Here is a 54,835-nt window from a genome sequence, read left to right on the forward strand (position 1 = left end):
AGATAGTTTTTACCTTCGGTTTCGGTGTGCGCCGTCGGTCAGAGAGCGTCGGAGAGGTAATGGAGTCTCTTTTAAGGGTCTCGGGTGGCTGAATGTCCAAAGGTGAGGACTTTCCAGCCGGTAGGAGCCTTTTTGTCTTTTCTAGAAAAATGTTTAGTTTAGGGGTGTGAAAAAGTGTTAGCTTTGGGTTATTTAGCGTTGTGAAGGTTTGATCATCCACCGGTGGTGGTGGCCGAGAGGCGAACAACCACCAACATATGACGGTGCTTGGGTTTCGGTCATAAAAAAATAAAAGGGTTTCAATTTCTTTTGAGGTATTTTAGGTTCGATCTTTGGTTAGGAAGAAAAATAGGATTTTTTGGGCCTAGGGAGATTCGAACAACGAGGTTTGAAAGAGGACGTTGAGATAAAATAGGGGAAGTGAGAAGATGATATCAAAGGGGCTAGGGTTTTTTTTACCCAAAGTGGTTAAAATGTGGTATTTATAAACCTAAAAATGGAAATCACACTTAAGCCCTCCCATATTTTGTGCGTTTTTACACTTCAGTCACTAAACCTTTTTATTAAATTACGTTAAAACCCATAATATTGTCGTGTTTTCATATTCCAGTCATCGATTCTCCATGTTTTATTTATTTCATTTTTGGTGCTTTAGTTTCATTAATTTCAAATTAGTCACTAATCAATTATATATCATATTTTATTGATTCTGATTTATGCTCCTTCTTTTCATTTATTTTATTTTAGTCACTAATCTTCTAACCTTTACTTTATTGTTTTGAATTAACATCCTATTATTTATTTTATTGTTCGAGCTAACATACTAACTGCTATTTATTTGTTAAATTACTAACATTTTATTTTTATTGCAGAAACTAACCCCTTAACTTTTAAATATATGCAATTTATTTCTTTTTTGCTTTATTTATTTTCCAGTACTTTACTTTTCTGCCCTTTAATTTTTTAGCATTTTATTTCAGTCCTTTTTAATTTCTACCATTTAATTTTTGGTATTTATCTTTTCGCATCTTAATTTACACTTAATTTTTTGAGTCACTGATTTTGCTTGTGGTGTATTTATATTTAGTGCCTATACATTTTAATATTTATGTTTCAGCTTTATTTATTTTCCCACTTATTTGGCTGGTATTTTTAATCTTGATGGTTGGTTTAGAAAGATTGCATGTTGGTCCCTTATTTATGTGCATATTGGTATTATTATTTCCACCTTGTTTTTTATAATTCATCATTGTTTTCTAATATATGTAAATGAGAAAATTTCATTATGAGGGAAATCTATGAAGATATCTGATAGGGAAGTGATGGAGGATTAATGAACGTTGCTCTTGTTGAAGAATCAAACCTGGAAAGCTCTAGACTTAATGAAGAACAATGGGGAATGAATAGGGGAAGGTGGCGTCAACAAGTAGGGTTCTTAGGGTTCTTTTTAGGTGCTGGAAACAAAGTAAAGTATAATATTAGAATAATATAAACAAAAGATACAGAACTTAAAAATAAAGTATGATAATCAAGAAATCAAAAGATCTCCCTTATGAAGGTGGATGGCAAAGGTCATGATGGTGAGGATGGATTTGTGGAAAATAGATGTATAATGTTCTATCGAGCCCTCCTAGTTGCAATGAAAAGGAAAACACGATAATATGGCTCTAACCAAACCTCCTAGTCACGATGAAAAGGAAAATTGGAGTGTGAAGATTAATCTCCCTCACAAAAACTTGAAAGAACTCCAGGAGATGAAGCTTTGAAGGCACAAGGCAATCAACACTTGCAAAAACGAACTCTCATTGTATTATTAATCAAATTTGATTTAAAAATTTAAATGAAGCCTCCTTTATATAGGGGATGATTTCTAAAGGTTCTAAATAACTAAGGAATAAAATAATAACAAACTAAACAGTTCTTAACTCTAATTCCTAATAAAATAATAATAAACTAAAAATATAATATTTTAACTCAACCTTAATTCCTAATAAAATAATAAATCTAATCCTAAAATATAATACATTATCATATATTAAATTATATTACAAATAATCAATAAAATATTGAAAATTCGTAATATTTACAAAATCCCGTATTAATCATGTATAGGATTTTCTACATGTACTGTCTTCACTAAAATGACCATATCTTGAGTTTCCGATATCATATTGATGAAATTTAAAAACCTTTGGAAAGATAAGAGAAATAAGGTCGTATATTAAGAAGACATGTTGATCAAATAAGATCATTATCTTATTCAAAAAGTCGTCTTAAGTCTGTTGTTGTTCTGGTCTTCTTTTCCAAGGCTTGGACGAGTGGATCATTTGGAAGAGTTTTTACTTCTTCCTTCGATGTGAGCCTTGTGATGCATGTATCATCCTCCCTTTCTTGAAAATGATTCAACCTCGAATCAGAAATAATAAAGGGAGCAATATTAGAATTGTTTAATGATTCATTCGCATTATGCTTACCAAATAGATATGCTTTGAATCTTCGAGACTTTGTTCTTCTAATAGGTTCAAGTAGAAACATTAGTCCAAAGAAGCATGTATTACCATTATGGACTCTGGTGCATGTATCATTCCCCCACTCCTCAAAAGGATTCGTCCTCAAATATGAAAATCCAAGAGAAAGATAATTGGATGTGTTGAAAGGAAAACTTATGAAACATTTACCATGATCAATGTGATGTGTCTTTCTACGTTTTAGTCGAGGTTTCTTCTTTGTAGGAATTGATTTCTTGTAGTCTTGAAATTCTCTTTTGCATACAAATCTTGTAATATGATGTTTAGGTTGAAATTGAACATGAAGTTGGCTACTGTTGGCTTTATTTATGATTCCTTCAAATATTCTCTCCATGGTTTGACTCGTGTGTGGCGATAATGAGTGTTGAAAAACCATGTCAACTGGTTTGTGAAAGTAACCCCTTAAGTCTCATAAGTGTGGTTCATGAATTAATAATTATCGGGAGGAGATTTGTGGACTGCAGAACCTTCGTGGTAGTGCATTGTCTACTGTGTTTTGCTTACCTCGGTCTTTTATGCACTTAAAGGAGTTATGTTTAGTATGGATGACAACTTCAAGAGGCTTACCTTATAAAAAGGAGAAGAAGTATGTTACAATATCATTCAAATGAGTAATAAAATACTTACATTTGGACTCTCGTAAATTGTGACTCTTCATTGATATAGCATAGTGATTAGGGCTTTCAGGTGGTAACCCGTCAGGAGGGTCACCTAGCACCATTCGACAACTCTTGGTGATGGAAGATGGTATGGGCCAGTCTCGTGTTGCTTTAACTTTTTCATCAATTACATGGATTCCCTGTGCACGAACTATAAAGCCTGTGGAGTTGTTCAAATCATGTTTCGTCATTAAGATGGCGTCACGACTAAGGCTTTCTTGGATGTAGCCTTTTTGTAACAAATCTAACTCTTTGGTTTCTTCGAGATTATATGTTTGACAAGGTATGATGGAACCTTGAATTAGATTGGTTTGGTGTTGTTTTCCTCTTTTCGGTGGTAATTTGTTAGGTGGATCACCTAACACTTCTCGAAAATCCTGTAAAATAGATGAAAACACATTAGGCAAATCCTTGTTAATGTTAGAAATTGAAACAATTGATTCCTTAAAGAGAACAAGGATGCAAGGTTGTTTGTAAAGAAGGTTCTCTCTCAATTCTTTTGTGCTCACATATAGATTTTGAGTCACTCTTTTTTCTCACAATTAGGTTCACTCACCTCCCATAGATCATTATTCTTTTGGTTTTTGTAACTAGTGACCTCTTTGGCTTTTTCCTCTTTCTCAGTTTTTTTTTTTTTTGCTTTCCCTACCTCCTCACAAATTCTCATTTGATCTTTCAAGATTTCTTTTGGTGGCATTGGTCTGAGAGTGTAAGGCTTACCGTCTAGGTTCAGAGTGTATTTGTTTGCCTTACCATAGTAGGTAACATCATTTTCGTATTACCATGGTCTTCCCAGAAGGATGTGAGAAGCTTGTATTGGAATCACGTCACACCAAATTTCATCACAATACTTGCCCATATGTAGTTTGACTAGGCATTGTTTGGTGACTTTTATCTCGGACTCTTTATTAATCCATTATGTACAATATGATTTTGGATGTTATTGACAAGTTAGGTTGAGTGCCTCTACCAAGTAGCTACTCACCATGTTTGCACAACTTCCATTATCAATGATTATGGAGTAAGGTTTACCTTGTATCAAACATCGGGAATGGAATAAGTTTGTTATTTGAATGTCAACTTCTTCCATATCTTCAGTGCTTAAATATCAACGTATAACCATAAATTAAATCTAAAAAATTGTCCTGGTTCAAAACTCCTGAAAATCATAACACTCAACAAAACATTTAAAGTAAAATAAAAATAAAAGAAAGAAAATTCAACAAAGCAAGAAACCCCACAAGTCACTCCAAGAAAGTAACACAACAAGAGGCAAGTAAGTTGATCTTGTACTCTTTAAAACTCACTTAACCAAGTAGTCTTCCACAGTTCGTATCAGAGTTTGATTACTAGCAAAGGCGATAAGAAAACCTAAAAGCTCTAAGAGGCCAAACAAGGGTTAGACTCCAAGAGAACGAGAATGCCAAGAAGGAATAAGTATGCAAACTCTTTAGTACTACTAACACAAGAAATAGAATGTGTTAGATAATGCAAAAATAAAACAACAAAAAGGAAAAACAAAAGAACCTAAAGCACTAAGAGTCGAAGAAAAAAAAGAAAAACCAAACCAGAAACCTAGAAAACGTTGGGTCAACTTCAGAGACATTTTTGAGTGGGTTAACAGTGTCCAAAAATTTTGGAAAAATTCTTGAATGTCTTTTGATGCATCTAGAAACTACCTGTAGAATTTCAGAACCAAATACCTTCAGTAGTATCCAGTAGACTCTGTTGAACGGTGACTCCTCAAACAATCTATTTTTCATGATTGCTTTGTTCGAAGGTGTTCTTGATCTCCAAAAATTCTGATTTTGTTTTTGAATGATCTTAAATATATGCAGTTTCAATATAGAAATTTTCATCACTAAATTCCTCCTATAAAATTTTCAAGAAATTCGACAAGATTTTAGACCGAATCTGCCAATGAAACTCGAATGATGTATTTAAAGGCTCTAATGAACTCCGATTGGGATGAATTTTGATCTGGATATTAATCTTAGGATGAATATAAGATCTCGAGAAAATAAACCCTAAATTCCTTCATTTGAATGTTTTTCTGAATTTTTGTCTTTTTTCTGGCCTTTTTTTTTGGAAAAAAAAAAACAGAAAACTAACAAGAAAATTTTGAATCTAAATTAAAATTAAATAAAAAGAACCTGAAATGATGAATCTTTTGTGAACTAGATCCATTGGGGTACCTTGACTGTTTTGTATGCAAGAACAAGCAAGATTGCTTTCTTCTTTCCAAGAATCGGCCCAAATCTGATACCAATTGATAGGGAAGCGGTGCCAGGTTAATGAACGTTGCTCTTGTTGAAGAATCAAACCTAGAAAGCTCTAGACTCAATGAAGAACAATGGGAAATGAATAGGGGAAGATGACGGCAACAAGTAGGGTTCTTAGGGTTCCTTTTAGGTGCTGGAAACAAGGTAAAAAATAATATTAGAACAATATAAACAAAAGATAAAGAAATTAAAAATAAAGTATGATAATCAAGAAATCAAAAGATAAATAACTTAAAAATAAAGTATGATAATCAAGAAATCAAAAGATCTTCCTTGTGAAGGTGGATGGCAAAGGTGATGATGGATTTGTGAAAAATAGATGGATAATGTCCTATCGAGCCCTCCTAGTCGCAATGAAAAGACAAACACGATAATATGGCTCTAACCAACCCTCATAATCGTGATGAAAAGACAAATTGGAGTGTGAAGATTAATCTCTTTCACAAGAACTTGAAAGAACTTTAGGAGAAAAAGCTTCGAAGGCACAAGGCAATTAACACTTGCAAAAACGAACTCTCGTTGTATTATTAATAAAAGAAATCTGATTTAAAAAGTTGAACGAAGCCTCCTTTATACAGGGGATGAGTTTTAAAGGTCTTAAATAACTAATGAATAAAATAATAACAAACTAAACAGTTCTTAACTATAATTCCTAATAAAAGAATAATAAACTAAAAAATAATATTTTAAATCAACCTTAATTCCTAATAAAATAATAAATCTAATCCTAAAAGATAATACATTATCCTATATTAAATTATATTACAAATAATCAATAAAAATATTAAAAATTCGTAATATTTACAAAATCTCGTATTAATCCCGTATAAGATTTTCTGCATGTACAATCTTCACTATAATGACCATATCTTGAGTTTTCGATATCGGATTGATGAAATTCAAGAACCGTTGGAAAGATAAGAGAAATACAGTTGTATCTTCAGAAGACATGTTGACCAAATAAGATCAGGATCTCATTAAAAAAGTCGTCGCAATTTTTTTGTTGTTATGATCTTCTTTTCCAAGGCTTGGATGAGTGGATCATTGATGTGAGCTTGTGATGCATGTATCAATATCTCCTAACTACAAGGGAATGTGTCTTTTTGAGGATTTTTCGTACAAATGTTTTTTTTTGTATTCCATAGTTTTCTTTGCTTTACGTTTATTTATTTTGATTATTTTTCACATCTTTTCATTTTATTTTATTTTGTTTTATTTTAGTTTATTTTATTTTTGTGGAAAATATGAAATAATATCTTTTTTTAGGGGAATCTATGGGAAAGTCTCCTAACTACAAAGGAAGTGCATTCCCGAGGATTATTTACACAAAAGTGCATTCTTTATCTGAGTATTTCTATAATTTAATATAACATTATATTTTTTTAAACTATAAAATTAAAGAAACACTATTTTGTGAGGGGAATCCATGAAAAAGTCTGCTAACTATAAAGGAAATGCATTTTCAAGGATTGTTCGTACAAAATGATGTATTTTTCTTATAAAAATAATTATAATTTTTTTAAATAATAAATAACCTTATTCCATAAAATATATTTTGGGTTTTTTTAATCTTTTTGTTATCCACTGCATTTATTATTTATCATCAAAATTTTCCCTTATTTACAAAATCAATATTGTTTTAGTTTTTTTTTTGAAAATTGACATATTCTTAAATAAAGTCGAACGGATAGAATGATCGTATTTTAAATATATTTTTGAGTTTGTAATTCTCAATATTTAAACATCGTATAATCGTTTAAGAACCAAAATTTGGGCATTTGGAGGTGCTCACCCTTCCCCACATGTAATCGACTTCCGAACTCTTAAAAATAATTTTTTGGTAAAAGACAAACCATTTTTTGTCATTTAAGGTTTTCAACCTACCTAACTTAAAGGTTGGTGGCGACTACAAAATCAAATTATTTTCAAATTTCTATTTCATTGCCTTCCCCGAATTAATTATTTTTTTAAATCTAACTGATCTCGGAGGGAGACATTATGACAATGGCTATAAGAATATATCTTAATTATATGTTTAGTTTACGATTATGATTATAAACATTGATTATAATTATGAGCATTTTTCTTTTAATAAAATTAACGGATTCTATTCAAATAATAATAATAATAATTTTAATAATTTATTTATGTTAATTTCACCGATAAATGATATTAAGGTTAGGTTTAGGGAAGAATTAAGGATTCGAATAATATTTTGATTTAGATATTTGAATTATTATTTATAATAAATTTGAAGTAATTGTAAAAAGATTACATCAAATACTTGTAAACTTAACCCTCAGTTAGATCCATTTATGTAGTGTATATCTGTTAAGTTTTATACATTTTTATCGTTAGATTAAAAAGATTAATGATTAGGATTAAAGTTTTTTAATTTGATAATATATTTTATTATTTCTTTACTTTTTATTATTAATTTCAATTATTCAACAAATCATATATTTGTTGTTAGAAAATACCATTTAATTTAGTTAGGATTAGCAATATTCAGAGGATAATAAGTGAAGTTATTTAGTTTAGATTAAAATTTATTTAGTGATAATGAGTTTTAATGAGATAATATACTACATCATGTAATCTGTCATATAATGGGGTGGAGTACAGGGCATCCATGTCCTTGCAGAATACTCGTGAAAAATGGTGAATTATCTCTTAAATCCTCATCTTATGCAACGGGGTAAATGAACACAATATTCCGGTAAACTATTCTTCAACTATTCGTATAATATTCGTTTATGTTCATTTATTAAATTAAATAAACAAGTGTAAACAAAAAATTTTATGTTCATTTAATAAATGGTCGAATATGAAAAGAGGTATGTTTGATTCGTTTAAATTCATGAACAAACTCGTTTATGAAATCATTTATAAGCTCATTTATGAGTTCGTTTATTGACTCGTTCATTTATGTTCATGAACAAACTCATTTATATGGTTCTCCTTTTCCTTTTATTTTTTTAGCATTTTAAATGGGGTAAACTATGCCAATAGTTGGATTTTATCAGGTCGGATAAAATCAGATACAGATCAAGTTAGGTCAGGTGGGGTTACTTTCAGTTCGGATCGATGTCAGTTCAGGTCCGGAGCAGTTAAAGACCAAGTTAATTCAGGTTCGGATGGACTTCGGGCTGATCTCGTTCAGATCGGTTCACATCATTGGCAGATAAAATTCAGGTCGGATCTTTATCAGATGTGGATTTAGTTCAAATCGGGTCAATTTTTATTTTTGGATTAATTATTTTCGTCTTTCGCCAACGTTGAATTGCAATTGGTAATTGTATATGATTTAGAGTAAATTACTAAGAATAAATAATCATGGATCAATTTTATGAAAAATATAAAATTAAGGACTAAATTGAACAAATACGAAATTACAATAAAATTTAAATAAATTAAACAAAACACATTGATGAGGGACCAAGTCAAAATAATTTTAAAATGTGAGGTTGAAATTAATATAGAAAATGACTAAATATACCCATTTAAAAAGTTATGGGCTAATTAAAAAACATAAATAAAAATAAGAATGGGCCAAATTCATATGCAACTATAAATTTAATGACTAAATTGAATAAATATGAAAATGAGCGAATTAAAATTTAAATAAAGGAAAGAACACAAAATAATGAAATCAAAATAATTGTAAAATGTGAAGCAAATTTAAAAAATAAAGTAAATTGCATTCATTTCAAAAATTAAGAAAAAATTAAAACAATTATAATATGTATATATATAGTTCGTATATACATTACATAGTTTGTATACAATATAAAACTATAAATATAAACTATATAATTATATATAAACTATAGTTTATATAATTTATTAATAAATATAGTTCATTAGTATATATAAACTATATATACTATATGTTTACATATATATATATAATATATAGTTATTATGAAACTATATAAAGTATTTATATTGTAGTACTATATATATATAAACTATATAATTATAGTTTATATTTATATATTATATATATAAACTATATATACTATATAACTTACATATGAACTATATAAAACTATATATTATAGTTGATATATTTATACTATATAATATAGTTTATACTTATATAATTATACTATAAATTCAAAGTATATATTATATGTATGAAAACTAAATAGTTGAATACATTAATTAATAACTATTTATATATACTGCATATATAAACTATATAATATATTTTACATATGAACTATATTAAAAAACTATATATATATATATATATAAACTATATGAACTATAGTTTTATATATACTATCTATAGTTGATATATTTATACTATATTATGTATATAAACTATATATTATTTAGTTTACATATGAATTATATAAAAACTATATATATATATATATACTATAGTTTATATAAACTATATACTATAGTTGATATTATATACTATATAATAATTTATACTATATAAATTCAAAGTATATACTATATGTATGGATTTATAGTTGAATACATTAATTAATAAACTATTTATATAGTATACTAAATATAAACTATATACTATATAATTTACATATGAACTATATAAAAAGTATTTTATATATAAACTATCTACTATATTTGATATTTATATACTATATATATAGTCTAAATATGAACTATATATATAAAATATAGTTGAGCTTTATTTATTATTAATATTATTATTTTACATACTTGAAACATGACCGGCGACAAAAGCGGAACGACAGTGGTGCAGCGACGACTTGACGACGAAGATGACTGAACCGACGTGTGTGACCCACGCGCTGACGAGGTCTCCAACCAATTGGGACACGCCGGTAGGGAGTGCACCTCCTTTGGATGATGAAATTTTAGCCATTGGATTCAATCTTGATCCAATGGTTAAAATTAGTTCTTGTTTTTTTCACTTGGATGCATGATGTGGCTTAATGGGAGCCATTGGATCTAGCTTCTCATCCAAGGGTTTACATGAATTTGTGTTTCTTTCACATGGATTGAAGTAATAATGACCCTTGGATGAAGGCTAATCAAGGGTGGAGATTAGTTTGTATTTTTTACAAAGATTGTGATGTCATAACCTAAAAAGTCACACCACTATAAATGCTTCATCTTTGACTTTTCAAAGCAAACAACCCCCCCTCCCCCCCCCAAAAGAAAAAAAACAAAAACCGGCGGCTAGAGATCAAGCAATTTAGGATTTTTGTTTTTTTATATTTTTTTATATTATTTATTTATATTTGTAAGTCAAAGCAACAACCCCCCCCCCCCCCCCCCCCCCAAAAGAAAAAAACAAAAACCGGCAGCTAGAGATCAAGCAATTTAGGATTTTTGTTTTTTTTTTATATTTTTATATATTTATTTATTCATATTTGTAACAATGTTGCTATTTATTTGAGCCTATGGAAAAACTATGTAAATTGACTATTATCTAATGAAATGGCCTATTATTTTGGGTTTATTATTTAAAATGGGCTAGATTAATATGGACTATTATTCTAACATGCAAACTATAGTAAATACTAATTATATAATATACTATGTAATATACTAATTATTAATATCAAATACAATATATAATATTTGATATGAAACTATATGATATGCAATGCAACTATTATTTAAATGTACTATATAACATGCTAATTATTATTTAATATGCAATCACCTAGCAAAAATTATACACTATATGATATTATATATCTAATATGCCAACTATACTATATGCATACTATATATTATACACATGCCCACACATTATTATATTACTATATTATAATGAAAACCACCACATGTAACAACCCAAATAAAATGGGTGATGAAAAATATAAAAGCTCGATAAAAATTTTGGTAGCAAAATTAAGGTTTTAGCCTTATAAAACTTTGTTATAAAATACGAGAGCTTAAAAAACACTTTTTTGTTCATTTATTGTGATTTTATTGTATTCAATTGTAATAAATCAAATGTTATTCAAATTTTATATAAAATGTTATTTACATTATCTATATCAATTAAATTCATCTTTATATTATGTTTTATATATGTTATAATTGTTAGATAAATTTTCTTTGCATAAATTAAACTATATATTTACATTTAAATAATTTTATTAACCATGTTCAATGCCAATAAATTATTCTAACTTGTAATCATTATAATTAATTTAATTAATAATGTTCAATACATAAATCCCTTGATAAAATAAAATTATGATTATATTGAAGATTTATAACATAAGAATCATATATAAGAATCATAATTAATATAATAAATTTATTTATTAATTTAGTTATCATAATTAATATTTATTATAACATTTAAAAATAATTGATTACTATGATTTTTATAAAATCAATTTTATTAAAATCTTATAATTTCATCAATAGTAATATATAAGTCATGTAAATGTCAAGTCAGGTAAATATTAGACCGAGTCAGTAACAAGTCGAATCATTTACAGATCAGGTTGAAAACATGTTATGTTCATAACATGTCAGGTTGAAAACAAGTCGGGTAATACTAGTTATTTACTAGGTCAATCGCGGGTTCGAGTTATAGTCAGTCGGGTTCGAGTATCATATTTTTTATTCAATTCGAGTTCATGTCGTTCTCAGGTCAGGTTTATATCCACAATTTCCAGATCTAACTCCGGTTCAGGTTAACACCAATTTTAACTCGAATCAATTTTGAATTGTCAAAGCACATGTCAAAGATAATTTTAACTCGAATCAATTTCAGTCAATTTTATAAGTCGGATAAGTTTTTTACACACTAGCATCAATGTCCTTGCAGAATACTCGCGAAAAATGGTTAATTAGAAATCAACGGGGCAATCTATAATGAATTGACGTTTGGCAAAAAGTGAGCTGCTCACTTAGCAGACCTAGGCGTGTAACTAAGAAGTTGGCTTCCTCTTTCGAGCATGGTGGAGATGACAGCCAGAAACAGATGGGTTTGTTGACCACTGCATATGAATCACTCTAAAAAAAAAAAACTCGAGTCCATCCATTCTCGCGGGCCATTTCAATCCCAGCAATCAGCGCCACCACGAGCTCTGCATTGTACGACCCTGAGAGGCGTCTCGCAAGGCCTCCAACCAGCATCCCATTATGATGATCTCTTGCTAAAACACCAAATGCAGCAGCATTCGAGTCCGTAAGGAAGGCTCCATCAACATTGACTTGATGGAATTAAAGGGGGGTTTCCTCCATTTCATAATTGTTAGAACAGTGGGAGGAGGCCGGTCAGGGGAATTTGCAGCAGCGAGGAACTCTCCACCAGTGAGCCAGGCGGAATCGATCATTGTTTTTGCTGGTTGAAGAACACCATCATGGGTCCACTTATTTCTCCGTTCCATAGGTTCCATAACAACAGCAAGAATTTGACAAACCTGTCAATGGGGAGGATCGAAGCAGCAAAACTCAGCCAGTCCTTCCCAGATGAAAACTCACCATTGAAGCAGTGGTTTACAAAGAGGGCAAGTTCCATTTCCAATCCTGATAGATCGTAATTTTGCACTAACCGGCAAAGTTTCATGGCACACCTTCCAGCCGAAGACTTTGACCTTTGGGAGCGTTTTGACAATTGCTAATATTCCAAAACTTTGAGTTATCCCTGCTTTCCCTGGCTCTCTTTAAGAAGCCAAGAGTAGCCCGATGTGGTGTTATAAACTTTCGAGCTATGGTGACTACAAACCAAACATTCACCGGCCACCGGGGTAATAGGACAGCCAAGAATAATGGAGGAATCAATCTCCCCAAATACCCTGCTTATCTTTGCTTCATCCCACCTTGGTTCATTTGGGATCATAAAGTCCTTGCATCGAATTGGTTCCTCCTGTCCATCAACATATTTGGCAGAGAAGGTGATAGGAGTGTCTCCACCCCATCGAGCCTCATGCTTGGTGTAGGGCACATTGGTTTTCCGCTACGCAAAGAGGCATCAAGGGCTTAAGGCGATTAACAATAACCTTCGACACAACCTTATAAATAACTGTACATAAATGATTGGTCTAAATTTTTTCATAAAAGTAGGAGTATCAACTTTATGGTAAGTACAATGACAATACGATTGACCTCCTCAAAATTTGTCGACCCATTCGATAAACTAAGGCTAAGGAAACAACTTCATCACCTAAAATATGCCATAAAAGCCGAAGAAACTGCCAGAAAGACCATCGACGCCAGCCGATGCCAGGGTCTTTTTGAGGATTGATTTGTTGGAAGGTAGCATAGATCTCTTCGAAGGTAACTCACTACACAGCTTTGAATTTACTTCCGGGTAATACACTTCTCGATGGAGTTCAAAATTCGATTCGAATTTTCGTTTCTTGCCGATGTGAACAGTCCGGTAAAGAAGTCAGTGGCTACCTCAAAAATTTCATCCAAGCTATCTTTCCAAACCCCTTCCGAATTCATAATTCCCCAGATCCAGTTCTTTTTCCTGCGACAAGAAGCTCTCGTATGGAAGTATCTGGTGTTCTATCTCCATTCTTCAACTACGCTATTCGACTTTTGCATCCATAACACTTCCTTGTTCAGCAGGTTTAAGGTCGCGTCCAGCACCAGTCAGGCGATCCACATTGTCAACGCTAACCGGTTCTTCCACCAACCTAGCAATAATCTTCTGGAGCTGCTTTTTCCTTTTAGTGGCCTCCAGTTTGCAGTTCTTCTGCCAGGAATCAAGCTTTAAGCCAATGCAAGCAAGTTTTCAAGAGTGCCCCCTGCTCAAAGTTCCACGTGGATTCCACAATGTTCGTGTTGAAAGTCAAAATGACAAAGTTCATGTTGAAAGTTCCACGCACTGCTTTGAAAATCGGACCGGATCGACCGATTTAACCGATTTAATCGAGAATCGTTATCTAGTCCGGTTCAATTTAGACCGGTTGAACCGTTACTAGTGAATCGGCTGAAACCGCTAAACCATTCAAACTGGACCGGCTGAAAACCGGAAAAAACCGTAAAAAAAAACCCGCCAATTTTGTTTTTTTTTTAAATTAAACTAAACGAAGTCGTTTGTTAAACGAGCCAAGTCGAACTTGAGTATTGCTGAGCTCGACTCAAAGTTGAAAACTTTAAAAGTAAGCTCAACTCGACTCAAACTCACGAGCTAAAAATTATCAAGTTCAACTCGAACTCGAAATATAATATTGAAATTTGAACTTGAAAAGGCTTGAACTCAAAAAAAATTTAGAAGCTCGATTGAAGCCTAAATTCGAGCTTGATTGAAGTGAAATAATAATTCACTCAATGCTCACCAAAGGCTATGATTTTAAATGCCAAATTCTCTATTATTTATAGAAGTTAGTTAGGATGATCTTCTATGTTTCTTATCCATGTGGGATTGATTTAAAAAAATTAAACCAAACAATATCTTGTTATGATTTTTTAGCCCCAATTTATTTTTTAATTATAGTTATATAATTATATTTATTTATATGTTTTACCTTAAATATTATGTGTAGTTAATTTGAATTTTGTTCACTTGATTTTATGGTTTTTAACTTATATATCTTATGACTTGCTTTGAATATGAATTGTGATATAAAAATTATTTTTATTACATATTTTTGGTATTTTATTTAATTTTTTAAATAATTATGACGTCGTCCGGTTCTTCCGACCGGTCGGACCGGTTCGACCGATTGAACCAGTGAACCGGTAGCATGGGGTTCGCTAACCTGTCTGGTTCTGAAAACCATGGTTCCACGTGTTGAAAGTTTTTCAAGAGTACAATTTGAAGAAAATTGAATGAAATTTATCAAATTTAGTAGGCACTGAAATTGCAAGCTAGATTTGTTGAATTTTGGACAATGGTAAAATCACAATTTAATCATTTTACTTTTGGGTATTTATAAGATTAGTTCTTAAGCTTAACTATAAATACCCTAGCTCATTTAACTTCAAAACCATCCCAAATCATTATAGCTTTCTCTCAATACTAGAGAATTTAGAGTTTTTATTGAGAATTGTTTTTTCTTTTTTATCAAGAGATAATTATCATGTTTTCTTCTTGGTAGATCGAGAGAAGTTGTAATTCCTATTTTCTTATAGTGAAATTCTTATACCGTGCACGTGGCTTTTACCCTAGATTATTTGAGGGTTTTCCACGTAAATTTTGTGTCATCTTTATCTTTATTTTTATTTTTCAAATTATCAGTTGCGGTTTTATTCTATCTGATAGTCGTCTTCCACAACAATTGGTATCAGAGCCAGATTTGAGTGTGTAATCTGCTTAGTGTCTTTGTGGTTGCCACCAAAAGGTGGATCCTCAACATAAGAAAGTATGAAGGTAATACTCATTCTTTGAAGGTTCCAGAGAACTATTCACGATAGTGAAATAGTGGGAGCTATCCGTAATAAAGCTATGACAACGAAATTTGATATTGAAAAGTTCAATGGAAGAAATTTCTCATTGTGGAAATTGAAGATGAATGCTATCATGAGGAAAGACGGGTGTCTAGCGCTATCAGTGAAAGGCCGGTAGATTTCACAGACGACAACAAAAGATCGAAATGGACGGGAATGTTATGGCAAAACTTTCATCTAGCATTAGCAGATGAAGTATTGCAAGCATCGAGGAAAGAAGACAGCTAAGGAGATATGAGATCAGCTCACCAAATTGTACGAGGCCACATCGTTGCACAAAAAAATTTTCCTTAAGAGGACATTATACACTCTTATGTCGGAATCTCTTCAGTGACGGAGCACTTAAACACACCAGAACACGTTATTTTCTCAGCTTACATCCTTAAGATACAATAGGAGAACAAGAAAATGTTGAGCGAGGCCACATCGTTGCACAAAAAAATTTTCCTTAAGAGGAAATTATACACTCTCCGTATGTCGGAATCTACTTCAGTGACGGAGCACTTAAACACAGAACACGTTATTTTCTCAGCTTACATCCTTAAGATGTACAATAGGAGAACAAGAACATGTTGAGCTTCTACTTCAAAGTCTACTTGATTCGTATGATCAACTCATATCAACTTGACAAACAGTAATGTCAATAGTCTAGTCTTCGATGACGTTGCAGCTGATGTTCTCCAAGAAGAAAATCGGCGCAAGAACAAGGAAGATAGATAAGTAAATCTGCATCAAGCAGAAGCGTTGACAACGATGAGAGGGAGATCAACAGAACGTGACCAAAGCAGCTGTCACAAACATGGTAGATCGAAGTTGAGAAGCAAGAAGAATTTAAAGTGTTACAACTGTGAAAAGAAGGGCCACTTAAAGAAGGATTATTGGAGTCTAAATAAAAACTCCAATCCACAAGGAAATACTGCAAACACTTCAGATGATGGAGATGCTCTATGTTATGAAGCGTTAACCACCGTGGAAGGAAGAAAAAGATTTGCAGATATATGGCTCATTGATTCGAGAGTAACATATCACATGACCTGAAGAAGAGAATGGTTCCATCATTATGAACCTATCTCAGGAGGATCTGTGTATAGTTGCAATGATCATACCTTAGAGATCGTTAGCGTGGGGACCATCAAATTGAAGATGTATGATGGAACAATTAAAGTTGTTCGAGATGTGCGGCACATGAAAGGCCTGAAGAAAAATTTATTATCCTACGGATTGTTGGATAATAATGCAAGCAAGATTGAAATACGGAAAGAAATCATAAATGTGTTCCGTGGAATGTTATGGCATCAGAAACTTGGACACATCAGAACAGGAATGAAAGTCCTTGTGGAGCAAAAACTACTTCCAGACTTAACAAATGTATCACTTACTTTGTGTGAGCATTGCATAACAAGTAAGCAAACGCCGGTTTAAATTTAACACATCAATTCTAGAGTCAAAAGTGTTCTAGAATGGTTCACTCTGACGTATGGCAACCAGTACATCCCTAGTGGAACAAATACTTTGTTCATTTATTGATGATATTCCAAAAGATGTTAGGTGTACCCTATTAAGAAGAAGTCAGATGTTTTCAACTTTCAAAACTTCAAAGTACGGGTGGAACTTGATTAGGAAATAAGATCAAGTGTTTCAAGAAAGATGAGGAGATACTCAATCAGAGAATTGATGACTTTTGTAGGAAAGAAGGCATCAAAAGACAGTTCACAGTGGCGAAACCTCCTCACAAAAGGAGTGGCAGAGCGGATGAACAAAACCTTGTTAGAAAGAACAAGAGAAATGTTGAGGGATGCAGGCTAGAAAAATCATTATGGGCAGAAGCAGTCAATACCGTCTGTTATTTGGTGAATCGAGCTCCATCAACTACAATAGAGCTGAAGACAACAATAGAGATGTGGAATGGTAAACCAGTTGATTATTCAAACCTCCATGTATTTGAAAGTATTGTGTACGTGATGTACAACTCCCAAGAAATTTCAAAGCTGGATCCAAAATCCAGGAAATGAAAATTCTTGGGGTATGCTGATGGTGTAAAGGGGTATCGCTTGTGGGATCCCACTGCCCGCAAAGTGATAATCAGCAGGGATGTTATCTTTGTATAAGATAAACTACAAATAAAAGAAGACGATGATAACACTAAAAAGTCAGAGACTACACAAATACATGTGGAAAAGGAGGTTGAACAAGGATATTTTTCTGAAGGAGAACCAGCACATGATGAACAAGGACCAGAGAGTTATGAAGCTCCAACAACTCGTCAATCAGATCGTGTGAGAAGACGTCCCAATTGGCACTCATTATGTTATAGAAGGTAATATTTCATATTGCCTTTTAACAGAGGACGATGACCATCAACATACCATGAGGCAATAAACAGCTCAGATGCTTCACTGTGGATGATGGTGATGCAAGAAGAAATTGAAGCCCTTCATAAAAATAATACATGAGACCTTGTGCCACTTCCACAAGGAAGGAAGCCAATTGATAACAAATGGGTCTTCAAAATCAAGCGAAATAGTGACGATCAAGTGGAGAAGTATCGTGCAAGACTGGTGGTCAAAGGATATGCTCAAAAAGAAGGTATTGATTTCAATGAAATATTTTCTCCAGTGGTTCGACTAACAACAGTTCGAATAGTTTTTGGCAATGTGTGCTACATTGGACTTAATCTAGAGCAGCTAGATGTTAAACAACTTTTATAGAAATCTTGAAGAAGAGATTACATGCTCCAGCCTAAAGGTTTTGAAGAAGACGAAAAGAAGAAATTGGTTTACAGGTTGAACAAATCTCTGTACGGTCTAAAGCAGGCGCCGAGGTATTGGTATAAGAGATTTGATTCGTTCATTATGTGCCTTGGATACGACAGATTTAATTCAGACCCTTGTGCTTATTTCAAGAGGTCTGGTGATAACGATTTTGTTATATTGTTGTTGTATGTGGATGACATGTTGGTTGCAGGACCCAACAAAGATCAATTGAAGAATTGAAAGCACACTGGCTAGGGAATTTGAAACGAAGGACTTGGGATCAGCAAACAAGATTCTAGGGATGCAAATTCACCGAGACAGAAGTAATAGAAATATTTGGCTTTCACAAAAGAATTACTTGAAGAAAATCTTGTCACGATTCAACATGCAAGATTGTAAGACAATTTCTACCCCTCTTCCTATTAACTTCAAATTATCCTCCAGTATGAGTCCTAGCATTGAAAAAGAGAGGATGGAGATGTCTCGAGTGTCGTATGCATCGGCAGTGGGAAGTTTAATGTTCGCTATGATATGCACAAGACCATACATTGCACAAGCAGTGGGAGTGGTTAGTCGGTACATGGCAAATCCAGGCAAAGAGTATTGGAATACAGTAAAGAGGGTTTTGAGATACATCAAAAGGACCTCAAATGTTGCATTATGTTACGGAGGATCAATTTTACTTATCAATGGGTATGTTGATTCTGACTATGAAGGGGATTTGGATAAAAGCAAATCTACTATAAGATATGTGTTCAAAATTATTGGTGGAGCTGTAAGCTGTGTGTCAAAATTATAGTCAGTTGTGGCTACATCCACAACAGAGGCAGAATATGTAGCAACTACACAAGCCAGTAAAGAAGAGATTTGGTTGAAGATGCTATTGGAGGAGCTTGGGCACAATCAAGAGTATGTCTCTTTATTTTGTGACAGTCAAAGCGCCTTGCATCTAGCAATGAATCCAACATTTCATTCAAGGAAAAAACACATATGAGTTCATTACCACTTCATTCATGAAAAGGTGGAAGAAGGGACGATAGATATGCAGAAGATCCATACTAAAGACATTATAGTAGATTTCATGACGAAGACAATCAATGCTGATAAATTTACTTGGTGTCGATCCTTTTGTGACCTGTGAGTGACGTAAGCAACATGATGGTACAAGGTAGAAAGAATGGTGTGAAGATATGATTGTTCCAATCAAATCTTGAAGTGGTAGATTGTTGAAAGTCAAAATGACTTTCGGTGCAATTTGCAGAAAATTGAATAAAATTTGTCAAATTTAGTAGGCACTAAAATTGCAAGCTAGATTTTGTTGAATTTTGGACAATGGTAAAATCACAATTTAGTCATTATACTTTAGCGTATTTATAAGATTAGTCCTTAAGCTTCAACTATAAATACCCTAGCTCATTTAGCTTCAAAACCATCCCAAATCATTCTAGATTTCTCTTAATACTAGAGAATTTAGAGAGTTTTCTTGAGAGTTGTTTTCTCTTTTTTATCAAGAGAGAATTATCATTGTTTTCTCCTTGGTAGATCGAGAGAAGTTGTAATTCCTATTTTCTCATAGTAAAATTCTTTTATCGTTGCCCGTGGTTTTTACCCTATATTATTTGGGGGGTTTTCACGTAAATTTTGTTATCTTTATTTTTATTTTCTCAAATTATGAGTTGCGATTTTACTTTATCTGATAGATGTCTTCCGCAACAGTTCGCACATTCATTCTCTATTGCCCAACAATTCTCAAAATGAAATTGTTTATAACGGTTGCGAGAGCATTGGATGAAATCATCGCCGTTCGAGTTTAAAAGAATAGCGACATAGTCAGATTCAGTCGTCATCACGGTTGAAACAAAAGCTTGAGGCGAATTCAGAAGCCAATCCAAAGATGCAGTAAACCTATCCAGACGCTCCCTAAGATGATTGTGAGCATGGTTCCCGAAGAACCAGGTAAACCATCCCTCATTTGGTCGAACATCATGCAAACCGGTGCCGATTAGAGCATCCCGAAACTGAGCCATATCGCCTTCCGCACGACGTATGCCTCCAACTTTCTCGTTGAGGGTGAGAATCTCAATTAAATCTCCCTCGACAAGCCAAGGGAGTTGGGATTTATTCTTGATGCGTTCCAGAAGAGCCCACTATCCCTTCTTCTTCTTCGATCCCACTCCCCATAGAAGCCGGTGAACCTAAACTTCTCCCGTAGCTTTTTGACTTCTACATCAATATGTCTATTAGAGAACTCAATGAGCTCCACATTAACTTCAGCACTCCACAAAAGCATGAGCCCTGAACAATTTTCGCCCCATTCAAAGACCAAGTTTCCTTCCAAACTTGTCTTCATGCGGATATCATCAGCTTTATTATTACGTAACCTTGTTTCGCTAAGAAACACTACGTCAGGAATATGCGACACCGCCAGCCGCTTCAGTTCATGAACTGTTGAGGGGTTCCCCAGTCCCTGATAGTTCCACGCTAGGATGATCAGGCTCTCGGCGGGGCTGAAGCTCAGCCTCCGCCGTTATAACATAATTAGTGGTAGTTGTGGCCACTTGTTTCGATCTTTCTTCCTCTATTCCATTACCGCTGCCCTAAACCGTTTAATGGTAATCTGGTTGGCAGTTTCTTGTTTCCCCTGCAAAGTTCGCTTGGCCATCTTCCCTTTCTTCTTCTTCTTCTTTCCTAGAATTCAAACAGAAAAAAAGGCTTATTCTTGTTTTCATACACCACCCAATTGATCATAAGTTTCACTAGGATTTTTTTGGGTTTTCTGTTGAATGGATTTAGTTCTCCATAGGTTTGAAGAAGATTTAGATCTTGTTTCCTTGGCATTTGGCGTTTGGAATTGAATGATGAAGATACATGAGCTAAATATATTGAAGAAATTGTTGTGATTTCTTGGATTCTGCATATTGTTTCATCTTTAGGCATCTCGGGTAGTAACTGTTTCCAGGGGAAATCTCTTAGCCTTTATAGATTGAGGAGAAGATAATACAAAGAATTTCAACTTTTGTTTACTTAATTTCATCATTTAGTAGCTTTTGATTTCATGAATGAACATTGTCCCTCTAGTTGTAGATAATCATCCATGGTTATGAATCGGGTACATGTCGTATCAGATGCATCTGATATCCAGCAAAGGTCATTGCATAATTTTAACCAACTCTGCATAATGTTCACAGGGGTAAAGTCATGGCATTAACTCATATCAAATCATTAGGAAGTGTACTTGTTGCCAGGAGACAGTTTCATGTCGGTCAACGAACATTTGCTGCCGGAGCTGGGAAAACCACAAGGGATCAGAAGGATCGATAGACGAGAGCAGGGCACTTAGACAATTTGTTTTGGGTAGAGAGAAAAACTCCTTATTCCTCACAAAAATATATATTTTGTAGCCATGGTTAGTTTATTAGAGTATATTGTTTCCAAGTTTGAGTTCATTCATAATCCTTCTCTGTTAAAATGATAAAGAGAGATTCATGGCATGGAACTTTACCTTCTGAACATCAACATTCGCTGAGCCCATTCTCATGGTTGGGAGGAAAATGGAGAGCAGAGATAGAAAAGGTGTAACGAGTTTGTAATTTGTAGGAAGAAAAGTTGATTACAAGCTTCATTATTATATATGAAGCAGGTGAAGGAGCGAGAAAAGCGGATCCATCACGCATACGCATACTAAAACGACTACATTTTCATTTCAATATTTGAATGGGTGAGTTAGTAAGAAGAAGATGGTTGAGAAAAAAAAGAGGAGAAAAAAAAGTGACAAGTAATTTTATTTTTAATTGTTAACTCAGATTTTCATTAATAAATTAACAGAATTTTACAATCGAGGTAATCGATAACGTAAGAGATCAAGCGTGTTTAATTTTTGAATCGGTGATCAAAGTCGGTCAAACCGAAAAAAGGAGACTATTCGCATAGTTTATGATGTTATTAAAATTGCCACGACAATTACACAACCGATGAATGTGGATTTTTTATTATTTTAAAATTGCTATGTAATATTACCGTTAGTGGATTAACAGAAGTTAAAAACCGAGAAATTTAAACCAGACGAATTGATAACGTTAAGGACCTAGTGGTGACCAAACTCCCTCTGTGTAGGACTCAAAAATTGGATTTATTTCATAATTAAGATTATACATCAGCATTTCAAAAGCAAATAGTGGGGGGATGAATAGGCAAAGATAACATAGCTATGGATCAGAGAGAGCATAAACCGAAACAACTCTTTGCATGAAAGAGAATTACAACATGATATCAAAGAGAAATGAAATGTCTGCTCAGATAAACTCACCAAATTTTAAGGATCAGTCATGGGCTTCAAACCAAAGACATGCATATCTGTGAGATAAAAGCCGGCATGCCATCATAAACAATGAACACAACATTATAACCCCATATAATTTGGCGTAAGAGAAACATTATTAAATTGAATGACCAACAAAAGAAACATTAGTCAGAACATAGGCATCACCTTCTTCATCAAGTAAATTTTCATCATCTGCCCAACGTAATTCTCTGTAAATGTATTGAGCAGCTAATTTTTTATTGACAGCATCCTCTGCCAACAGTCAACGACAATGTCAATATCATGATGTTTGATAAATTGGGCCATCATATCCAAATCGTTTGAAAAAGTAGGAATTAAATTAGTCTAACACATCCTCCGAGTTCAAGCGGTAATGGTCAAATTTAAGGTGCAGTTGCATAAATTTGATAACATGCTTATGTTCTTTTAACTATTTTAAAAATGAATCAAAGTTCTACATATATAATCATAAGCTTGAGAGAGAGAGACAATAAAAAAAATCAAGTACATGAATCAAAAGTGGGATATGTTCGAGGATAAACAAAAGTAGTGGAGCAGAGCAAGCACCTACTTAGGTGTAATAATTACAGAGTTTCTCAAAAAGAAAGAAGACACCAATTGTATGAAACAGTTTCTTTATCTACCTTAAAGCTTTCAGAATATGACAATCACAACAAAATATAAAGAAATTTTGAGATGTTACTTTTATCACTACTTGTGTATGATGTATCATTTCATTCTACACCTACTCAGACATGGATATCCTCACTCCAAGAAACCTCTAAATACATGGAAAATGTAGAGAGAAAAAATTAAACATACCCATATCTTTCACAGTGAAATCCGAGTAACATAGTGGAAGCACACACATTCCAATATTGCATACCAAGTAATCATAGTGTACCTGCTATATTGGGCGAGATGCTTGCTGCTTCAAGAAGCCTAGCCATAACAGCCATTCTACCACTTTCCAGTGAGCATACCATTCAAGGGGCGTTTGGATCATGGATTTGAGGATTATTGATAAGAATTTTTTTTTTTCAGATTGCAATACTCACATTTGGATGGGAAAGATTCACACTTGAGGGTATTATCAGTGAACCAACAATAATTTTTTTAAATTTATTATTGGGAATGTCATTCCCACATATTCCATAGGTTTTTATTTATTCCTAGGCGTTTGGGCTAAAATAACCTTTCTCGTCTTCTCCTTGTGACCTCATTTATGTCCAGGAAAAAAATTCAGTTTTTTCCCAATAAAATTTCTCCTCGAAAGATTTCTCCTCCACTCCCTTTCTTTTATTTTCTCAGTAATGTTACTTGGTTTCCATATTTTGTGCTTTTGTTTCTGTTGACGAAATCCTCTTGAATCTTTTCCTCTGTGAAAATTTCATCAGTTTATTTATTTATTTATTTTTTATTTTCCTTTGTGAAAATTTCACCCATTTTTTAAGGTTTTGGAGCTTGTTCTGAGCGATCTTCTACAGCAACACCTTGAAGCAATATATGTGGTATGTCTATGCTCCTTAATTTCCCCGTTTCTGTTATTCTCTTCAGTACAACGGAAGATTGTTCTTGAGGTTGTAGTATCATAGAAAAGGATAATAAGGTAGAAGTTGAATGGATCTAGTTTGTTAGAAAATGAGTAAATGTTTTGAAGTTTTTTTTATTTGATAAGTTATGTTTGGATTACTCATTAGAATATGAACTAAGGTTAAATTTGTTTGTTTCTTGAAATCAATCCTTCATTCAGTTTATAAGGAAAACGATGAGCAAACTTTTTTGGGTAGACTAGGAGTCTTTGGTATAGTTCACAATAACTGCAAGTCTTCTCATTTACTGATGCCTCAACTATATACATCATGCTAGGATTTTCATTTCCATGTACACATTGTCTAAGATAAATTCATCTATGATTATCCTTACGTGATTATATGTAAAAGTTTCAACTCAGTTTGTTCTTGTTTTAGCAGTGCCTTAGACAAAAAAGCCTCATTGCTTCAATATACATACATACTCACAGACATACACATACATTTTGTGCTTTCTCATCTTATATTGTGGTTGGCTATTGGTGCAGAGTAGACTGAATGACTTTCTGCATAGTGATGACAATTGTGCACTAAATATCTCACAACCTTCTAACTCCTACATTATACTTTGCCTTACTGAATTACATGATCATGACTTTTCAACTACCTAAATTTGCTCATTATGCATGCTGAACTTGTGATATTGTGTATGATCTTATCTCATCCTACACTTGATTCATGCAGAAATTATACTTTCATATGAACCAAATTGCTAATCAAATAAAGTTCGTATGCATTATGCATAAAACATAGCAAATTGCAGTTGCAGTTCCCTAAGTTTTGGTTGCATTTAGTGTTGATTCAGTGTTTCAAAATGTTACATATTCACTTTCATCCTTATAATTAATATGTTTTCTGTCAGAGTTTTGTCAACTAAATTGTTAATTGCCAATGGGTGACAAATTATAAGTTGACATGAATAAAAACAATGCTTAGGTTGAAACGAAAACCCAATTTTTCTTTGGATGTGAACGGTATTTACTAATATGCGTTGGATAGTGATGAGTTTTCTGGATTGATTTTGGGTTTACTTTTGGGATTATAAATTGAAATTTAGGACTATTTTTTTAGAATTATATTTTAAGAATTTCCTTGAGAGGTGTTTCGTATAGAGAGAGATTTTAGATTTTTGGATTTTAACATTTTGGGTGGCAGAGGGGGTCAATTTACTTCCTCATTACCATAGAGCACTAAAATGGGCCACCCACCGGGATGGAGGGTTGATTGGCTTCCTTGTGCTCCAACTATCCTAGTAGTTGCATTGACTCTAATTGCTAACATAGGCATTCGATGTTCTATAATCGACCCCACCTAGTGGTGTTGATTGGCCTCTAGTAAAAAAGAACACAGGGAGATTGTAGAGAAGAAAAGGAAAAATTGGAGAAATTATTTTCTTATAGAAATTAATGAAATTGTAGTGTTAGAAGATTTTCTTATAGACAAGAAAGAAATAATGATACAACTCCCAAAAATGTCAAGCAATAAAACTTAACCTCAAGTTTTATAAGGACCTCCATTTTATATTTGACCAGTTTAGGACCACTTGATATTGTCAAAGTTTAGTGACACTTTTATATTTCAAATTCACCAAGCTACTTCATAAGTCTACCATTAGTTGCTCTTAGATTTTATTTAATTTTCTAAGCTTATGTTAAAATCTTGATTTCTATTTTTAATTACTTCAGAACTGTTAAATTAGTTTTCATTTATTTTTATTATTATGACAAACAATTGTTCTTGTTCAATATTATTATTTTGTAATATTAAAATGTTTGTTCATAATAACAGTTATGACTCGCTTATTAATGCGAAAGAAGACGCATATCGCCATAATTCTTATTTTAAAACTGTAAATGATGGAGATTGTGTGTCATATGCTTATGGTTATTTCACTTATTCTTAGAAAATATAAAAATATACCTAAAATAAGTTATGCACATGAAAGACTTCATAGACATAATATTAGATAACTTAATTTATATAAAATTGTATTTAAAAGTGATAGACAAAGTGTTAATAATTGTCGAATGGATAGGAGAGCATTTATCAAATTGTGTCACCTATTACAAAGTCAAGGTGGGTTAAAAAAGAGTCAATATATCTTTATAGAAGAAATGGTTATTACTTTCCATCATATTATATCCCACCATATTAAGAATAGAGTTCTAAAACGTCAAACAATCAGATCTGGTGAAACAATTAGTAGAGTTCTCCATACAATTTTAGCTTCAATTTTGAAATTGCATCCGATTCTTTTTAGAAAACCAAAACCGATATAAGAGAATTCAACAAACGATAGATGGAAATGGTTTAAGGTATTGTATCATAATTCTGAAATTACTTTTAAGTTAATTAATAAAATTTAATACATAAATGGATATTAATAATGTAATTTAAATTTATATTATGAATATAGGGATGTTTGGGTGCTTTAGATGGAACATATATTAAGGTTAATGTTGCTTCAATCGATAAACCTAGGTACAGAACAAGAAAAAATGAAATTACGACAAATGTACTTGGTGTTTGCACCCCAAACATACAATTCATTTATGTTTTACCTAGGTGGGAAGATTATACAACTGATGGTAAAATACTCAGAGATGCCATTAGTAGAAGAAATGGTTTAAATGTTCCACAAGGTAAATGCTTAGGTCATTAATATATATATATATATATAAAAGAATGTAAAGTTCTTACAAGTTTTGTATATTAATTCACTTTTTAAATTAAAATAATATAGGGTGTTACTACTTATGTGATACTGTATACATAAATGAATAGGGGTGTTACAAGTTCTTGCACCATATAGAGGTCAAAGACACCACTTGAATGATTGGAGAGAAGGACACCAACCTACCACCCCTCAAGAATATTTCAACATGAAACATTCTCAAGCTAGAAATTGCATTGAGAGATGTTTTGGCATATTGAAAGCGAGATGGGCAATTTTAAGGGAAAATCATTTTATCCAGTGAAAAAACAATGTAGACTCATTTTCGCTTGTTGTCTTCTCCATAATTTCATAAGATTTGAGATGCTAATTGATCCTATTGAATCTAACTATACTGAAGATAGTAGGCATGTTGAAGAGGTTTATGAGGTAGAAATGATCAGACATTGTGAGCCAAGCACTTCTTGGAGTGAGTGGAGAGACAAATTAGCACAAGATATGTTTACTAGTTGGTTGGTGTCACATAGTTTAGGATAGATTTGATTTTATGTTATGTATGAATTGTCACTTTGTATTTTATCTAATGTTAGTGGTCACTAATTTCATGTATTTGACATCTTTATATTTTATGCCATTAACTTTATTAAATTTTATGTATTTCTTTTCTTTAAAATTTAAATTGCCTTTGTTATGGACATTTATTACATATTATGTCATTCACTACATTTAATTTAGTTTATGTTACTATTTTAAATTTCATTTATGATTATTATTGATAATGATGGCATGTTTTAAGTTATGTTATACATTTTTTATATGCATATTCTTAGATTGATTTGAAGTGCAATATGTCAACATCAAATATGAAATCTCAAAGGGGGAAAAACGAACAGCTAGAAAGGTTAAGTCTATTGTTACTAAAAGGATGTGGACTAAATAGGAGGATGTTGCATTTGTTGAATGCTTACACATTTTGGCAGAAGACCCACATTGGAAAGCTGATAATGGAATATTTAGAGCAGGTTATCTATCTCATCTTGAAAAAATGTTAGAAATCAAGCTTCCGACATAAAAAATTAGGGCCCATCCACATATTGAATATAGAGTGAAGTTACTGAAAAGGCAATACAATGTTTTATCAAAAATGTTTAATATTGGAAGTGGATTTGGTTGGAATGAAGAAGAAAAATGTTTGAATGCACCAAAAGATGTGTTTGATGATTGGGTTAGAGTAAGTCTTTTAATTGAATTTATCTTCTTTTTGTGGTCTTTGTTATCTACATATGTAATTGTAAAATTTATTAAATATAAGATTTTATTATTATCTTGTAGAGTCATCCAACTTCTGCTGGATTGAGAAACAAGTCATTTCCATTCTTTGACGACTTTGTTCAAATATTTGGAAAAGAAAGAGCAACATGAACAGTAGTTGATGTAGTGGAACATCTTGATGTAGAAGATAATGCATTTATAGATGCATTAGTTGAAGAAGAGGGAGTAAGAGATTCTGAATCAAGAGAGGGAACATCTGATGCTACTGCCTCTATCCCTGCAATGAAAAAGTAGCTAGCAAGAAAAGGTCTCGAAGTGATGATGAGTTATTCAAACTTGTACAGGAGATAAGTAAGTTTGGTGTTGCATACCGAGAAACTGCCCAAGAAATTAAGGATATTACTGCATTATTCAAAAAGGAGGCAGAAGGAAATAATCGAAGAATGTCAATTTTCACATAAATCATGAAAATTGAAGGCCTCTCCAATGATGAAATGCTTACTGCATGCGAGTATATTAACAAAGATGCGCACAAAGTAGATTTCTTTCTTTCTTTGCCAAAAGAATTCAAAAAAGATTATGGATTAAGCAATTACTTTAATGCCATTACTTTAGACCATCCTTTTGACTTTGGTCCTTCTAGAAGTATGTTGATCTCTTTTTGATTTTGACTTTAGAATATGGTCCCAACTTTTTTGTCTTGCTTCACCAGGTATATGTCAACCTTTTGACTTGGAGAATTTTTTGAGTATATAATTTAACCAACATATATACTTAAGTTAGAGTGTCATGCCTATTATCTTTTGTAAGTCTGAATATTGATGCTGCTTTTGATGGTTAATGTTATACTTAGTTTTGTTCTGTAAGCTAAACAAATAATGTAAACTTATCTCTTATCTTTCAGTTTTCACTTTTGCTTTTCATTCTACTTGAACATGTTGCCTGCTAGTGTTCGCTGTCAGTTTATCTCATTTGAGATTTCTATTTGAAGACTAAATTTATTGCTTCCCAGTGTTTCCTCATAAATGTTGCATCCTAATTTACTTTACTGGGTATCAAGAATACAACAGGTTTTGTAAATATAAAAGAAGAGCAAGCCATAGATCATAGCCATAATACACTCGATTAAGAGCCCCAAAAAACAAACAGCAGACAACCTTACTTAAACATAACAGGTACATAAACCTGGAGCAGTGAATAAGAAAAACAAAGCAGCAACACTCCACTAGCGATGAATTCACACGGATAACCAACAACAACAACAACAACAACAACAAAACCCTATTCCCATATGTAATGGGATAAAAGAAGGTAAGGTAGAAGGCTGCCCCCAACACCAGGTTGAGAGCAGCTTTCGTGGAAGACCTCCGGCAGTCAAAAAATTAAAAATAAAGATAAAATACAATGCATGTATAAATAAATAAATAAATAAATACATAGTTGAACAGTCTTCTTATGCAGTCTTTATATACGCGTCTGAAATGGAAAGTAATCCCTGCAAATAAATCCCTAAGAAAAAATCTCTACATATAGACAGAAACGTAAGACCTGGATAAATTTAAAAAGAGGAAACATGAAGAGAATGATACACAGAAGTCAGCGATAGCAAGCTACATAAGGAATAAAGTCAAATGGGTTAAAACCTAAACTAATGCAACACTACTCCGCTACCCTAGTTCTAAGCCTTCATAAATTCCAATGACAGAAACGTATAAAAAGTAGAATTCATGGAAATTACTACAAATGCATTAAAAAGAAGACAGGAATGCTACACCCTATGGTTGTGACCCACACTACTCGGCTACCCTGGTCTTAAGTCTCCATACTTTCATATTAGAGGTCATGTACTCGGTAAGGGCTAAATCCTTCAAATCAGATCTCAAGTAGTCTACCCACTTCCTCCTTGGTCGTCCTCTCCTTCTGGCACCGTCGGCTGTAATTGACTCTACCCTCCTGACCGCATCTGACGGTTGTCGCCTAAGGACATGCCCAAACCACAATAGTCTTCCCTCCCTCAATTTTTTGGATACATGCACTACCCCCAAGAACATTCTAATTGCAGAGTTTGGTGTCATGTCCCACAGAGTCCTACCACATGCCCATCGAAGCATTCTCATTTATGCGGCCTTCATCCTCCTTACGTGATCCTTCTTTATTTCCCAACATTCTTATCCATATAGCAGCGCTGGTCTTATTGTCATTCTATAAAATTTTCCCTTAAGTTTTAGAGGCACCTTCTTGTCACACAATACTCCAGTAGCAGCTCTCCACTTTAGCCATCCTGCCTTTATACGGTGTGTAACGTCATCATCTACAGCCCCATCTTTATGTATCATAGACCCTAGGTACTTGAAACAATCATTTGAGGGGAGAACGTGTCCTTCTATACATACTTCTACATCTTCATTGTTTTGGTTCCCACTGAAGTTTGAACATAAATACTCTGTCTTTTCAATATTGATCCTTAGACCTTTTTCTTCCAAAGCAGTCTTCCAGGTAGTTAGTCTACTATTCAGCACAGTTTTTGTTTCAGCAACTAGGACAATGTCGTCAGCGAAAAGCATACACCATGGAACATCGTCTGGTGTCGCACAATAGATGTCATCCATAATCAAGGCAAATATGTAAGGGCTAAGAGATGACCCCTGGTGGAGTCCGATTTCCACCGGGAATGCCTCGGTGTCGCCAACTGTAGTCCTGACGTATGTAGTATATCTACAATACATATCACGAATCGTCCGAATATAAGCAGTTGGGATCCGTCTCGTTTCCAAGGTCTTTCAGATCGTATCGCGGGGAACATTATCATACGCCTTCTCAAGGTCAATGAACGCCATGTGAAGATCTCTATTTTTTTCCCTATATTTCTCCATAAGCCGTCGAAGTAGATGAATCGCCTCCGTAGTAGACCTGCCTGGCATAAAGCCAAATTGGTTTTCCGAAACCCTAGTAGTCTTTCTCAACCTAGCCTCTATCACCCTTTCCCATAGCTAAAAGTTTGAAATATGCTACCTCCTAAAACAACCAACATAGATAGCAATGTCCATCAAATGAGACAGAATAACAAGTAACAACATTAGGATACCCAAAAAACGACCACTGATCAGCGACCTTATCCCATTTTTGGCTAGAACATCTGCTTCGTCATTAACATCTATAGGAATTGCTTGGATATTCCATGAGAACTTAGTACAAAGATGGTGGCATAAAAGATTGTCCAACTTGAAGCACGAAGGAACAAAAAAAGGCGAATTAATAAATGAAACAACCAGATTACTATTCGATTCTATAATATGTTGATTTGAAGGAAATAGAGAAGATGCAAGGAAGCAACACACTTGTAGGATCTAGCAACCCAATTGATTTTGAGAATTTTTTAGGGACCTTCCATCATTATCTCATACGATCCCCCAATACCCACTTCTCCGAAAATACTGAAATGTTAATGTAAAATTTTAATATATTTTTAGATAAATAATGTAAAAATTAATATTATTTATAATTAAAATAATACATGATATATTTACTCTTTTATTGTACTCATTTATCTTTTAAATTTTATAAAAAAATTATATATAAATTTTATTAAAAAGTATATAAATTTAAGATAATAAAGCAATATATTTTCGATGATTTTTTATATAAATATTTTCATTTAAATATTTATAGAATTCCACTTGTTAAAATATATAGAACAAGGACAACTTGGTAAAATATACGTTTAAGTAATCTCTTATTTCATCAACCAAACACTGTAATCTTACATTCATGCCAAACAAATCAAACACAGTAATGTAACATTCCCAGTAATGTATCAGGTAATGTTACATTCCAATAATGTTATTCTCAAAGAAAATCTTACATTCCGTGAACCAAACGCACCCTCATGCACAAATCTAGGCCAGAATCTATAAACTACAATAAGCAACGCCATATAAAATCACCATAATAATGCCACTGCTGAAATATAGAGCTCTCAATTAATAGCAAAAAAACCCTATAAAAATAGAATAGAAAAAATAAACAATATAAACTAACCTCGATCTATACCAAAAAATATCGGGAAAAAAAACTAAATTGAGGAGAAATTTTAGGAATTCAAATAGTTATCAAAACATTGCGCTCATTCCAATGCAATGTGAGTGAAACTAAAGGTCAAGAAAGAATTGTCATGGCGGAAATGGAAACCCTAAGCAGAGAGAGAGAATAGTTGGCATTTTGGTGTAGTAAGATTTTTTTTATACACAAAAGTTTAGGTCAAGAGTTCAGGGTTAGGGTATACCTAAAATCTAATTGAGATTTACATATGACTTTACAGATTGTCCATCAAGAATGACGGTGGTGAGATTCAAATTTAACCTTACAAGCTTAAATTCCTGAATTCCAACCATTTGTGTAATCTCTCATTGACTTGGCAAAGTAAGATTGGGAAGGAAAAAAAACAAAACAAAAAAACTGACTGTTTCTTTTTGGATTTTGGTCTTGCGTTAATACATGCGCAGGGGGTTGCATTATATTAACGTGATCCGCGCTGCATTAGAAAATATTGTAAATTAACCATTAAATTACTATCCCATTTTATTTTAATTATTGAATAAAAAATATCAATTAATTAATTAAAATTTTAATTTAATTTTAACCAAGTCATCATCTACAGTCAATTGTTAATAAAATTATTAATATACCAATTAAATTAATAATATATTTAATTTTTGTATTGACTAATTAATACAAAGTATTAGTTTCCTTGATATTGAAAATATCCAAAAAATAATGATACTTAATGAAGTCCAAATTGGACTACCTGGAAATCATGGTTTACCTAAAGACGAGACTCTGATTTGCGGGCTTAGAACCCGATGAGTAATATTAGTGATGTAAGGGTATTAAGTGACCTTAGTAGCTTGAGTGTATTAGACGTTGGTCTTAGTGGCAAAAATATTATTGTTTGTGTGGTCTTAGTGACGTTTGGCGTTTCTTATATTTTACTTAATCAATATATATATAGAATCATAATTATAGTGGTAATCCAATACTATACAATGTTGCAGCCTTAATGACAATTGTGAAAACAATACAAACACCCATCGATACATTTGTGGTTTTAATGATAATATTGATCATACACGTGTATACTATTTTGGCCTTAGTGACACGATCTCGATGGATATTATGAGATCATTTATATGCTTATATTTGACACTAAATGAGATCAAGGGATGATATAATGATGCATATATATCCATGGCTAGGCCCTCAATTGTAGACTAGGAAAAGCTTGAGACTTGTGTTGATGGTAAGTATGTCATGCCTTGATATTTGAATATGCATATTCTTGTTATGATTTCATATTCGCATGCTTGTATTTATAACACTCATAATATGAATATCGTATCAGTGTTACATTATTGAGTTTGTGAAGCTCAACGTTTGAATATTTTCATTCACAAATTAATAGATCTGATATGATTCGTGAAGCATCGTCATCCGATGATTCTAGCATTTGCTTTTAGGGTACAATTATGGGTTTTATAGTGGCCATTTATATCCATAGGACTTTTACTAGTGTTCAATCTGCAAACCTTTATTTATTTTGAAGATATTTTATAAACTATTATTCAAAGCTTCAAATTTTCACGACACTTGTGGTTTAATATTTACGAGATGAAATATTTTAGAAATTTTTTAAGAATGATCGCGTCAGTGGTTGAATATGACATACTAGGCCCACATGAGTTTAGAGTGTAAGTGTGATAGACGTTAGTCTTAGTGGCACAACCATTATTGTTTGTGTAGTCCTAGAGGCGTTAGGTTTCAATTTGTTTATATATTTTTAAAAAAATATCTTATGCTTTTTTAATTATTAATTTAATTTTTTTGTTTCGAAAAATAAATTTATAATTTTTATTATTTAAAAATAATATTAAAGTTAATTTAATATATTTTTAGTCAATTCGGATACCCAAATTGAAAATTTTCTTATCTAAGATCCAAACCGACCAGGCTGAGCGGTCCAACCGATGAACCCAGGTTTAATATAAGAAGTGGAAGCTCCAAAGAGTTCTTATATACTCTATTTAAATGTTGAGCAGCTAAACATAGAGGTCAGGCTAAATAAACCACTACTTCCAATGCTTTGAAATATGAGACATGCCTTCAAATCTGCACCAACTGACGACCAAGATCGTTTCTTTATCGAGATCCGGCTTCATCACAACCGCTCGCAAACTATTCGACGAAATGCCTCACAAAGACTCAATCACTTGGAACGCAATGCTTTCAAGCTACTCTCAACTGAGTCTTCACAAAGATTCTCTCTCCCTTTTCCACCTCATGAGGTCTGCCAACGCGAAGCCCGACCACTTCACCTTCACATCAACTCTAAACGCTTGCTCGGGCTTCGCCTCATTTCGAAATGGCACAAAAACCCACGCATTAATCATTGTTTTCGGGTACCAATCTTATTTACCTGTTAACAATTCTCTTATTGATATGTATGGGAAATGCTTAGATCCCGGTAGTGCAAGAAAAGTGTTTCAAGAGATGGATCAAAGTCTAAGAAATGAAGTAACTTGGTGTTCCCTTTTATTTGCTTATGTTAATTCTGCTCAGTTTGATATTGCATTAAAAACCTTTAATGGCATGCCAGAAAAGGTGTTAGTTGCTTGGAACATTATGATCTCGGGTTTTGCTCGGTATGGGGAGGTTGAAATGTGTATTAATTTACTTAAAGAAATGAGAAAAAGTTTGTGTTGTACTCTGATCACTGGACTTTTAGTTCTCTAATGAATGTGTGTACCGAATCATTGGAATATGCATATGGGCGTGCAGTGCATGGTTTTATTATTAGAACCGGTTGGTGCTCGGCTGTGGAAGTGAAGAATTCAATTTTGAGCTTTTATGCTAAACTTGGTTGCATGGATGTTGCTGTAACAGAGTTTGAATCTGTAGGGCTACTCAATCAAGTGTCTTGGAATGCCATGATTGATGGCTATATAAAAATGGGGAACACCTTTGAAGCCTTTAACGTGTTTCAACGCATGCCGGAGAAGAATGTGATTTCTTGGACAAGTATGATTGCAGGGTATGCAAGAAATGGGGAAGGAGAACAAGCTCAAGTTGTTTGTTCAGATGGTGAGGAGTTGTATATGCCCAGATGACTACACGTTCGGAGCTATACTTCATGCATGTTCTAGTTTGGCAGTACTTGGTTTTGGTAAAATGGTCCATGGTTATGTGATTAGATATGGATTTCAAGCCTATGTCTATGTCGGCAATGGTCTGGTTAACATGTATGCAAATGTGGGGATATCAAAGGCTCAAGCTATGCATTTGATGAAATTCTTGACAAGGATTTGGTTTCTTGGAATGCAATGTTGTTTGGGTTTGGAATGCATGGGTTGTCTACTCAAGCATTACAGGTCTATGATGATATGGTGGCACATGGGATGAGGCCAGATAAAGTTAGCTTCATAGGCTTGTTGATGATTTGTAGCCATGCTGGCCTTGTCAATAAAGGTCGTTTATTTTTTGATTTGATGGGCACTGTTTATGGTCTTACCTACGAGATAGATCATGTAGCATGCATGGTGGATATGCTTGGCCGAGGTGGATACTTAGTAGAGGCGAAAGAGTTGGCTAGTAAATACTTGGAAAATGATACAGTTGAGGCTAAAAGCTGCTCATATGAAGCCTTGCTAGGAGCATGTTCCATTCATGGTGATGTCGGGATGGGGGTTAGTGTTGGGTATGAATTCCAGAATAGTATAGACTGTAAAAAAGATATGAGTTATGTGTTATTATCGAACTTGTATTGTGCTAGTGGTCAGTGGAAGGAAGCTGAGATTGTTAGGAGAGCAATGGTGGATCAAGGGATAAAGAAAATGCCTGGTTATAGTTGGATTGAAGTGAAAAATAAGGTGACTGTTTTTGTTGCAGGTTGCATTTCACACCCATATAGGGAAGAGTTGCAGAAGATATTAAACTCTCTTGAATCAGAAATGAGAAATCCATTATAGTTTTCATTTGAATAATATATATTGTTGAACACTTGGAAGAAACCAATTTACATTTTTTAGATAGTAGTTAGGATGTTTCTACTATCAAAAAGAAAATAGAAGGCTTTGAGCAAGTACGTGCGAGTGCTGCCGTTCAGATAACTTGGTTTTGTGGGAGTCTTCAACTGCATGCCTATCAACCTAGAAAAGGTGTGGATTAACCAGGGTGTCACTGGACTGGGTGGGAAATAGACCTATCCATGGGTTGGGTCAGGCAGAGATACAAACCTATCCATTTTCTATTTTACTTGCCTAAGCTCATTTTTGTCTTGGCCCGACCAGGAAACTCAAATATTGAAGATTACATATGGGCACTCTGAAAATGAAGATTGCCTTGTGTTTTCCTTTTTTGCTATGAAAAAAGGAACTTCCAGAGATTCCTACAGGATATTTCCATGAAAAAGACCAACTTGGACCTTTTCTAAGAACTGGAATATCAAACCCAAGTCTGATAACGGTGCACACCAGAAATACAAATTTGAATTTGTTGAAATGCTAGCAGGGGATGCTGAAGATTGTGGTTATACATGTATGTTTAACTGCGGTGAAAGGCTTTAGGAGTATCTTCTGTAAAACGAGGAAGGATGGAGTTTAATACCACCCAATGAACTATTCAGGTTCCCCCAAGGTTCTATCACTTGTACTGAATGGTTATGAGAGAAAATAGGTAGCAAAGTTCCCTTTGAACTCTTACCAGCTTCTTTGCCTGAAGAAATTGTTTTTTCCAATGACTTGAAGCGAGATGTTGATAGAAGACAACTTAATGGTCCATGTTCAAGTGCTTCAGAGATAATGAAGCCACCAGTAAAGGGACTATATAGAACTCCACGTCCAGCATCAACATCAAAATCCTTTGAAATTCCAGAATCAGGGTTCTACAATTTTGATGCTGACATTTCTCATAAAAAGTATTTGTTGGTCGAATAACAGCACCATATGGCGATGAGGATGGTTTGCCGAACTATTAAGATGAGATTAAGAACATTGACATAAACTCGTTTCTGAAAATACATGTGAGAGGGCTTATTCCTTCCCATCGGAATATATACTTGCTACGGAGGATTTGGAATTATGGGTTCCCAAGTTAAAAGCAGAGCCTACTGGTAGGAAGGATGAGTATGCCAACTTACCTGGAATAGGCGGATCCTGAGGCACTATTTAGGAACTGGGCTTATGAAATTGTACATCCTGATTTTGATAACTGGGAATAGAACATAGAGCAGGTTATGGACAAAACTCATTGCCAAACAGAGGCATTAATTTTAGAGCATGTGGATGGTTTTGGTTCTGTTTTGAAGGCCCAGGTAAAAGGAGGAACTAATGTTACAGTTTAAATCCATTGGCGGATCAGTTAAGTTCTTTAATCAGATTCCGTTTTCCCAGCAAACTGAAGAGATAAATTGCTGCTAAGCCTAAGGCTAAGAGGCTTCTGAGAACTTGATATTGCAACGGTACAGGTACATTATTTCTTCTTAGTTTTGATTAGCAAGATAAGAAGTCTAATGCTGTTTTTATAACGCATTATATGCATACATTACATGCAGTTTTAACTCTCTCATATAGTACTTTTCCTATGATGCCTGATGTGTCGGATAGTATTCGCAACACTTTCAACTTACGAGGTGCATTTTTTGGACAAACCATTAGGTCCAATGAGGTGAAGTGGACAATACCTTGCAAGGTCTTGCCGGATTGTGACACAAAGTCTTGATTACTTAGATGGAACTAAATGCTTAAGTACTTTTTATCTCGAACTTCTGTATTAATGTGTCAAAATGATTACAACAATATCTTTGAGCAATGAACCAGCTTGTGGAAGTTGTAACTTTAACCAGTTTGTTTCTTTTTGAGGATGTGAATGCAACATGGATTTCTTTGTTGCTCTTATCGTCCACGCTGATTCCTTGACCATTACTTGGTGTTTTTTGTAGTAAAATTTAACTTATCATTTGAACTGGTGGAGTACTTCGATGTTCAAGTGGACATTAGATGACAGTTTTTCTAACTTTCTATTGAAAGTAAAGTGCAATAGGGCGTTTGGTCTAGTGGTATGATTCTCGCTTTGGGTGCAAGAGGTTTCGAGTTCGATTCTCGGAACGCCCCTTATATTTTGGAACTTATATTTTGACTGTAAAAGTCAACGAAGAGTTAAAAAAAGGTTATTCATCGATGTTATAGGATCCATGTCAGAGGATTTACTCCCATTTGCCCACTCATATGGAAGCCGCTAGATTCTTTGTAGAGGGTGATTTTCCTTTTAATCCCTCCAATTTTCTATGTTTATTTTTTTATTAATATGGAGTAATTACAAGTAGTATTTGTTTAAATATAACTCTCAACCGTTTGAGATCGATCGCTCGTACCCCTGGTATTGATGCTCGAACCCGGGACCTCAAGGAATAACATCAATTCATTTATCATCGAGATCACAAGGGTTCGTGCTTCTATTATTATTAGTAAAATTTTATTTTATGCAATCTAAACATTATTTGTTATTTAACATAAATATAACCTAATCTAGTATTTATTCTATATAAAAAATGGTGTTGCGTTTATAACTAAACATGTAATTGTCATTTCTAATCTAAAACATGATGAGCTATCAATATATTTTTTTAGTAGATTAAAAAAGTTTTAATCAAATATGTTTGAGTGTGTTTATTTAGATTACATCTAGATGATTAATAAATTTCAATTTATCATGTCATCTCAACCTTCACATAAGCATAAGTGAGGATTTTAATGGGAAAAATGTCATATATGAGTAGTGACGGTATTGTGTTGGGTAGAGGTTTAGGTTCATCTGAAGTTGATTTGAAAATTAATTTTTTTTTCATTTATACTAGATTTGATTTGAGTTTCGGAAGACTCTACCTAAACCGAAATTTGATATGATTTTTAGGTTAAAATTCGTATTCGATCCGACCTAAATATATATATATATATATAATTTATTTTTTAGATAAAATAAATACTAATTAAATATGATGTTATGCACGAATTCTAATAACCTCGGTAGTCAATGAATTATTGTTATTTCTTTAGTGTCCTGGGTTCGAGTATCAAATGTCAGGAGTACAAGCAATCAATGTTAAATATTAAGAGTTATCTTTGGATATATACTATTTATATTTATCACAGCTTAATAAAAAATGATGTTATAGTTTGATATATGAGTATATCTACTTTTGAATGTAAGTAGGTCATAAGTCATGTCATGAATAAATTTATTAATAATAAGTTATGTCATGGTGAATAAATTTATTAATAAAAAGTCATGTCATTTGGTAATAGACTTATTTTTTTTATTAAAAGTTGCATTTATTCAATTATAACTATTAACTTTTCAACAATTCTATTCATTAATGGTTAACTTTTGATTAATTTACTCTCTACTATATATAGGTTAGTTGAGGCACGAATCTTAGAGACATATGTTACAACTTTGAACTTTGGAATAGGAAAAACACAGAGAAATTCCTTTTAAATTTGTTCTTTCTGGTGATAGAAAAAGTCAAGATTGTGTTCGACTAATCATTGTTGTTGTCCTTACTTCTGTGATCGTTTGTTGTTGTATCCTAGGAGATCGACATCCAACGTTATTAAAATACCGAGAAAATGACGAATCTGTCTTAAGGAAACTTTTCATTCATACCTCAACAAAAGTATTCTTCTATTTATCTGACTCTACTTATTCATCTACATGCGAGTAAACAATTTTGTTCCTCTGTTTTAATTTTTCATTTATTTTCTTTCGTTCGATTAAATAATAATATTCACTTATTGATTAATATTTGTGTCTAACAACCACCATCTGCAATGAAACTTTATTCCTTGCTACTAACGTTGTCCGAGTGATATTTACGATAGATTCCGGACCAGTGTTAGAACTTAGCAACCAGAAAATCAATATGAGACATGGATTCGCTTCTAGTACCATTGATGTTTATACAGAGGAATCCTCGATTCTGTTATAGTACCATTGATGTACCTGTCACTGAAGATTTAGCCATTGATGTTGGCTTACTAAATTGCTTTGATTTCAAAGAAGGAATAGATTGAGAGAGAGAGTCTTTTAGAATCTCGTGTTCATTTATGATAAGGGAACGAAGCAATGATTTTGAGACTCACTAAACAGAACTTTAAGGTTCACTAGCTCTTTTCTCAGAGCAGATTTGGTTGCAATAAATAAGTTATTGGAAGTCTTTAATACCTAGAGTTGTAAACAAATGTCATAGACCCTTGTTCAACCTGTCGACGAATATTCTTCACTTGTCTTCTTCTTTATTGATGTATTCAACACCATAATGGGACAACCAACTGAATTCTCAGACATATTTCTCCACTGACTATTTTCCTGCTTGAGATGAAGGAACCAACATTGCCTTTTGACTAAATAATTTTTATTGGCATATTTTTGTGTCGAGATAACCATCATCTAAACCGATGAAAGAGTAAATAGACTACATAGTAAGATAACTTATCAATTGAGGTATGGGAGGAATTGTCAATGAACCTTTTAAACATAGAAGACATGTTCTTGTAAATGCTACTTGCTCGGGAGGTAATGTAACGATTGGAAAATTTGATTGCATTAATCACAATTCAATAACATATTACAAATTCTAAAAGTGACATGTATTGAATCAAACATACACAATGAACTTCAATTTGGTCTTAGAATAAAGTAAACCCAAGTAATAATACTAATAAAATTAACACTTTAAACTCGATTCAATCATAAATAATGTCAGAAGTGCCACATCAGAGACTTTTCAATGATTCAAAACATTCATCAATCAAAATTTGAGGTACTAAATTAGCATACATATAAAATATAAGGGGCTAAATTACACTACGTGACATTATACTCTCAACCGTTTGACAATGAATGCTCCCAATCACTCTTGTAGTCACTAGTGCTCAAACCCATAACCTCTAGGAACAACAATAATTTCTTTAACCACTGAGGTAAATTAGTTCGTGTGACATTTAAGAGCTTTAAATACTTGATACACCACACCATATATGCATTTTCTACTCCGCAAGCAATTTGCAACCAACCTAAACTAATCAAATACTTCATAACAATATTCATATCAAGTCAAAACACACAAGCATTCAACATTTAGGTCTTGGCAAAAGAGAGAAAGAAAGAAAAAACTTATTTTATAATGTCTTTCTGAATATGCTAGCTATAACTATCTCTAAAAAAAATATCAATTACAAATGCCAATTACCAACCATCTTTAGGTATACACATTTAACTATCTACTCACAACCAACCAACCATAATTCAATAAGCACACTATCAACAATACTGCACATAGATTTAGCATAAACACACACACATATAATACATATACATAACCATTTTACAATGGAACAATACAAACACATATAATGTGTAATGACCCAAAAAATCTAGTACTTTTTTAATAGTATCGGGTGATTATAAGGTAGTATTTGTTGATAATCTTTCTTAACTATTGAGAATATTCACACACTCTGCAAACGCAGCTGCTCGAATCCAGGATCGTAAGGAGAACAACACTCCCTTTTATTCATTGAGGTTGAGGCCACTCAATGAGTTCTCAAGACATCGTAGAAAAATAGGAATATTTCATGAATCCACAAAAGTAATCAGAGTATGTTACTAGTGGCTATCAAATTAAGATGTGGACTGCAGTACTGATATTGCGAAGATCAAGTAACTTAATCGTCTTATCAGTATTAAACTTATCAACTTGCTAGCATTTTCGATCAGAGCATATATAAACCAAAGTTCTACTCTCTTCATCAGAATTTTTATGTCTAAATATTTAGAACAAAAATCAAAGGCAGAACCAGATGGTACTAAACTTAAAAGGATAAATGAAACTGATATTTAAAACTGTATGTCATGTACGCATATATTATTTGTCTTCTTAGTCTATATACGTACGTTACATGCAGTTTTAAATCTGTAATATAGTACTACTTTTGCTATGGTGCCTAATGTCTCGGATAGTATTCGTGCACTTTCAACCTACGAGGTGCATTTTGTTGACAAACCATTAGGTCCAATGAGCAATGAACCAGCTTGTGGAAGTTGTACTTTAACCAGTTTGTTTCTTTTTCAGGATATGAATGCAAGATGGATTTCTTTATTGCTTTTACCGTCCACACTGATTCCTTGATCGTGACTTGGTGTTTCTTTTATAGTAAAATTTAACTTATAACCTGAACTGTCCTTGATTTCTTAGATGTTCAAGTGCATATCAAAATAAAATGTTATATATTTTCCATTAAAAAATAAAATCAATAGGGTGTTTGAGCTAGTGGTATGATTCTCGCTTTGGGTGGGAGGACCCAAGTCCGATTCTCGGAACGCCCCTTATATTTTTGAAATTATATGACTGTAAAAGTCAACGAAGAGTTAAAAAAAGGTTATTCGTCTATGTTATAGGATCCATGTTGGAGGATTCACTCCCATTTGCTAGAGGCCTAGGGTAATAAAATTAGACTCTTTTTTTTATTTTCAGATAGTTCATATAGATATCAGAGAAAAAATTAGATAATTGGATTAGATACGAATCGTTAAATTTATTTTTAAATTATCTAAAAATTCAATAAAATTAAATTTTTAAAATTTAAATAAATTTAGTCCAATAAATAAATAATCCAAGAGACATATCCAACCAATCACCCTAACCTAAAATGCCTTAGCCGTCCAGATTTTAGTTTCCAAAACTGCAATGCACCCCCACTAACATATTTATACGTACAATATAGTCAACGGTTTAGTTTTCAAACTCAATAAAATAAATAAATTTAGTCGTGTATTATGTCATTAATCACCGTAGATGATCACGCCAGTATCATATAATATCGCTTTAATATTATAAAATATTACGTTAATACCGTAAGTCAATGACAAATTCATTGGTCAATAAACCATATTAAATATTTTTTTTAATTTAAGACCACATTAAAAATAAAATAATCCGAAACTACCTTAATCTTTGAAAAATGTAAAAACTCAAATACCCTTTTTAAATAAAAAAAGAAGTACAAGGATATCTTCGGATTATTTGAGTTTTATTACAAGCTTTTCAAATTTTGGGGGTATTTCAAAGCTAACGTGGCATAATCTCCTGCATCACTGGATTAACTCCCTCTAATTGTTTTTTATTTTTATTTTGTTGATTTTTCGGACACTTCAATCCTAATTTCTTCAGTTTCCCAAGAATAAATCATCAAATTCTCCGCCAAATGAAAGCAAAAGCATCGATCTAATCAATGGCTTCATCAACACCAAGGCTTGCGTTCCATATAGTGATGGTGGCTCTCCTCCTCTTGGCACTCTTTTACGTCGGCCGTCCGCTTTACTGGAAGATCTCCGCCACCGTCCACGACATCCGCCACAACAAACAAACCGTTCAAGAAGGCAAAATGAAACTAAAAACAGTTTTTGAATCCCCTTCTTTCTCTATCCTTTCGTTGGCTTTTTAAAATTCTGATCTGTAAAATAGCATTTTTTTTTATTTAAATTTCTTATTTTTGTTTTGAAGAACGATTGAGTTCATGCATTTGATTACTGTTTAAGAAGGCAAAATTAAGTTCTATAATCCCCTTCTTTCTCCAACGCTTTCTTCCGTATCTGATTTCATGATTCTTTCTATATATTTCTGATCTGCGAGAAAACCCATTTTTTCTTTAAAAATATTCATTTTGTTTTAAATAATGATTTAATCCCTGCATTAGATCACTGATATTGTTATTTCTATTTTTTTCAGGTATTTCACAGATTGTGCTGGAGGCTCAGAAATCTGTGGGGTGGTATAGTGATGAATCTGACTCTGGAGTCCATGGGAATCGTGGTAAGCAAGCTTCAAGGAGATTGAAATTTAGTGTTTTGTGATGGGATTTTCCCTTTTGATTCCTTGTTTTCTTTCTCATGGACTTCATCTGATAATTTTTAATAACTTTAGTTTGATTTAGTTCATGTTGTTAGGAATTTCTGTTTTAGATTGATATTTTAGAGGAAAGTGCAAGAGTTGTGATGTTGGATTATTACAGTTTTGCTTTCGATACATGGGAATTATCTTACATTTTGTGAATTAAACACACCTTAATTAATATTAACTTTGATTGCGAGAAGGAAATGCAACTAATCTTCGAGTACAATTCTCATATTTGAGAATCATGCTTTTATATTAGATGAATTAAAAACTTAAAAAAGATTAATAAGATTCTTTTGGACCACCATTAGAATGTCCTGATTTTAGAGGGCATAATGATAAAAGTATCTGCTAATGTTTGTATAAAAATGGTCACTTTGTTCAATATATATATATACTGAGTATTTTATCTCTAGTGATTCAATTTTTTATCAAATAGATTCTAAAAACCATTAATCGACTAACGATTAATCTATATTTGATGTATATATCACATCGTAAAAAATAATAATATAGCATACGTTATGTCAACAGTTAAATAAATATAAAAATATCACATTAATAATATGAATTGATCATTATTAGTTAATTTATAATTTTATACAGCAGAGCTTGTTTTGAACAAAAATTAAAACCTTAAAAGATAAAATGTTTCAAAAAAGAAAAAAAAAAAGTGAACTACAAAATTCTAAAGCTCAAATTTAACATTGTTAAGAAATCCTTTGAAGTACTTAATGTTGACAACGGGAATTCCACATGGTTGCATTATCTTTATAACTTCTCTTACACACGTTGCATTTTTTCATTACTTCTCTATTACATGTAGTTTTGTTAGTTTGTAACGTTTCTTCACCTTAACAAAAGAACCTTTCATATGTTGAAGAATTATTAAGGAGAAACTATTACATTTTGTAATACCCCTGTTGGGTTCGATAATCTTACACATATCGAATCCTGACGTTTGTGAATAGAAAAAATTACGTTAGGAGGTAAAACAAAAAACAAAACATAATTAAGACATATAAATTATTTGATTTAGTCCATCCGAACCCCTCAAACAGTTACGTTGCTGCAATTTGATGTTCTGGGTAACAATGTTACCCAGATGCTTTCATCTTCATCGGCTTCCAAATCTTCCAGCAGTTCCGATACTCCAAGCTTGAGGTCAATCTTGCCGGCAGCGCCCCGGAATATGAATGAAGGTCCCCGCAAATCCCCTGAACTTTGGGCTGATTTTGGACTGATCGATCAAGTTTACATACACATTAAACTTAACATATGTGTCTCCTTTCACTTCAATTCCATGCACAAATATGACCTTTTCCTCCTTTCTCCCTCTTCCTCCAATGGTTTCTAACCTTTACCGTCAAGCTACCGTCTAGAGCTCGACCGTGGTGCTTAACATTTCTAATTTGTTCTTCTCTTTTGTTTTCAACATTTGACGAGCTAGTTTTGGTGGAATGCAAGGGTTGGGACGCTTATTCAACCATGGACGGGGGACCTGTTCATAAGAATAACCCAGTTTGATTGTATCCAGAACATCACCAACTTTAACCCTCACGAGCTTCAAATTCTCATCATATAAAAATAAGAAAGACTCTAGCCAATCTGGATCAGTGATGTCCAATCGATGTTTATTATCTTCCCTCCAAACTTCCCAAAGCCGATCTATGTTAGAATGGTGCGCGAAGAAAATAGGGTCCCTTACAGCTAGGTGTTCGCGGTCGGTTTGGATCGGTTTTTGGTTAAAAATTCATCCGATCCGAAAGTATAAATGTTTGTGGTTTGGATCGGTTTGAATGTTTCTAAAAAAAATCCAATTCGATATGATCCAATTAAGTGCAGCTTGATTCGGTTTGGATTTTAATTTTTCAAAATAATTCAAAGCAACCACACTGCCAGCACATTTTTTTTGAATCCAAGCTTTAAAAGTAGATAGCGTAGCTTGTATAAGCTCTGTTCTCTGAGAAGCTGATAGTACATATAAGCATAACTCATGAATGAGGTGAAACTCACTGCAGAAAACAAATACCACATTCAGCAAGATGAATTGCACAAAAACACACAAAATGTTCGGAAGAATAAAATTACCATTGGCAAGATCTTACATTGCTTGATAAAGAGTAGCAAGGAGAATACAAGAATTAACAATAGAATGCTAAGTAGAGACCTTCAACTCTCTTTTTTACTTCTCTTCTTTTTTTAACCAATAATAAATTCCATTCATTAGATTACAGTTCATTTAACAGTTTTTTTTTTACATGTAATTAATAAATTATCAGGATATACATAGCTTAAAGGGGAAGGATAAACTTGATATTTAGGAAGCCCTTCGTTGTTTTAGCACTGTTCTTTTTTAGACCAGTTCTTCAATTACAGTTTGAACTAATTTCAATAAATGGTACCAAGTTATGTCCAAGCTGTTAGTTCATAATGCCAAAACATGTCACATCCTCAAATCTCAAATGGCACATATCCAAGGGAAGAAAGATGTGCAAGAAATTTAATCAGAAATATCTTTTAGAAAAAACTTATTTACATTTGATTCAGAAAACATTGTTCGAAGAAATAGAAGCAAACTTAACAGAGTTCCATTCAGGCCTAGAACTGCTCTGAGTAAAAGTAAACCAGCATATTGTTCAAATTCTAAACCCCAAATACACTACTAAAAGTTGTGCAATTGCTCAAATTCAAAGCATTCCAGAACAAAAAGTCTATAACCCAATACTTCATCCTAATCCTAGTTTTTTTTTCAGTTTGGTGTTCCTTTGATAATGTACCGAACAAAAAGCAATGTGATTCTGCTGGGCCTGAATGAAAAAGTGGACATTGCCTTGCAGCTGTTCCACCGTCAACCATTTCAATGATGTAGTTTAGTTTGGTATAGTATTATTATATTAAATCTAATGGGTTTATTATTGATCTTTAAGTGTGTTATAGACTTGGTTACTAATTACACTACTTCATTATGGAATTAACACTGAAATGGAATGGAACCTCTCTCCCAAGCAAATTGCTATCTAGTTGTCCCTCCTTTCCTCTTGTTGTGTGGATTATTTTTATGATGGGTTGAACAGAAACAGAGGTCTATATTTATTACTTTGTAACATAGTACATGTGTAGACTAGATAAAAATGTTGGAAACAGAGACAAAAATGGCCTATAGAGGAGGTGAATTTTATGCATTGCGCATTGCATTTCCAGGCGGCTATAAAAGAAAGATCAACATTAATCATCACTTATTAGCTAGCACAAATTTGGGCATAGCCGAATCAGGTAGGGGGTTTCAACATTCAATACACTAATATAATTTTCAAAATCATCACTTACAATATTACTATGTTAATGTTGGCTTAATCAGTTAATCCACAACTCAACATTACTATTCAGGCAGAGGCTACATTTCCACCTTAAATCCTAAGGTACGCTTAAAAGATACTTGACCTTGACCATGGTGTTCCAGAACGGAAGAGGTAAAGATTACATGTCCAACATGGGGATCAATAAAAAAACCATAAATCCTCAACGTCTGCTGCCAGAAAAAAATATTGCAGGAGCATGCAGAAAAACAGATTTTATAAATTTAGAGCAAAATCCCATGAGTGAATGAAATACTAACATGGATCTGGAAATTTCCTGCTGCCATTCGTTCAATTATGAAGATGACAGTGTAGGCTTTCATATGGTTTTTCATGCTTATCTCAAAACAAATAAACAAATAGAACCCCAAAAATCAGAGCAAGCTTTAGGGTAAGAAACAAAGAAATAATACCTTGCACGATTTCCCTTCGAGATAAGAACAGTAAGCAGGTAGGCGTACTATCTTCTAAGAAGCATTTCGTCTGAAGGATTATGCCAGAAACCCCAGATGAAAAAAAAGTGTCTTGAGCTATTCTCCTCTCATTTCTCAAGAAAATTTGGGTTGTGAGTGAGGAGCTGTGCTCGAGGAGGATGAGAAGAGACGGAGTAAATTGGGAAATATGGGCTAGGTTTCAGTTTTTGGTCAGGAATTTGAAACGGTGTCGTTCTACAGGGATAGCAACTATCGGTTTGGTTTGATTTGAATATGTTCCGGATTTTTAAATCAAAACCGAACCGATCGTTTTTTAGAAAAAAAACTAAACATACTAAATCAGTTTCAAGTTTTTTCGGTTATCGGTTTTTTGAATCGATTTTCGATTATTTTTTTGATCGGATTGAATTTGAACACCCTTACTTGCAGCAGAGTAAAACACACCCATATCTTCCCTTCCAGGGTTTAAGCTGCTCCCCACCCATGTGTGCAAAGCTTCGTGAGGGGCCATCTCTATTGTGCCTAGTCCCTCACAGTAACCTTCTTTTCCAGCTTTATATTTGTACCCCATGAACAGTTCAGTCTTTCTTGCACCAGATACCATCAAGTTATACATAAACGAGAGATTTATATCTAATTGATCTTCACGACTTAGGTTAGTACAACATCAAAATCTCTCCATTGTCCAAAACAACCATTGGTTCATAGAAATCCCAGCTGCCTTGCTTTGGATACAAATTCTCAACAACAAACTGTTTGGTTCATGTCTCCTTCACACCATACTCCTTCATAACCCAAATATCGAACCGTTTCGAATTCGTGAAGTAAATAATAAACAGATACCCTTATAGAACACCAAGCCATAAATAATTTGTTAACTTCAATGATCGGGTGGCGGGAGTATCCCAAACCTCTCAGAATTGAAGTCGAAAGTATGAATGAGTTCACTGCCATTAGAAGTACAAGGAAACCAATGAAGAGCATCATTCAAGAAAGCATTGAATAGCAAAGCAACAGTATCAATTGGTGCATTTCCAATGCTCCTCCATGAACCAGTTCCAATGGTGTAAATCTCAGCGGTTACATATCGATTATTCGATTCAACTACCGGATAATAGCTCTGCAAAACTTTGTATTGATCCATCATAGTTGAATAACCAAGCCCCCAAAAGCTGCCTCTTTGTCTATCCTTATAAGGTGGTTGAATTGTGTTGAATTCGCCCAAAATTGGGTTACAAACATAGAAGTTATAATCTTTCTCAGATCCAACTAAACAAAGTAAACTAATGCAAGCATTCATATAAATTTTTTTGAATGAAACTCATGTGCCTCATTAGAAACCCTTCTAAACCTAGTAAGGGGAAAAGAGTGCTCAAATTATATTAATCAAAGATCAATGACATCGTTTTTAACATTCTGAGCAATGATGTCGAGACAAACCGACTCAAAAAATAAAGAACCACCCGAATTTAAAGCGTAGCTGGCTAATGCGAGAGGTACCTGATTACATTCTCTAGGAGTATACAAAATTCAAAAACGAGGATGCTCCTGAAAAATAGTACGAGCCTCTTGAACATACACCCTGAGGATGGAAATATCTGTAGAAGTTCGTGTAATATTATGGACGAGCATCAAGGAATCAGTTTCAAATTGAACATTAGACCATCTTATATCACAAGCCATTCTAAGACCAGCAAGTAAAACATATAGTACCACAAAACCCGCCTCAAAATATCCAACAAAATACTGGGCCAAACTACCACAAACCTGTCCACACTTATCACGAGCAACAACTCCAATTGCAGACAATCGGCACTCCGCAACAAAGGCACCATCAACATTCACTTTGATAACCACCTCCAAAGGTGGAGTCCATCGTATAGCAGAATTTGCATACCGCTGTTTATTCATCCCCACACTAATAGACCTTAAATAGTTCTGATGTAGTATCTTTGCATTAGTCACCTAGAGCCACGTCAGTTGCAACCTGTCAGAATGAACAAAGGAGTTTTGATTATTCCAGACATTCCACAGAATTATCAAAAAACCAGCAAAATCATCAATTCCTAGAATGGAGAATACTTCCTCCATCCATAATAAAGAATTATCCATAGTACTCAAAAATATAGAAGGAGGCAAATCTGCCAGACATAAAGCCTCCAAAGTTACAGGACAGTCCCTCTTGGCATTTAAAATCGTCTCCTCCCCATTAGAACACATAGGACAAATTCTATCACCAAAACCAGCACTTTTAAGCCAACTACCTACGGGTAATGCATTCCGGGAAACCCACCAAGCAAACACACGTATCTTAGGAAGAATTTTCAATTTAACCATAACTGACCACAGTTTAGACTTCCTCTCATTATCATGATGTCATTTCTGTAACCGCCAATAACCAGATTTAATCGAGTAGATACCCAAATCATGGTTAGCCCAAACAATAACATCTTCGGTACAAGGTGCAATAGGAACTGAAAGAATCTGCATAGCATCTTCCTTAGAAAACAACCTATAAATGAAAGATTCATTCCAAACATTAGAAACATCAATCATAAGATCATAACAATAAAGAAGATTAAGATCAGAGTCAGAATAACTCCCTGTGAGAGAAACAACTTTTGAACAACCCCAGATATCATGATGAACCCGTTTATTACTTCGTATACCAATACGCCAAAAAAGACCCCCACGCATCTCTTGCAATATATGGTATAAACCTTTCCAAGCATATGAACTTCTATCATTTAGAGTAGCATGCAACAGATCATCGTGGGGGATATATTTAGCACGAAATACTCGAGCCACCAAACTCTCTGGATCTTTAATAAAACGCCATAATTGTTTGCCTAATAAAGTCAAATTGAAACTATGCAAGTCCCGAAATCCCATCCCACCTCTTTTTTGGGTTTGCACATTGTTTTCCAAGCAACCATTGGCCAACCACGCCTATTAGTATCACCTGACCACCAGTAGCACCTCATATTACTCACCAGATCTTGAACTAAAGAATCAGGAAGTCGATAGCAATACATAATATATTGTGGAAGAGCTTGGGCTACAGCTTTAAGAAATACCTCACGACCTCCAAATAAAAGTAGATGTTTCGTCCACCCGTCAATTCTCTTTGAAACTTTTTCTTTCAAATATCCAAATGTATGTCTTATTCTTTCCAATGTGAAGAGGCATACCAAGGTAGTGTCCCAAATCAGACACTTTGTCAATACCCAAGATACTCGAAATCTGATCACGACATTCTTGTCTTGTACTTGGACTAAAATATAATGCCGATTTCTTAAGATTCACCTTTTGACCAGAAGCAACTTCATAAAAAAGGGAAAATATAATCATTTTTGATGCTATTTCGATTCTCCATCAAAGTATGGCACTCGCAAAGCAAGGTGCAGGGTTGGCCTTGGACTAAGGCAGGAGGAACGCCCGCCCAGGGCCCATAATATTTTCATAGTGCCTATTAATTTAGAACTACAAGATTTTGCATAACTAGGGGCTCATTTCTTTTATTTCGTCTCATACCAAAAAAATAAAGAACATAAATAGGGGCTCATTTCTTTTATTTTGCCCCGGGCCAAAAAATACCTAGAGTCGGCCCTGACAAGGTGTAGTAATGGTGAACACATTTGGATCAACTGTTATTCAATGGCAACCTGCTGCAATGGGTTGGATCTGTCTCAACACAAATGACATATTATTTCATTATACAATTTTAATTATATCAACCAAAAACAATTTTATTGAAAAGAGAATTCAACTATAATAAACTATCGATAAATCAATAAAAAAATATATATGTGTGTCGGAACCGTCTTTCGGTTGGGCCCCGGAATTGGGCTTCGACTTGAAAAATGGATTGGAGTCGCCACCGATTATTTATTTAAAAATAAATAGGTTAATCGGATACCTTATATCTTACCTAATCTGCGTCTTACCAAAGATATGTCGGATTCGGGAGTCGGTTACAGCTAAGGAAGGATTAGCACCCTTGAACTGCCCTTTCGGTACTATGTAATTTCCAGTTGTATTTAATTAAGAAAATTGTAATTTTAAATTGAAGGGTAAAATATCGATCCGAATTTCTTACCGTAAGTTGATTTGAAAGTTGTACCCTTTTAAAAGTGAATGCGTTAGAGTGAAGAAAACAAATAATATAAAGAAAATAAAATAAAGGGGAAAAAGAGTAAAACAAGATAAAAAAAGCAAATACAATATATACATAAATAAACAAATAAATATGAGTGCATAAATCAAAGATAAAAAAAACTAAATAAATAATTAAATAAATAAATAAATAGATAAGATAAGATAAAGAAGAAAGGTAAAGAAATAATATTTACATATCGCACTACTAGAAAAGGAACATGTGCGTATACATCAAAGTACTATCAAAACATATAAATTATATACACATATGCATAATAAATATAAGAAAAAGTAAACCTACCCCCATCACTTCAATATTTAAAAAATGAAACCTACCCCCCATCATCCCACCGAAAATTTAGGGGAACTTTAGTTGAAAACAAACAGAAAAAAAAGCCCCATATCATATAATACTTAATAATTAAAAATGAAAAAAGAAAATATATATATGCATATAATTAAATATGAAGGAAACCAAATAAAAATAAAAGAAAATATATAGATACGTTAATAGTAATAAAGGGGAGGAGAGAAAAAGGAAAGAAAAAGGAAAGAAAGAAAAATTACATACGTAAAGAACAATGATAATGATATTAGTTAAATATATACATTTATATATATACATAATGACTTATAAAAATAATAAAGATAATCAAGTGGCAAGCAAAAAGTACACGGTAATAAAATATTAAAAGTATATATAGTTAATAATAAAATATGGTAGTAACATAGAATATAAACATATGTGTATTAACATACCGAATGGAATTGAAGAAAATCAATAAAAAAATACATATAAATGCTAATAATTAATGTTTAAATTAAGAAATAAAAAAAATAATAATAATAAAGTATGTGGGGGACCGAATTGAATGAAAACAGAAGTGGGGATCGATTTTAAGAGAAATTAGGGGTTATAATGGAAGGATTAAATAAAGGAGGACCAAAACCGTGGTTTACCCTATTTTAAACCAAAAAACGTTTAATATCTTCTTTCCTTCCTTGTTTCAGTTCGAGAGCCCCCCCATTTCTGATTTCTCTCAAGTGTTCTTGAGTCTCAAGAACAAAGGTCGTGGGTCTCAACAAACCCAGAAAACGGCCGCCCCTTGCCGCCTCGCCGGCCATCGTTGAGCGGCGCCGGCCGTCGTTCATCGGTGGCAAACCTTAAAAAAAATTGATTTTTCCGAAGGTCTTTCTTCTCCCCTCTTCGAATATCAAAACTGTTTTTTCAAAAAATTAGGCCTCGGGGGTAGATCTAAAAGAAAGATCCCGACTTTTCCCCCCTTGGATCCTCGGCCAAATCTCCTCTTATGAGGTTTTTTTTTAAGAGAAAATCGCCTCAGTGACCAAAAATGCCTTATAATATACGATTTTAATCAACTTTTTTTGGATTTGCCAAAATGACCAACAAAATCGCAATGCGAAACAAAAATCGCAACGCGATTTAGAAAATCGCAATGTTGAAAAGAAAATCGCAACGGTCAAAAGAAAATCGCAACGCGATCTTCCAAGAATCGCAATGCGATTCAAAGAATCGCAACGCGATTGAGAAAATCGCAACGCGATTCCAGGAATCGCAATGCGATTGAGAAAATCGCAACGCGATTCCAGGAATCGCAATGCGATTGAGAAAATCGCAACGCGATTCCAAGAATCGCAAAACGGCAAAAGAAAATCTCAAAAGCAGTAGAGATGTTCGTATTGCATTTGTTTCTTAAGAATTTTCTCTAAAAAGATAGTATCCGCGCGGACGTGTCGAAGACACGTATTACCACGACCACGACCACGACCACGACCACGACCACGACCCGAGACGAGACGGCGGCGGCGGCAGAGCGCGAGAGTCCCCCTTGTTCTCTTTCACTCAACAAGGAAATGAGAAATTCAAACCTTAAATACACTTCCCAATAGTGTTTCCAATACTATGTGGGATTGAACATTACCAACAATCTTCACATGTCAACCTATTTTGCTAAGAGCTTGAGTGTGACTATAAGAGAGATTAGTTCATTTGGTATGCCAAAATTGTTTTGTTTAGTGAAAAAGGGTGGGTTGCCGTATACAAATATAATTTCTACCCGGTTATGCATACATGTGGATTTATACACAACAATTCTACATTCAAGACTCTCCTCATAGCTGATCAATTTCTTGTAGATTTTTTGTTGCTTTGTGATATTGGAGATAAAGTTACAAGTTATGATTTTAAATTCTCTACTGGATGGAACTGGAAGCATAGTTCAAGTTTATTACAAGGTCCAAAGTTCCACCAAAGGTTGCAGGGACATCATTTCACGACAAATAAAGCAATTTACTTGGCTTATGGTTTATTAGTTACACTTCTTCAAATGAACTAATCTCCAACAATTTTAGTGAATGGCACAGTCAAATTAAGCACACAAAATAGGTTGACATGTGAAGGTTGTTGGTAA

At 33.5% G+C, this 54,835-nt stretch overlaps 2 protein-coding genes, 1 long non-coding RNA gene and 1 pseudogene across 3 annotated transcripts; 3 read left to right on the forward strand and 1 right to left on the reverse strand.

Annotated features, from left to right (window-relative positions):
• Positions 1–18,371: 18,371 nt before the first annotated feature.
• Positions 18,372–27,461, forward strand: LOC120145872. The gene is made up of 3 exons (XR_005518160.1): positions 18,372–18,382; positions 26,923–26,926; positions 27,303–27,461. It is a non-coding gene; the product is annotated as an uncharacterized LOC120145872 (long non-coding RNA).
• Positions 27,462–34,570: 7,109 nt separating this feature from the next.
• On the forward strand, positions 34,571–36,477 carry LOC120146038 (pentatricopeptide repeat-containing protein At2g36980, mitochondrial-like). The gene is given in 4 exon segments (XM_039159705.1): positions 34,571–35,199; positions 35,202–35,563; positions 35,565–35,746; positions 35,749–36,477. Coding segments are annotated over 4 exon segments (1,863 nt in total). The 5' UTR covers positions 34,571–34,602; the 3' UTR covers positions 36,471–36,477.
• A 7,238-nt stretch (positions 36,478–43,715) lies between these two features.
• Positions 43,716–44,467, forward strand: LOC120145984. Its single transcript, XM_039159664.1, has 2 exons — positions 43,716–43,938; positions 44,288–44,467. The coding sequence occupies exons 1-2, from the start codon at positions 43,791–43,793 to the stop codon at positions 44,410–44,412; spliced, it is 273 nt and encodes a 90-aa protein (XP_039015595.1). The 5' UTR covers positions 43,716–43,790; the 3' UTR covers positions 44,413–44,467.
• A 1,020-nt stretch (positions 44,468–45,487) lies between these two features.
• Positions 45,488–49,389, reverse strand: LOC120146066 (annotated as a pseudogene).
• Between the last annotated feature and the right edge of the window lie 5,446 nt (positions 49,390–54,835).

The sequence above is a fragment of the Hibiscus syriacus genome, unplaced genomic scaffold (genome assembly GCF_006381635.1).
Source record: "Hibiscus syriacus cultivar Baekdansim isolate YM2019G1 unplaced genomic scaffold, ASM638163v2 tig00110895_pilon, whole genome shotgun sequence".
In the NCBI taxonomy this organism is placed as follows: domain Eukaryota; kingdom Viridiplantae; phylum Streptophyta; class Magnoliopsida; order Malvales; family Malvaceae; genus Hibiscus; species Hibiscus syriacus.

Excerpts from the sequence above, each read along its gene's own strand:
- LOC120145984 (XM_039159664.1), top strand. The coding sequence starts at position 43,791 with ATGGCTTCATCAACACCAAGGCTTGCGTTCCATATAGTGATGGTGGCT. Across the intron at positions 43,939-44,287 it reads CAAACAAACCGTTCAAGAAG|GTATTTCACAGATTGTGCTG; the intron begins GCAAAATGAAAC and ends TATTTTTTTCAG.